We start from the raw sequence: 72,089 nt of genomic DNA on the forward strand, positions 1-72,089 counted from the left end.
TTTAAAGAAAAAAGAAATGAAAAATGTATTTAAAAAATTCTCATTTTCGAGACACGAACTGAAGACCAACAAAACTAGGTAGCTCGTGCTGCCGATCTGGCCACGAAGCTTCGTACTCGCAGAGCGTCTGAATTGTCTAAGACTCTGATTATGATTATCTACTAAAAGTTTTAACATGGTGTCAATGTGGTCTAAAAGCACAATGTTTTGAATAGGAATGAATTCTGCGCATATGCGTGAACTTAACTCCTAAAATTTCTCTTGAATATAGAAATATTTTGAAAATAAATTTTATTTCAGTAGTATAAGAATTGGAAAAGTTCGTAGTAAGTGTGGGAATAATGGATAAAAATATATAAAATAAATTTAACAAAAAAAAAGAAAAGAAAAATATATTTAAAAAGTTCTCATTTTTCAGACTCGAACTGAAGACCAGCAAAACTATTTAGCTCGTGCTGCCGATCTGGCCACGAAGCTTCTTACTCTCAGAGCGTCCGAATGGTCTAAGACTCTCATTATGATTATCTACTAAAAGTTTTAACATGGTGTCAAATTGATCCAAAAGTGCAATGTTTTGAATAGGAATGAATTCTGCGCATGTGCGTGAACTGGACTCCTAAAATTTCTCTTGATAATAGAAATATTTTGACAAAAAATTTTATTTTTGTAGTATAAGATTTGCAAAAGTTCGTAGCAAGTGTGGGAATAATGGATAAAAATATCTAAAGTAAATTTAAAGAAAAAAGAAATGAAAAATATATTTAAAAAGTTCTCATTTTCGAGACTCGAACTGAAGACCAGCAAAACTAGGTAGCTCGTGCTGCCGATCTGGCCACGAAGCTTCGTACTCGCAGAGCGTCCGAATGGTCTAAGACTCTCATTATGATTATCCAATAAAAGTTGTAACATGGTGTCAAATTGATCTAAAAGTGCAATGTTTTGAGTAGGAATGAATTCTGCGCATTTGCGTGAACTGGACTCCTAAAATTTCTCTTGATAATAGAAATATTTTGACAATAAATTTTATTTAAGTAGTATAAGATTTTTAAAAGTTCGTAGTAAGTGTGGGAATAATGGATAAAAATATCTAAAATAAATTTTTAAAAAAAGAAAAGAAAAATATATTTTAAAAGTTCTAATTTTCCAGACTCGAACTGAAGACCAGCAAAACCTGTCGGCTCGCGTTGCCGATCTGGCCATGAAGCTTCGTACCCGTTAAGCTTCTGAATGGTCTAAGACTCTCATTATGATTATGCACTAAAAGTTTTAACATGGTGTCAATCTTGTTTAAACGCGCAATGTTTTGAATAGGAATGAATTCTGCGCATGTGCGTGAACTTGACTCCTAAAATTTCTCTTGGATATAGAAATATTTTGAAAATAAATTTTATTTCAGTAGTATAAGATTTGGAAAAGTTCGTAGTAAGTGTGGGAATAATGGATAAAAATATATAAAATAAATTTAACAAAAAAAAAGAAAAGAAAAATATATTTAAAAAGTTCTCATTTTGGAGACTCGAACTGAAGACCAGCAAAACTATTTAGCTCGTGCTGCCGATCTGGCGACGAAGCTTCTTACTCGCAGAGCGTCCGAATGGTCCAAGACTCTCATTATGATTATCTACTAAAAGTTTTAACATGGTGTCAAATTGATCCAAAAGTGCAATGTTTTGAATAGGAATGAATTCTGCGCATGTGCGTGAACTGGACTCCTAAAATTTCTCTTGATAATAGAAATATTTTGACAAAAATTTTTATTTTAGTAGTATAAGATTTGGAAAAGTTCGTAGCAAGTGTGGGAATAATGGATAAAAAAATATAAAATAAATTTAACAAAAAAAAAAAAAGAAAAGAAAAATATATTTAAAAAGTTCTCATTTTCGAGACTCGAACTGAAGACCAGCAAAACTATTTAGCTCATGCTGCCGATCTGGCCACGAAGCTTCGTACTCGCAGAGCGTCTGAATGGTCTAAGACTCTGATTATGATTATCTACTAAAAGTTTTAACGAGGTGTCAAATTGATCCAAAAGTGCAATGTTTTGAATAGGAATGAATTCTGCGCATGTGCGTGAACTTGACTCCTAAAATTTCTCTTGAATATAGAAATATTTTGAAAATAAATTTTATTTCAGTAGTATAAGATTTGGAAAAGTTCGTAGTAAGTGTGGGAATAATGGATAAAAATATATAAAATAAATTTAACAAAAAAAAAGAAAAGAAAAATATATTTAAAAAGTTCTCATTTTTCAGACTCGAACTGAAGACCAGCAAAACTATTTAGCTCGTGCTGCCGATCTGGCCACGAAGCTTCTTACTCTCAGAGCGTCCGAATGGTCTAAGACTCTCATTATGATTATCTACTAAAAGTTTTAACATGGTGTCAAATTGATCCAAAAGTGCAATGTTTTGAATAGGAATGAATTCTGCGCATGTGCGTGAACTGGACTCCTAAAATTTCTCTTGATAATAGAAATATTTTGACAAAAAATTTTATTTTTGTAGTATAAGATTTGCAAAAGTTCGTAGCAAGTGTGGGAATAATGGATAAAAATATCTAAAGTAAATTTAAAGAAAAAAGAAATGAAAAATATATTTAAAAAGTTCTCATTTTCGAGACTCGAACTGAAGACCAGCAAAACTAGGTAGCTCGTGCTGCCGATCTGGCCACGAAGCTTCGTACTCGCAGAGCGTCCGAATGGTCTAAGACTCTCATTATGATTATCCAATAAAAGTTGTAACATGGTGTCAAATTGATCTAAAAGTGCAATGTTTTGAGTAGGAATGAATTCTGCGCATGTGCGTGAACTAGACTCCTAAAATTTCTCTTGATAATAGAAATATTTTGACAATAAACTTTATTTTAGTAGTATAAGATTTTTAAAAGTTCGTAGTAAGTGTGGGAATAATGGATAAAAATATATAAAATAAATTTAACAAAAAAAAAGAAAAGAAAAATATATTTAAAAAGTTCTCATTTTCGAGACTCGAACTGAAGACCAGCAAAACTAGGTAGCTCGTGCTGCCGATCTGGCCACGAAGCTTCGTACTCGCAGAGCGTCCGAATGGTCTAAGACTCTCATTATGATTATCCAATAAAAGTTGTAACATGGTGTCAAATTGATCTAAAAGTGCAATGTTTTGAGTAGGAATGAATTCTGCGCATGTGCGTGAACTAGACTCCTAAAATTTCTCTTGAATATAGAAATATTTTGACAATAAATTTTATTTTAGTAGTATAAGATTTTTAAAAGTTCGTAGTAAGTGTGGGAATAATGGATAAAAATATCTAAAATAAATTTTAAAAAAAAGAAAAGAAAAATATATTTTAATAGTTCTAATTTTCCAGACTCGAACTGAAGACCAGCAAAACCTGTCTTCTCGCGTTGCCGATCTTTCCACGAAGCTTCGTACTCGCTGAGCGTCTGAATGGTCTAAGACTCTCATTATGATTATCCAATAAAAGTTTTAACTTGGTGTCAATCTGGTTTAAAAGCGCAATGTTTTGAGTAGGAATGAATTCTGCGCATGTGCGTGAACTGGACTCCTAAAATTTCTCTTGATAATAGAAATATTTTGACAATAAATTTTATTTTAGTAGTATAAGATTTTTAAAAGTTCGTAGTAAGTGTGGGAATAATGGATAAAAATATCTAAAATAAATTTTAAAAAAAAGAAAAGAAAAATATATTTTAAAAGTTCTAATTTTCCAGACTCAAACTGAAGGCCAGCAAAACTATTTAGCTCGTGCTGCCGATCTGGCCACGAAGCTTCGTACCCGCTAAGCGTCTGAATGGTCTAAGACTCTCATTATGATTATCTACTAAAAGTTTTAACATGGTGTCAATCTGGTCTAAAAGCACAATGTTTTGAATAGGAATTAATTCTGCGCATATGCGTGAACTTGACTGATTAAATTTCTCTTGAATATAAAAATATTTTGAAAATAAATTTTATTTTAGTAGTATAAGATTTGGAAAAGTTCGTAGTAAGTGTGGGAATAATGGATAAAAATATCTAAAGTAAATTTTTAAAAAAAAGAAAAGAAAAATATATTTAAAAAGTTCTCATTTTCGAGACTCGAACTGATGACCAGCAAAACTAGTAGGCTCGCGTTGCCGATCTTGCCACGAAGCTTCGTACTCGCAGAGCGTCTGAATGGTCTAAGACTCTCATTATGATTATCCAATAAAAGTTTTAACATGGTGTCAAATTGATCCAAAAGTGCAATGTTTTGAATAGGAATGAATTCTGCGCATGAGCGTGAACTTGACTCCTAAAATACTCTTGAATATAGAAATATTTTGAAAATAAATTTTATTTCAGTAGTATAAGATTTGGAAAAGTTCGTAGTAAGTGTGGGAATAATGGATAAAAATATATAAAATAAATTTAACAAAAAAAAAAGAAAAGAAAAATATATTTAAAAAGTTCTCATTTTCGAGACTCGAAATGAAGACCAGCAAAACTAGGTAGCTCGTGCTGCCGATCTGGCCACGAAGCTTCTTACTCTCAGAGCGTCCGAATTGTCTAAGACTCTCATTATGATTATCTACTAAAAGTTTTAACATGGTGTCAAATTGATCCAAAAGTGCAATGTTTTGAATAGGAATGAATTCTGCGCATGTGCGTGAACTGGACTCCTAAAATTTCTCTTGATAATAGAAATATTTTGACAAAAAATTTTATTTTTGTAGTATAAGATTTGCAAAAGTTCGTAGCAAGTGTGGGAATAATGGATAAAAATATCTAAAGTAAATTTAAAGAAAAAAGAAATGAAAAATATATTTAAAAAGTTCTCATTTTCGAGACTCGAACTGAAGACCAGCAAAACTAGGTAGCTCGTGCTGCCGATCTGGCCACGAAGCTTCGTACTCGCAGAGCGTCCGAATGGTCTAAGACTCTCATTATGATTATCCAATAAAAGTTGTAACATGGTGTCAAATTGATCTAAAAGTGCAATGTTTTGAGTAGGAATGAATTCTGCGCATTTGCGTGAACTGGACTCCTAAAATTTCTCTTGATAATAGAAATATTTTGACAATAAATTTTATTTCAGTAGTATAAGATTTGGAAAAGTTCGTAGTAAGTGTGGGAATAATGGATAAAAATATATAAAATAAATTTAACAAAAAAAAAGAAAAGAAAAATATATTTAAAAAGTTCTCATTTTCGAGACTCGAACTGAAGACCAGCAAAACTAGGTAGCTCGTGCTGCCGATCTGGCCACGAAGCCTCTTACTCTCAGAGCGTCCGAATGGTCTAAGACTCTCATTGTGATTATCTACTAAAAGTTTTAACATGGTGTCAAATTGATCCAAAAGTGCAATGTTTTGAATAGGAATGAATTCTGCGCATGTGCGTGAACTGGACTCCTAAAATTTCTCTTGATAATAGAAATATTTTGACAATAAATTTTATTTTAGTAGTATAAGATTTTTAAAAGTTCGTAGTAAGTTTTGGAATAATGGATAAAAATATCTAAAATAAATTTTTAAAAAAAGAAAAGAAAAATATGTTTTAAAAGTTCTAATTTTCCAGACTCGAACTGAAGACCAGCAAAAGCTGTCGGCTCGCGTTGCCGATCTGGCCACGAAGCTTCGTACCCGTTAAGCTTTTGCATGGTCTAAGACTCTCATTATGATTATGCACTAAAAGTTTTAACATGGTGTCAATCTTGTTTAAAAGCGCAATGTTTTGAATAGGAATGAATTCTGCGCATGTGCGTGAACTTGACTCCTAAAATTTCTCTTGAATATAGAAATATTTTGACAATAAATTTTATTTTAGTAGTATAAGTTTTTTAAAAGTTCGTAGTAAGTGTGGGAATAATGGATAAAAATATCTAAAATAAATTTTTAAAAAAAGAAAAGAAAAATATATTTTAAAAGTTCTAATTTTCCAGAATCGAACTGAAGGCCAGCAAAACTATTTAGCTCGTGCTGCCGATCTGGCCACGAAGATTCGTACCCGCTAAGCGTCTGAATGGTCTAAGGCTCTCATTATGATTATCTACTAAAAGTTTTAACATGGTGTCAAATTGATCCAAAAGTGCAATGTTTTGAATAGGAATGAATTCTGCGCATGTGCGTGAACTTGACTCCTAAAATTTCTCTTGAATATAGAAATATTTTGAAAATAAATTTTATTTTAGTAGTATAAGATTTGGAAAAGTTCGTAGTAAGTGTGGGAATAATGGATAAAAATATATAAAATAAATTTAACAAAAAAAAAGAAAAGAAAAATATATTTAAAAAGTTCTCATTTTCGAGACTCGAACTGAAGACCGCCAAAACTAGGTAGCTCGTGCTGCCGATCTGGCCACGAAGCTTCGTACTCGCTGAGCGTCTGAATGGTCTAAGACTCTCATTATGATTATCCAATTAAAGTTTTAACATGGTGTCAAATTGATCTAAAAGTGCAATGTTTTGAGTAGGAATGAATTCTGCGCATGTGCGTGAACTGGACTCCTAAAATTTCTCTTGATAATAGAAATATTTTGACAAAAAATTTTATTTTAGTAGTATAAGATTTGGAAAAGTTCGTAGCAAGTGTGGGAATAATGGATAAAAAAATATAAAATAAATTTAACAAAAAAAAAGAAAAGAAAAATATATTTAAAAAGTTCTCATTTTGGAGACTCGAACTGAAGACCAGCAAAACTTTTTAGCTCGTGCTGCCGATCTGGCGACGAAGCTTCTTACTCGCAGAGCGTCCGAATGGTCCAAGACTCTCATTATGATTATCTACTAAAAGTTTTAACATGGTGTCAAATTGATCCAAAAGTGCAATGTTTTGAATAGGAATGAATTCTGCGCATGTGCGTGAACTGGACTCCTAAAATTTCTCTTGATAATAGAAATATTTTGACAAAAATTTTTATTTTAGTAGTATAAGATTTGGAAAAGTTCGTAGCAAGTGTGGGAATAATGGATAAAAAAATATAAAATAAATTTAACAAAAAAAAAAAAAAAGAAAAGAAAAATATATTTAAAAAGTTCTCATTTTCGAGACTCGAACTGAAGACCAGCAAAACTATTTAGCTCATGCTGCCGATCTGGCCACGAAGCTTCGTACTCGCAGAGCGTCTGAATGGTCTAAGACTCTGATTATGATTATCTACTAAAAGTTTTAACGAGGTGTCAAATTGATCCAAAAGTGCAATGTTTTGAATAGGAATGAATTCTGCGCATGTGCGTGAACTTGACTCCTAAAATTTCTCTTGAATATAGAAATATTTTGAAAATAAATTTTATTTCAGTAGTATAAGATTTGGAAAAGTTCGTAGCAAGTGTGGGAATAATGGATAAAAATATCTAAAGTAAATTTAAAGAAAAAAGAAATGAAAAATGTATTTAAAAAATTCTCATTTTCGAGACACGAACTGAAGACCAACAAAACTAGGTAGCTCGTGCTGCCGATCTGGCCACGAAGCTTCGTACTCGCAGAGCGTCTGAATTGTCTAAGACTCTGATTATGATTATCTACTAAAAGTTTTAACATGGTGTCAATGTGGTCTAAAAGCACAATGTTTTGAATAGGAATGAATTCTGCGCATATGCGTGAACTTTACTCCTAAAATTTCTCTTGAATATAGAAATATTTTGAAAATAAATTTTATTTCAGTAGTATAAGATTTGGAAAAGTTCGTAGTAAGTGTGGGAATAATGGATAAAAATATATAAAATAAATTTAACAAAAAAAAAGAAAAGAAAAATATATTTAAAAAGTTCTCATTTTTCAGACTCGAACTGAAGACCAGCAAAACTATTTAGCTCGTGCTGCCGATCTGGCCACGAAGCTTCTTACTCTCAGAGCGTCCGAATGGTCTAAGACTCTCATTATGATTATCTACTAAAAGTTTTAACATGGTGTCAAATTGATCCAAAAGTGCAATGTTTTGAATAGGAATGAATTCTGCGCATGTGCGTGAACTGGACTCCTAAAATTTCTCTTGATAATAGAAATATTTTGACAAAAAATTTTATTTTTGTAGTATAAGATTTGCAAAAGTTCGTAGCAAGTGTGGGAATAATGGATAAAAATATCTAAAGTAAATTTAAAGAAAAAAGAAATGAAAAATATATTTAAAAAGTTCTCATTTTCGAGACTCGAACTGAAGACCAGCAAAACTAGGTAGCTCGTGCTGCCGATCTGGCCACGAAGCTTCGTACTCGCAGAGCGTCCGAATGGTCTAAGACTCTCATTATGATTATCCAATAAAAGTTGTAACATGGTGTCAAATTGATCTAAAAGTGCAATGTTTTGAGTAGGAATGAATTCTGCGCATTTGCGTGAACTGGACTCCTAAAATTTCTCTTGATAATAGAAATATTTTGACAATAAATTTTATTTAAGTAGTATAAGATTTTTGAAAGTTCGTAGTAAGTGTGGGAATAATGGATAAAAATATCTAAAATAAATTTTTAAAAAAAGAAAAGAAAAATATATTTTAAAAGTTCTAATTTTCCAGACTCGAACTGAAGACCAGCAAAACCTGTCGGCTCGCGTTGCCGATCTGGCCACGAAGCTTCGTACCCGTTAAGCTTCTGAATGGTCTAAGACTCTCATTATGATTATGCACTAAAAGTTTTAACATGGTGTCAATCTTGTTTAAACGCGCAATGTTTTGAATAGGAATGAATTCTGCGCATGTGCGTGAACTTGACTCCTAAAATTTCTCTTGGATATAGAAATATTTTGAAAATAAATTTTATTTCAGTAGTATAAGATTTGGAAAAGTTCGTAGTAAGTGTGGGAATAATGGATAAAAATATATAAAATAAATTTAACAAAAAAAAAGAAAAGAAAAATATATTTAAAAAGTTCTCATTTTGGAGACTCGAACTGAAGACCAGCAAAACTATTTAGCTCGTGCTGCCGATCTGGCGACGAAGCTTCTTACTCGCAGAGCGTCCGAATGGTCCAAGACTCTCATTATGATTATCTACTAAAAGTTTTAACATGGTGTCAAATTGATCCAAAAGTGCAATGTTTTGAATATGAATGAATTCTGCGCATGTGCGTGAACTGGACTCCTAAAATTTCTCTTGATAATAGAAATATTTTGACAAAAATTTTTATTTTAGTAGTATAAGATTTGGAAAAGTTCGTAGCAAGTGTGGGAATAATGGATAAAAAAATATAAAATAAATTTAACAAAAAAAAAAGAAAAGAAAAATATATTTAAAAAGTTCTAATTTTCGAGACTCGAACTGAAGACCAGCAAAACTATTTAGCTCATGCTGCCGATCTGGCCACGAAGCTTCGTACTCGCAGAGCGTCTGAATGGTCTAAGACTCTGATTATGATTATCTACTAAAAGTTTTAACGAGGTGTCAAATTGATCCAAAAGTGCAATGTTTTGAATAGGAATGAATTCTGCGCATGTGCGTGAACTTGACTCCTAAAATTTCTCTTGAATATAGAAATATTTTGAAAATAAATTTTATTTCAGTAGTATAAGATTTGGAAAAGTTCGTAGCAAGTGTGGGAATAATGGATAAAAATATCTAAAGTAAATTTAAAGAAAAAAGAAATGAAAAATGTATTTAAAAAATTCTCATTTTCGAGACACGAACTGAAGACCAACAAAACTAGGTAGCTCGTGCTGCCGATCTGGCCACGAAGCTTCGTACTCGCAGAGCGTCTGAATTGTCTAAGACTCTGATTATGATTATCTACTAAAAGTTTTAACATGGTGTCAATGTGGTCTAAAAGCACAATGTTTTGAATAGGAATGAATTCTGCGCATATGCGTGAACTTAACTCCTAAAATTTCTCTTGAATATAGAAATATTTTGAAAATAAATTTTATTTCAGTAGTATAAGATTTGGAAACGTTCGTAGTAAGTGTGGGAATAATGGATAAAAATATATAAAATAAATTTAACAAAAAAAAAGAAAAGAAAAATATATTTAAAAAGTTCTCATTTTTCAGACTCGAACTGAAGACCAGCAAAACTATTTAGCTCGTGCTGCCGATCTGGCCACGAAGCTTCTTACTCTCAGAGCGTCCGAATGGTCTAAGACTCTCATTATGATTATCTACTAAAAGTTTTAACATGGTGTCAAATTGATCCAAAAGTGCAATGTTTTGAATAGGAATGAATTCTGCGCATGTGCGTGAACTGGACTCCTAAAATTTCTCTTGATAATAGAAATATTTTGACAAAAAATTTTATTTTTGTAGTATAAGATTTGCAAAAGTTCGTAGCAAGTGTGGGAATAATGGATAAAAATATCTAAAGTAAATTTAAAGAAAAAAGAAATGAAAAATATATTTAAAAAGTTCTCATTTTCGAGACTCGAACTGAAGACCAGCAAAACTAGGTAGCTCGTGCTGCCGATCTGGCCACGAAGCTTCTTACTCGCAGAGCGTCCGAATGGTCTAAGACTCTCATTATGATTATCCAATAAAAGTTGTAACATGGTGTCAAATTGATCTAAAAGTGCAATGTTTTGAGTAGGAATGAATTCTGCGCATTTGCGTGAACTGGACTCCTAAAATTTCTCTTGATAATAGAAATATTTTGACAATAAATTTTATTTAAGTAGTATAAGATTTTTAAAAGTTCGTAGTAAGTGTGGGAATAATGGATAAAAATATCTAAAATAAATTTTTAAAAAAAGAAAAGAAAAATATATTTTAAAAGTTCTAATTTTCCAGACTCGAACTGAAGACCAGCAAAACCTGTCGGCTCGCGTTGCCGATCTGGCCACGAAGCTTCGTACCCGTTAAGCTTCTGAATGGTCTAAGACTCTCATTATGATTATGCACTAAAAGTTTTAACATGGTGTCAATCTTGTTTAAACGCGCAATGTTTTGAATAGGAATGAATTCTGCGCATGTGCGTGAACTTGACTCCTAAAATTTCTCTTGGATATAGAAATATTTTGAAAATAAATTTTATTTCAGTAGTATAAGATTTGGAAAAGTTCGTAGTAAGTGTGGGAATAATGGATAAAAATATATAAAATAAATTTAACAAAAAAAAAGAAAAGAAAAATATATTTAAAAAGTTCTCATTTTCGAGACTCGAACTGAAGACCAGCAAAACTAGGTAGCTCGTGCTGCCGATCTGGCCACGAAGCTTCGTACTCGCAGAGCGTCCGAATGGTCTAAGACTCTCATTATGATTATCCAATAAAAGTTGTAACATGGTGTCAAATTGATCTAAAAGTGCAATGTTTTGAGTAGGAATGAATTCTGCGCATGTGCGTGAACTAGACTCCTAAAATTTCTCTTGATAATAGAAATATTTTGACAATAAATTTTATTTTAGTAGTATAAGATTTTTAAAAGTTCGTAGTAAGTGTGGGAATAATGGATAAAAATATATAAAATAAATTTAACAAAAAAAAAAGAAAAGAAAAATATATTTAAAAAGTTCTCATTTTCGAGACTCGAACTGAAGACCAGCAAAACTAGGTAGCTCGTGCTGCCGATCTGGCCACGAAGCTTCGTACTCGCAGAGCGTCCGAATGGTCTAAGACTCTCATTATGATTATCCAATAAAAGTTGTAACATGGTGTCAAATTGATCTAAAAGTGCAATGTTTTGAGTAGGAATGAATTCTGCGCATGTGCGTGAACTGGACTCCTAAAATTTCTCTTGATAATAGAAATATTTTGACAATAAATTTTATTTTAGTAGTATAAGATTTTTAAAAGTTCGTAGTAAAAGTGGGAATAATGGATAAAAATATCTAAAATAAATTTTAAAAAAAAGAAAAGAAAAATATATTTTAATAGTTCTAATTTTCCAGACTCGAACTGAAGACCAGCAAAACCTGTCTTCTCGCGTTGCCGATCTTTCCACGAAGCTTCGTACTCGCTGAGCGTCTGAATGGTCTAAGACTCTCATTATGATTATCCAATAAAAGTTTTAACTTGGTGTCAATCTGGTTTAAAAGCGCAATGTTTTGAGTAGGAATGAATTCTGCGCATGTGCGTGAACTGGACTCCTAAAATTTCTCTTGATAATAGAAATATTTTGACAATAAATTTTATTTTAGTAGTATAAGATTTTTAAAAGTTCGTAGTAAGTGTGGGAATAATGGATAAAAATATCTAAAATAAATTTAAAAAAAAAGAAAAGAAAAATATATTTTAAAAGTTCTAATTTTCCAGACTCAAACTGAAGGCCAGCAAAACTATTTAGCTCGTGCTGCCGATCTGGCCACGAAGCTTCGTACCCGCTAAGCGTCTGAATGGTCTAAGACTCTCATTATGATTATCTACTAAAAGTTTTAACATGGTGTCAATCTGGTCTAAAAGCACAATGTTTTGAATAGGAATTAATTCTGCGCATATGCGTGAACTTGACTGATTAAATTTCTCTTGAATATAAAAATATTTTGAAAATAAATTTTATTTTAGTAGTATAAGATTTGGAAAAGTTCGTAGTAAGTGTGGGAATAATGGATAAAAATATCTAAAGTAAATTTTTAAAAAAAAGAAAAGAAAAATATATTTAAAAAGTTCTCATTTTCGAGACTCGAACTGATGACCAGCAAAACTAGTAGGCTCGCGTTGCCGATCTTGCCACGAAGCTTCGTACTCGCAGAGCGTCTGAATGGTCTAAGACTCTCATTATGATTATCCAATAAAAGTTTTAACATGGTGTCAAATTGATCCAAAAGTGCAATGTTTTGAATAGGAATGAATTCTGCGCATGAGCGTGAACTTGACTCCTAAAATACTCTTGAATATAGAAATATTTTGAAAATAAATTTTATTTCAGTAGTAAAAGATTTGGAAAAGTTCGTACTAAGTGTGGGAATAATGGTTAAAAATATCTAAAATAAATTTTTAAAAAAAGAAAAGAAAAATATATTTAAAAAGTTCTCTTTTTCCAGACTCGAACTGAAGACCAGCAAAACTGTGTGACTCGTGCTGCCGATCTGGCCACGAAGCTTCATACTCGCAGACCGTCTGAATGGTCTAAGACTCTCATTATGATTATCCAATAAAAGTTTTAACATGGTGTCAAATTGATCTAAAAGTGCAATGTTTTAAGTAGGAATGAATTCTGCGCATGTGTGTGAACTGGACTCCTAAAATTTCTCTTGATAATAGAAATATTTTGACAAAAAATTTTATTTTAGTAGTATAAGATTTTAAAAAGTTCGTAGTAAGTGTGGGAATAATGGTTAAAAATATCTAAAATAAATTTTAAAAAAAAGAAAAGAAAATATATTTTAGAAGTTCTAATTTTCCAGACTCGAACTGAAGACCAGCAAAACCTGGCGGCTCGCGTTGCCGATCTCGCCACGAAGCTTCGTACTCGCAGAGCGTCTGAATGGTCTAAGACTCTGATTATGATTATCCAATAAAAGTTTTAACATGGTGTCAAATTGATCTAAAATTGCAATGTTTTGAGTAGGAATGAATTCTGCGCATGTGCGTGAACTGGACTCCTAAAATTTCTCTTGATAATAGAAATATTTTGACAAAAAATTTTATTTTAGTAGTATAAGATTTGGAAAAGTTTGTAGTAAGTGTGGGAATAATGGATAAAAATATCTAAAATAAATTTAAAAAAAAAGAAAAGAAAAATATATTTAAAAAATTCTCTTTTTCCAGACTCAAACTGAAGGCCAGCAAAACTATTTAGCTCGTGCTGCCGATCTGGCCACGAAGCTTCGTACCCGCTAAGCGTCTGAATGGTCTAAGACTCTCATTATGATTATCTACTAAAAGTTTTAACATGGTGTCAATCTGGTCTAAAAGCACAATGTTTTGAATAGGAATGAATTCTGCGCATATGCGTGAACTTGACTGATTAAATTTCTCTTGAATATAAAAATATTTTGAAAATAAATTTTATTTTAGTAGTATAAGATTTGGAAAAGTTCGTAGTAAGTGTGGGAATAATGGATAAAAATATCTAAAGTAAATTTTTAAAAAAAAGAAAAGAAAAATATATTTAAAAAGTTCTCATTTTCGAGACTCGAACTGAAGACCAGCAAAGCTATGTAGCTCGTACTGCCGATCTGGCCACGAAGCTTCTTCCGCGCTAAGCGTCTGAATGGTCTAAGATTCTCATTATGATTATTCACTAACAGTTTTAACACGGTGTCAATCTGGTATAAAAAAAACAATATTTTGAATAGGAATGAATTCTGAGCAGGTGCGTGAACTGGACTCCTCAAATTTTTCTTGAATATACAAATATTTTGACAATAAATTTTATTTTAGTAGTATTAAGATTTCGAAATGTTCGTAGTAAGTGTGGGAACAATGGATAAAAATATCTGAAATAAATTTTTTTTATAAAGAAAAGAAAAATATATTTAAAAAATTGTCATTTTTGAAACTCGAACTGCAGACCATTAAAACTAAGCGGCTCGTTCTGATTATCAAGCCACGAAGCTTCGTACCCGGTGAGCGTCTGAATGGTCTAAGACTCTCATTATGATTATCCACTGAAAGTTTTAACACGGAGTCAATCTGGTCTAAAAGTACAATGCTTTAAATAGGAATGAATTTACGCATGTGCGTGAACTTGAATCCTAAAATTTCTCTTGAATATAGAAATAATTTGACATTAAATTTTATTTTAGTAGTATAAGGTTTGGAATAGTTCATAGTAATTATGGAAATATTGGATAAAAATACCCAAAATAAATTTTAAAAAATGTACATATATATTAAAAAAATTCTCATATTCAAGACTCAAACTGAAGACCAGCAAAACTAAGCGTCTCGCTCTGTGGATATGGCCACGAAGCTCCGTACCCGCAGAGTGTCTGAATGGTCTAAGACTCTCATTATGATTATCCACTAAAACTTTTAACGAGGTGTCAAATTGATCCAAAAGTGCAATGTTTTGAATAGGAATGAATTCTGCGCATGTGCGTGAACTTGACTCCTAAAATTTCTCTTGACCATAGAAATATTTTGACATTAAATTTTATTTTATAAGTATAAGATTTGGAAAAGTTCATAGTAAGTGTGGGAATAAAAATACCGAAAATAAATTTAAGAAAAAAGAAATTAAAAATATAAAAAAAATTCCTTGATTTTGGGATTCGAACTGAAGACTTGCAAAACGCAATTTCAATATGTCAATAAAAATTATGAATGCAGTTTAAATTCCAAATTATCTAAAATATCCCCTTCGGTATCTCACATTTTTATGGTATTACTTTTTTGTCCATAATGTTAAGACAAAACAAGAAAATATTTTAAAGTAGTATTAATACATACATTTATTTTTACATTGGAATCATTTTTTTTCGTGAATTAAAATATTTGCTCTTGTAGTAGTATATTATATATATATTCTGCATACAAAATAGAATTTTCATAGTATTAGAAATAAACCTCTTATTTTCCTTTTCTCCTAAAATAAAATCTGCCATTATGTAAGCTGTCCAAGTCGCATATGCGTCAGATATTGGACCTTTGCGTCATGGATGCTTCTTTATTGAGAATCATTCCGATACCGTTCCTAACCTTCTTCAGTTTTCTTTTTAATTAATTTACTATAATGTCTCCGTGTATTTTTTGTACATAATAAATGCTTTAAAATAATCCTTCAGAAATCTCCCTTCCATTCGTATAAATTTAAAGCCGAATTATTTTCCCCCTATGATATTTTATGGCTGTTTAGAATAGTACACTCGGAGAAAGCTGTTCCCGGTGAGAGCTTTAATGGTAGTTTTTTCCTCCAAAATTGCAAATATTTTTTAAAATAAAATTTAGATGAATTATAAATAGAATTACGATTTCAATTCATTGAAAGATTTTCTACCTATACCTCGCACATTTACCATTTTTGTTTTGACTTCCAGATTCAATAAAATTATTTTTCTGTTCATTATTTGATAAAATATTTAAGTTTATAATAATGCAATTTTCATTTATGTGACATTTCGCACTCTTAGGATCGTTTAATAGTTAGTCATTTAATCTAGAACGAAGACCAGAAGATATTCATAATATAAAATATTACAATTCTTTAACTGACAAAAAGAAAAAATTTTCACTACAATAAAAATTCGCTATCTGTCACAATTTACAAAGCGGAAAAGAGTAGTAATCAGGATATCAAATTAAAAATAATATTTAAATGATATATACTATATGTAATATTTAATAACAGATTTTAAGAAAGTAATAAAAGAACATTTTAATTTATTTTCAGATAAATTAATATGAAAAATAACAACGAAACTTCAAAGCAAACTTTAAAATTCACATCTAACCAGTTCAAAGTACCTAAAAATGCATTCTTCAGCAAGATCTTAAATTTACCCTTTCACTATCAGGAACGAACATACTATTAGTTTTTAGTTTGAAATTCGAAAGCAGATGAATACGACAAACATAATGAAATTTCTATGAACACATTGTTAAAAAGCAGACAAAAGTTCCAATTTGTCAAATTCTACTAATGCATTTCTAGAGCATGGCCTATTTCTAACTTTTTATCTATACTCTTTCATTAAACTAGCGAATTAAATCCCAATGATTTACATGCAACTAATTTACGTTTGAAAATAATGAAATCATTTAAGGTAAAGGATGGAAACAAATCTATTCATTCATCTTGTGCTTTTCTACTTTTAATTTAAATTAACTCAATATTCTTCAAAGGACTTGGATGTATGTATGTACGTCTTATATTCAGTTCACGGATTTGTTATAGGAGTGGCTTTCAAGAAATTTAATACGTTTATCGAAACAATTATTCGAAAGGAGACAAGAATATTTGGCAATTAAATACAAAATGAATTCTAAATACACAAACTTTATTTGCAAGTTTAATATACAACAATTGATCGTTTACAAAATTACTACAACATAAAAAGTAGGACAAACGCATTGAATTAAGAATTCAGTACAGATATCAAATTAAACAGGTATCAAACTGCTGTCTTATACAAAAAGCTTAAAAGGAATTCAAACAATTTTGAAAATAAAAGTACTCAGTTAACATAAAATTGACATACTTGAAATGGAAAATTTAATACAAGCATTGATTATTAAAATGTAATTAAAGAAACACATTTATATAAATTATTATTTAAGGATAGTATATAAATTGAACATTCATTCTAAGATTTTTCCAATGCATAATTCAATTTAGAATAAGTGATAATTTAATATTTTATTAAATAACTTGGAATAAAAATTGAAATTAAAATCTTCTGAAAAGCTCATAAAACTTAATTTACTCGTATTATTAATAAAAGAAAGCAATCTTACCTACATTATTCAACATTCATCGCATCCATTCACTTTTTTCCCCTCAACTAATATTTTATTATACTCTAGTAGATTTTTAGAAATTTTGATTCTTGCTAATCAAGCGCGAGAATCATTTTCTTCTAAGGTACATAGATCATTGTGATGATCAGGCACAATGATCAAATGCCTTCGAAGAATCGAAGGACATTTTGATTGGCTGGCCGGCCGAGTCAATCAAAGTATCCTCTATCCGCGGATGGAAGTAAAATTGAAGGCCAAAATGGCGAGATTTAGAAATCATTACTTATTATAAGATTAATGGTGAACTTGAAATGCTAACTTTTTTTTAAATAAATTTATCATTAATTTACTTAAAATAAATTTAACAAGAATAAAATATTTTTTAAAAGCCTAACTGCAAATGGATGCAATGAACAGATGCTTATTTAATATAATTACAAATACTATGTTAAAATTTTTCTGAAAGTATTGAAATTAGGTTACAAATTAACGATCATTGATATGTTTTTAAATTTCTGTTCAGGAAAAATGAATGCTGTGCATTTTACGATTATTCAAATGTGAAAGTTAATGAAAAGAGAAGAAAGCACTATCATATCGCATTATTTAAGAATAATTACAGTTCCAATAATTAATATTACCAAATTCAATATATAAACATAAAATATCTTTGCAATGCACAATACTGTTTCACGTAGGCAAACATAAATTTCAGCCATATTTATGGGAAAATATTTAAATTTCAAATAATCTTTAAGAAAACAAAGTAGACATGTGGACAACGCATTTTTTTTGCCATTTCTTTCATACAGGATACAGACGCGTTTCTCCCGCCATTGACAGCAGTGATTTTTGATATATTTTAAACTAGATAAACATGCAGATACATATTAAAGCAAATTTCATTTTCACAAATTTTGCTTTCAGATCAAAATTTTAATAAAAAAATTATAAAACAATATTTCAAAAGGCTAATGTTAAGACCCTTATAGAAAAAAAAATATTTCCTAAATCAGAATTATACGCACATAGCCATTACACTAAATATACTGAGTTTGTGGTAACTTATTTCATAGTCACAAAGTGAAGTTCTATTAATCATTTATTATCACCAATTTTTAATAAATTTAATAAGAATAGAATCTTGATTTAAAAAAATAATTGAAAATGGATGCAATGTACAGATATTTGATTAATATAGCTACAAAAATCGTGATAAAATTTCTCAAAGTGTTGAAATTAAATTTCAAATAATGATCTTTGACACTATATTTAAATTTCTATTCAGGAAAAATGAATGAAATTGCTTTCGCGATCTTTGACATTCAGTAATAAATGAAAATAAAGAAAGACTACTTTGTAAAATCTGTCAAAAAATTGAAAACTGTCTACAAACAATTATGTTGATGAGAAGGAATAACACCTAATCGGTTGACAAAAAATTAAATTTTTAGAATTTTAATAATGCAATCGATGATGAAAAAGAATGTTAACAAATCATCCAATATCATGAAAGTGTATTCTCCGTTGACAATGGAGAAATGTCAAATGCAAATTAAGGCGTTATATATTTTTTATTTCAATTCTGTGACAGTGGTTGAGATCACTGGCTATATTGCTGGGAGAGTAACAAAAGTTCGACTTGTTAACTTCTAATAAGAGTATGGTTACAAATGAAATTTTGAAGTCAATTTTATACGCGTTGAAAGAAAAATTGATGGAAATTGGTTTTAGATATTCAGCAAAAAATCAAACACACTATCAAATTTTAATTTATCCATAAAAATGTTTCATATGTCTATAATATTTAAAAAAAATACTTGTGTCTAAAAGAGTAGAATACAAATATCCACTTTGAAGGAAATATAATGTACCAGAAGCTATTAAAATGGACATATGCATAACAATTTCCAGAACAGTTAAGAAATATTGATTCATATGCCAAACACAGGCTTTGAACGATTTACATTCCATGCACTTCAACCTTTTCCAAGTTCCAAGAATTCCAAGTTCAAGAACAATTACGCATTGATTGAAAGAATTCTCCAAAAATATATAAATATTCAACACCTTAAAATAGAAGAACAAAGTATTTCAGAGATGTATTGATATCCTCAAGTAATGTTAACTACATATACATTTACATTTCCACCATGCATATCATTGATAATATATTGGCACAAAATACTCATTTTGGGTTTGCTCTAATATCAGACCAAAGACACAAGCTGCATCTGTTGGATCGCCATCCAATATTTCCTTTTAAAGGCACCGAGTTCTAATATTCGCTTGATGAAGATTCTGAATGCCATCCGTTTTACCGCTATCATTTCGGCCAACTCCTGTTAATATCTGAAAATATTAAATATTTGAATTAATATATATCTGAAAATATCTAGAATATCTTTAAATTCTGGAGTAGAAGTGACTTAATTTTGCACTTTAAATCAATTATCCAGTTGTTCCATAAAATAATTTGCTTACAATTTTGTTATACATAGAAATGAAAATAAAAATTTTAAAATGTAGATTAATTAACACTTCGGCTTACTTACCATTTCGCTTTTTGAAATTTACATTTATATTAAAGTTTCACTTAAATCATTAGCTAAATAAAAAATATTTCGTTCCTGAATTTTCCGAAAAAGTTTATTCTCCAAGGATTAGAAGTGGCGCTAATAATGGATGCTGAAACAACCGTCCAATAACTGCCGTCACTGGTTATTCTTCTGAATACAGTAGGTTATTTTGCAAAGTCGTCAAAATGTTCTCAAAAGCCACTTAGGCTCCAAAGCAGACGCTTTCGTGCATAAGACAAAACATAGTCCAAAGTTTTGCTTGAAAAGTATTTCTTTCGTAGGTTTGTAGATGAAATTTTCTGGTTTATTTAAATACTTGAAAATAACCTAACTGATACAAGTATGTACCGATTACTTACTACGATTAACTAAGATAATATTTTAAATATCAACTGCAATATGTTTGATTCGTTCTAAAAAATGAGTTAATTGGAGGATGAAATAAGACTTGAAACAAAATTACACTGGAACATATTTTACTTATTTATCACATCCGTAGGTTTGAAGAGATTTCTGGCCATGCAACATATCTCTTGAAAATCTCAAATAAAATGATCAAATGTCAAATCTGAGATTTCTATTATAATTCAGGAATTTAGCATGTCATCTTGAGAATATTTTCCATGAAATAAGCACAATTAATGTGTATTGAGGGCGTGAGTATGGAATCGAAAAAGTCGTAACATACCAAGTGCGGATGCGTTTTTTCCCAGAAAAATTGCATCGGTAAATTGTCTAACCTATTAAAATAACTAACAAAATGAAAAAGTACATTGTTAGTTATTTGACAGTCGATTCAAATGATTGGATACAATCTTCATTTTAATACGACAGTTATCTTAATTTGCAAAACTTACCGAAATCACTTCAGTACCGTTCTTTCCTGTGCATCCAGACATCCTTTGTATATAGAGTTTGTAGCTGGAACTGAAAAGGCCTTTCATTCCACAGATGGAGTTTCGTTATTCAAATAGATGACATCAGATGTATTCTTTGCACAGTGCGCTGCTGTAGAATCAAATGCAGATTAGTTGATCTTTGTTTGCTTTATATGACGTTCTATTTCACCCAAGTATTTAAGTACAAGTAAACTGGAGCAAACGGATGTTATCTCACAAGTTCTTGCTGTCATTGCACAAAAAAAAATCCTCCAAATTAACATTGATTCCATAGTTTAATAAGAAGAAATCTTCATGGTTATTTTCTTCTATCACGGATTACACATGTTAAATCCACATGATTTTGCCCTCGTTTCTTTGAAACCACTTGTCTGGTATATGGAGAGATCATAAACCTTTCACTTTCAATCCACTGTGCAGACTGAATTTAAGTCTTGATAATTTGCGAGTATTAAAGGCGATGCATTTTGAACTTGGTTTAATATTCCTAGCTTTTGAAACTATCAATTATATCTGTTGGATCTCTGACCATAATTTAATTTGAAAAGGGTCCAAATTCCAAAATCCACTTGTAGGTTCCAGATATTTCCTGTTGAGCCATGGTCATTTCGGTCAAAACATGTCAATCTGAAAAAATTAAATAATTTAAATCAACAGATATGAAACCATCCATCAAGAATACCATGAAATGCAGGAGTATATGCAATTACAATTTTGCACTTTTAATCTGCACCGGTAATTCAAACTCTCGAAAAGAATTTGCCAGCGAGTTTATTTATGGAAAAAAATTAACTGTTTTTTAACTAAGAAAATTTTAGTTAAAGGAAAAATGACTTGAAAATTTTTAAATCTTTTCGTATTTGAAATACATTAGTAAAACATTTCACCCACCCATTTCATTTATTCTTTTAAAAAAGACGATTCTAATTATTTTTTTTCTAGCGATACGCCTATTCATTTAGAGAAAATAAATGGAGCATCCAGTTTATTAATTATTCTTCAAGCAGAATTATTGATTATACTTTATATCATAAGGTTTATATGAAAACGAATTTTAGTTAGAATGCTCTTCTAATAAAAAGCCATATTATGCATCGAGATAAAATATGAAATTTCATTTAAAAACAAATCAATTTTAATTTTGTAAGGCTGCAATTTTAATTTTATAAAATTTCTTAAATAGATGCTTAAACAAGAATTTAATGATCTTAAACATCTACTGTTACAACAAATGAAGAATCTGAAAGAAAATATATTTTTCTTAATAGCAATACGTTTGGTCATACTAGAAAGAAAGTTTCACTTTGGCCCATACAGAAACAATACAAAATTACCTACAAATATTTTTACCTTTTCATAGGTGCTGGAACCGGTTATTTGAAAGGGTTCCTGGCCAAGCAATATTTTTCTAGCGATGATGACATGCAGATGACCATTCCAAGCAGACTCCCCTTTCAGGCGAGTAATTACTTGGAAACACAACTATCGAAATTTGGCTCATGGATTACACGCATTTAATATTCAAATTCTTGTAGTTCTTATACTAGGAGGAATCAATTTTGATAAATGCTTTTAAATAATTATATTTCGCATCTTTTTTTCCCACCAGAAACTTGCTTTCTTGATGAACAAATTAAAATAACTTCCAAATGCCATATCGTTTTGTCAGTTTCATTAATAAAATTCGAGTACTTACTGTGCCTTTGGATACATAGACGTATCTTAAGCGAATACTTCCTCGCATCCAGCAAAATTGATATAGATGACATGTGTATGGAACTGAGAAAATACGGTGTTTGGCATCATATCTTTATCACGCAAATTAGTATCTATTAAGCGTCAAAAGTTATCCAGCCTATGAATAAATGATGCAATAAAATGAATACATTTTTATAGTTCCTTTTACCATTGCATAAAATCAAACGATTTTATTTAATCTTCATTTCGATATAACAATTATCATAAATAGCATAACTTACCGATATTACTTTGTGTGAAACAAAATTTTTTTTGGCCATCTGGACAGCTACTATCCGTGCTTTTTGCCAAAAGCTGTAAAGGCAGTCCCTCCCTCTTCTTATGGTGAATGACGTTGTGCAATTGTTCCCATTAAACGGCTAATCTGCTTCTTTAATGATTTCTGTGACTTTCCATTTCACTCAAATGATTAAAAAATGTAATGAATCTAACAGAAACTATGTGGTTTAGTGAAACAGTTTAAATTCAAGATCTAATGTTCCAATCATTTTTACACATTGAAGATGCCAACTTAACATTCATTCAATCGGCACATTTGTAGAAAAAGGCACAAGAAAACAATCACCATGGTTCTTGTCTCTGTCATTAGCCTTTACCATGTAAAACCCATATAATTCTGGCACTCACGTCGTTTAGAAGCCACATGCATGGAATATCCAGAGACTATTAATGTTTCTTCCTCATTCTATCTAAGCGTCCATCAAGCGTGTATATTTTAATTCATCTTAGAAAGTTTCAAATAGTTAAAAATAGTTCAGCGGCAACTCATTGCTAGCGATTACCGTTTTTATATAGATATTATTCTAGTACAAGATACTTTTGTAGGATAATCTGCGCTGAAGCTCAAGGTTCAAAACATAACTAATTCAATTCAGAAAGTAAAGATTACCGTTTTTAAATTTTTGAAGGTGAATTGCAGAAAAGTGATCAAATTGTGCTTTTTTTGTTTACAACAAGCAACGTTGCTTTCAAACTACGTCTTTGTCTTAAAACATTTCATATTTTTAAAAATTTTATGAAAATGATTTTTTTTACATGTTTAAGTTCAAAGAGGTTCAATACCAAATTTGTATAAATAAAATTAGAATAGCTACATTTAAAAATGTTTATTTTTTATCTCTAAAGCTCGATTACCCAAGTTTTCCTATCGATGCTCCAGCCAATTACTTATTTTCATTGAAAGTTAGTGAAATTCTCCCCGCATTCGATATATGAGGTTATTCAAACTTCCTTTCTGTTGCGATATGGAGCGAACTAAATTGTTTCTAAATTCTGGGAGGAGAGAAGTTCAAATAAGCCGAGCTACTCTATTCAGAAGAAATGACATGCCTTCAACATCAGAAATAGCTTATCAGTTTACGGTTGATCGACAATGCAAGCCTCAATCAAAACTTTTTTTCATGGGATGTGAAATTGTTATATCAATTAGAAGAATAATGAATATATAGAATATTAAATAGCCGAGGCCCACAAGATTACTTTCATATTAGATAGGGATTTTAATTCCAAGACGGAGAAAGAAGGGTGGTTAAAAGAGCGAAATGTTTCATAATTGAACATTATGGAAAAGGAGCAATTATTGTTCTATATTGCAAGAACTGCGCGTTTAAATTTAAAATACAATTAAAATAAACTTACTTGAAAGTATAGAAATTTTGAAATTAACCTAAGCTTCATTCCAGTTAAAAGTCCTCTTAAGCCCTTCCAAATGAGAATAAGTATTATTCGAAGAAATTTTCTAGAAAATCTGTAACGTCCATGAAATAAATATTTTCATTTTAATAGTATTTGAAATTTTATGGGGAAAAGAGCGAATTTTTTTAGGACTCCTATCAAATTTAACGAAATATGAATTTAATTTATTTCTGCTCCTCAGAATGTAAGCATTAAAATGCTATGTGTCGATACTACTCAACCATTAAAAATTTACTACATTTATTGGCTACAATCTTTATGAATTGCATTTGTTGTCTTGAGCTGAGAGTTCTCATTATGAGAGATTTTCGGAAATAATGTCACGAAGCAAATTTCATTAGTTCACTCGATTTATCTGTTAATTGATTGTTCAATCTTTCTTCTGACGGGAGAATATTCCAAGGCAGAGTGGGAACTCGGCATTATTAATCAGTCATATACCCATAAAAAAATCCATAACTGCTGGATTGGTGGAATTCAAATTCAAAATGTTTTTGTTTTAATTATTAACAAAGGCCTTCAGAAATGAACTGGATTTAACATTTAAGAATTGACTAAGCATTCTGTTAAGCTTCATTTCGCATTACTTTTCTACTTCGAATTGTCTTGCGTTCTATCGAAATATTGTTCGTAATGTCAAACTAAGCTACGCTGAAATAGATGAAGTAGCTTATTCTTATGAAATACACAATATCGGCACCATTTTTCCATTTAACATTTTCTATTTTCACAATTCTGACACACACATTTCATACACTGCGCCAAAACTTCAAAATCACAATTTACACACGCAATACCCATGCCGCTTCCAATACCACCCTCGACATTACAATCCACAGTCACACACATTACCCACGCCGCTTCCAACTCCACCCTCGACATTACAATCCACAGTCACACACACATTACCCACGCCGCTTCCAACTCCACCCTCGACATTACAATCCACAGTCACACACATTACCCACGCCGCTTCCAACTCCACCCTCGAAATTACACAACCCGCTTCTAGCACCACCCTCGAAATAGATTGCAATCCCACACACATCTATGCCGTCACCCCCCCCCCCGTGTTCCGAAACCAGAATTCGCAAGCTACTCCACCGCTCCATGATTCTCTCAAAGCAACACGTACTGCTAACACCAGCCTCAGGCCACAATTCCCATACTCTCACACACGCCATTACTCATGCCGATAACTCCATAAATTTCCGCTTCTCAATTTTACATACATCATCCGAATAAGGACGAGTGAATCATTTCTGTTTTACAACACAATAGATGGTGAAATGACTTGCCACGCTTTCATATTTCCCATTGACCCTTTCCACATTCGATTATGTTGTATTCATTGCTTTCTCCATTCACTGCATAATTCGCCATTGCAAAGATTAGGCTTCAGACACAATATACTCCAATAAAGTGCATTAATTCTCTTCCTCACAATATATCTGTGCGTAACATGAGACGTGAAAAATGTGCAGCACTAGGCAATTTTCTCATTCGCATTATGCATTTCAAAATGAGAACAAAACGAACGACAATACTCCTCATTGCGTCAAGGAGATCAAATATTTTGCATTGAAATGAACACGAAAACAGAATTTAAAAAATACCGAACCCAGGGTTTCTTTATGATGGTTTTGATGAGCTACATATTTACTAAAGCAGGGAAATCTATACTTATATAAAGCTCAATGTGTGTGTGCGTGTTGGCGCTCTACAGGCCAGACCGTTTGACCTACAACTACCAAATTTGGTACATGTATACCTTGGTGTATGCACCTGAAGTCCCGTTTTTGAATTTTTAATTAGAATTTTAATTATTAATTAAAAACTTGCTTTCCCGCCAAAAAAAATTCTCATTTTCCCCACCTCCAAATGAGTAAGGCTTAAGTTTTCCCATGCTAATGAGGCTAGGCTAAAGATTTTTCGACCGATTATTTCAAACGATTCATTTTATTTTCTTAATGTTTGATGCATTTAAAATTAAGCACTGTTAATTAATTTGCTCATGATGAATCTGAGAACATTTTGTTGACAAATTCTTGAGATATTACATAAATTAAGAAAGGTATTTTTTTAGTGTCCATTAAATTTTAAACCCTCAGTGACTGTTTTTAGTAATCATATTATAAAAAAAATGCTTCGTTTCAGTAAAAAATATTGTTATATTAATTGCCAATTAATCCTTTCCAGTTTAATTTAAGGCATAAATTCTAGAGGAGCTAACAGAAAATTAGAGAGATATATATTACATTATGACTGAAGGCCTTTATAATATTACGAGTGAATTATATGACTATCAAAATTTGAAGTTTTAAAATATTTTGATGAAGAAGCTATTAAAGTAGGAATTGGATAAAATATTTAATTATTAAATTTTAACGAACATTAAGATTGGCGAACCGGCTGACCGCCAAAGGTGGCTAGTAGTAAATAAAACAGGATTCGTCATATGCAAATGAGTATTAACTTTCGAAATTCCATAAAAATATTTCCTATACTCTATACGGCTTTCCCAGACAATTTATGAATTTTAATATTGGATTTCTCTCAATACCAGCTTGTCCAAATCTGATCTCCATCAATTCCCGATTATGTCTCTGAACTCAGAAAAATTCGGCTCATTGCAATCAAATTACATTATGAATAAATCAAATTTTAATTAAAATGCTGTTTGCTTTGGATAATACACGAATGGTTCGACACTTAAATTTAAAAGCACGTATTTGGATGCACGAATCTGACGTAAAGCATGGAGCACTATTAACATTTTCCTTGGAATTGCTTTAAAATTACACTTTAAAACATACAAACTGAAATTTCAGATATTAGTGGCACTTAAATGACAAGACAAAGTATTTTTTAAAATTTCAGCTAATAACATTGAATTTTAACGTTTATTTAACAAAGTAATTTTCAGGCGGAAAACGATAAAAATACACCCTCTGAAATGTTAAAACATCTCATTTCAAGTAATAGCATGTCCGAGAATTCATGATTTGATTGAATAAAGACAATTCCAACGAAATGAAAGCGGACAATATTAACCAAATAGCTCTTAGTATATAAATATTCAAAAATATCAAATATGTTGATGCAATTTAGATTTTTTCCATTAATATAAACTTACATGAATGATATCAAAATAAAAAGGGGAGACCTACACTACTAATAAAAAGGAATTTCATTTTAATGTGAAACAGTAGTGTGCCATTGAAGAAAATTTAAAGAGAAAGAATTAGTTCGAACAGAGAGAGAATGTTGAAGGTAACGATCGGCAATATCAGGCACTACGGATTCGAAATTAACGAAAAGCACTTCATTCATCCTCAATAACACCTACTACAAAGTAATGCTATTTGACATCCTATGAAATGTTAGGGAAATCAGAATTTCAATAGAACAGAATTGGAAAATGGCCTTATCACTCAGAAATTTATCATTTCAAAAAAAAAAAAAAAAAAAAAAATCGGTTAAAGTATTTTTTCCAATTTGCTTTTATATTTTTACCATTCAGAAGAAAAGTTTCATTTACAACACGCATATTTTTACCTTGAATTTTCGAAATGTTCTTAAGCATTTAACACTAAATCATTTCTCTAAACATAGGAAATTTGAAATTTTTCAGTTCTATAGTGCAGGAAATTGTTTTAATGCTTGGAGTTTTAAAATATGTACCAACATTTTATTCCTTTTCTTACAAAACAATTAATCTTGGATTCAATTAAATTCTGCTTTGGCCCTAACATCAAGTATCAACTATGAAATTAAATTTTAAGCGCAACAACATCAAAATTCCCCTTTCGATTAAATATTAATTTACTTTGACAACAAATTTATCCAGATGAAAAATTTAATTTTTACTGCTCAATCCGCGATTTACCATATCACAATGCATAAGCAAAAGTTGGAATAACAGCATATAATCAGCAAACCTAGATCACGTTTGAATATTAGGTAGAAACTACAGGAATTATTAATTAGAAATATACCGAAATGAAACTAAACCGGGATTTAAATGAAAGCATTTTATGAAGAATCCATATTTAGAGAGCGTTTGATATCCGAATAAGAAAAAAATAGCGAAAATTACTGGCATAAAAATGAACAACATTTTCTGTGATTTTGGAAAATTCCCTTTAATGATTTTAATAATTATTGTATCAGAAAATATTTAATTTTCGTTTTTAACTTCTGGGAATTTTAATTATTGCCAGGTTACTCTTGCTTTGCGGTTCATTCATTTTTGAAAGAATTCGATTGCTCCGTATTCAAACTGCCTTTCGTGTTCTTTTAAAATTATCTTGATTGGAATTAAATTTGCTCGATTTGTAAATTCTTGGAAGGCAACAAAATCTGAATCTAGTATTTTGAAAGAATAGGGAAGAAACATTGATACTTTCTGAATATTCGATGCATGTAATCTCTAAGCGGGTAAGATGCCACAATTATATAGACATACCTGGTTAGTCTAATGCGATAGAATGGGAAATCCAAGAGAAAATATCTTCCTCTTCCATCTAAAAATGGCTTGGTTCAGTGTGGTGCGATTCAGATGGGGATCTTTTCCGAAACCAGCTTGGATCCAGTATTGTATTTTCAAAAAGAAATCGAAAGGACGACACTTGGCAGCGACGATAACTTCGATATATGAAATCCATCACATCAGGAGAGTTGGGTATAAAGATGAAGGTGTCGCTTCTACTTCACACTTAATCTTTGCGGAATGATGAGCTATAAGAGAAAATGCAATTTATAATATTTACGCAAATTATAAACAAACTGCAGAAAATTTTTTCTATTTTTTTTCGAATTGGAACATATTTTATATTGATTCATATCGAAAATTCTTTTTCGCTTTACGGTCATTTCGCATTACGAATAAAATTTTGGAATGAACTAAACTTGAGAAAGTGCAATTTCACTGTCTCTTATCTAGGCCACCGAACCACTATTTATAATAGTAAACATTCCTCCTCGAGTTGCTTTATTTAGCTTTACAATAACATAGGAAATGTGACAGAATGAATGAATAATTTTTCATTGCACAAGGGCTAGAGCTGACCAAGCTGCACCAAATGAGAATGCAACGTGCATGTTAAAGACGCAATAGAATATTAAAATATATGAACATCCCACTGCATGGCAGAAAACGTGATCTTGCCCTAACATAACGATGTTACAGTCCTGTGCGTTTAATAACATTTTACGTAAGATGAAGGAAATATAACTTTCATTGGCATTACTACATATATTTTCGCATATGTACATTTAAAGAGTTTCTTCTTAGCACCTTTGAAAGCGTTACTAGTTTTACAGGGTTTTTCTGTGGCACCACAGTGAGCTGTTTTATGCCACAAATGTTACTTGTTGTAAATAATATTTCAAAGTAAGCTGTGGTAATAATATAATTTTATTGCACAAGATTCATCGGTCACGCCTACGGCTCTGAATGCGTTTACAAAATGTTATAGTAATAGAATTGAAGAAATAGAAATCTCAATTTCAAGTGTTTTTTTAAAGAAAACTACGACACGAAACTAGAGCTTTGCGACGGTTTTGCATGATGTGCTATCAAAAAAATAAAACTATAGAATGCAAATGCAAAAAATTAAGGGTTTATATTTTAAACATAAACAAAACTTTGATATGTTTTATATAGCATTACTTTTTTTTCACAGCTTTGTATTTACGATGGTAAACGGTAAAAATTTATAAAGATTCATATTCTTTCAAATCTTGTATTTCAGAAAACCTCTTCGAGCCAGTCTTAGCATCGCAGCCAAGTCGAGGATCTGTCACCTCTAATCCCCTGTCATACAACGTATTAATTTAGTGCTATTAGAAGCATGGACTGTTAAAATTTACATCCTACATTATGCTGCTCATTAGAAATTTTCCAGTAAGCTTTCCATAAATTGTGAGGATTGATGACGCTCATTATGCATTGAATGTAAAGCTCTTCGTGCAGACATTTGGACCTGAAATGATTAAATTTGGCTAATAGTAACTTACCGAGGCGTGGCATTTACAAAAAGATTCATTCTCCCCCCCCCCATATTTTAGATTTTTAACTAAAATTTAAATTTATTCCCATATTTATTTCTACTAATAAAAAAATGTTTCTTCAGCCATTCTGGAACAAATAACAAAAATATTTTTATACGAAATCAAAATTTTTTTTTCAATGATACTCTATTTTTTCAGCGTGTTTCATTTTTTCAAGTTTTTTTTAGTTTTAAGAAATAGTAACAACTCTTCTTTTCTGTATACTAATTCAGCTTACTAATGATTTTCATCTTTATTAGTAGTATAAATACAGATAATTGTCATCTAAATTATTTTGAATTAAGGAATACATTGCTTTGCTCATTTTATATCAGTTTGATACTAAGCTGCCACAAACAAATTCATTTGAATGCTGGTGGATATCAAATCCTTGATACAAGAACCTAACATTATTTCTCATTTTATCTTGCGAAAGACATGCACAAGTTTTTAATTTGCTCAAAAACAGATGTATTCGAAATGCGGAAAAGACTTGAAATGCGGAAAAGACTTGAAATGCGGAAAAGACTTGAAATGCGGAAAAGACTTGAAATGCGGAAAAGACTTGAAATGCGGAAAAGACTTGAAATGCGGAAAAGACTTGAAATGCGGAAAAGACTTGAAATGCGGAAAAGACTTGAAATGCGGAAAAGACTTGAAATGCGGAAAAGACTTGAAATGCGGAAAAGACTTGAAATGCGGAAAAGACTTGAAATGCGGAAAAGACTTGAAATGCGGAAAAGACTTGAAATGCGGAAAAGACTTGAAATGCGGAAAAGACTTGAAATGCGGAAAAGACTTGAAATGCGGAAAAGACTTGAAATGCGGAAAAGACTTGAAATGCGGAAAAGACTTGAAATGCGGAAAAGACTTGAAATGCGGAAAAGACTTGAAATGCGGAAAAGACTTGAAATGCGGAAAAGACTTGAAATGCGGAAAAGACTTGAAATGCGGAAAAGACTTGAAATGCGGAAAAGACTTGAAATGCGGAAAAGACTTGAAATGCGGAAAAGACTTGAAATGCGGAAAAGACTTGAAATGCGGAAAAGACTTGAAATGCGGAAAAGACTTGAAATGCGGAAAAGACTTGAAATGCGGAAAAGACTTGAAATGCGGAAAAGACTTGAAATGCGGAAAAGACTTGAAATGCGGAAAAGACTTGAAATGCGGAAAAGACTTGAAATGCGGAAAAGACTTGAAATGCGGAAAAGACTTGAATTCAGGGGAATTTTACAGTCCACTTTTTTTTACACTTATATTGAACGAGAGGCAATAATGTGCCAAAGCAAAGTAATTTCGAATAGAAGTGAAACTACAACTATCTGCAACATTATAGATTTTTTTAACTTTGAAAAGAATACGAATTATTCACTAAAAAGTTTAATAAACAAGTAAAACTACTTGGACAATGGTGAAATGATGAACTGGATTATTCTCATTTTTTGTATCTAAATCATATTCAAAGTCATGAAAATAAATTATTTCTTTAATAGAAATTAGTTATTTGAAAGTATTCGTGAACTTCAATAACAGTTATACACAAAACTAGCTTGAATGATTTTTTTATTTACTTTCCATTCAGATTTCTTCCGTTTTATGAAAACTAAGAACTCTGTCAAGTTTGGTGCTTTTTCAAATCTGATATTTTTTTATAAAAAGAAAGTTCTAAAATTTTCTATTATATGAATTTTTTGTACACTTATTTATAAGATGAATCTCGAACATTCTTCGTTTTTGATAGAATTTTGAATTAAATATTCCCAAGAAAAACTGAAACGCTTGACTTTATCCTAGTAGAATAGTATTGTCGAATTTTTAGTTGAATTTCCCGAATCCAGAAACTAATTCAACAAAAATTTAAACTATGTAATATTATTACACTTCATAGTAATTAAATTCCATAAAGTTAATGAACAACTTTCACATTTTAAATTGATTCATTTCAATTTAGTAAATGACAGCAGTCATGGTATACTCATTAATTATATAAATTGTGATACACATTCAAAATAATGCAATAAACCTGTTCAGAAAAAAGAAATTTATTGAGAATGGATATTTCAGTCGAAAAAGTGTTCGAATCTTCAGTAAATAAAATACTCGTATTTCTTTATTATATTCATGTGAACTCGGGAAAAAAAACACAGCTTACCCATTATCATCTAGTCCAGCATCTATAGTGAACAGGTTTTAAAAATGGTACCTGCTAGTACTGAAGACTTCGGGATATTTAAAACATTCAGTAGTACCATAGACATTAATAAATTGCATTATCTTTCGAGTTCGAATATATACAGACATTTTCTATAATTTACAAAATCAGTCTTCAACCTTATACAAGGAACAACAAAATGAGAAGTAGCAAATCTTCAGAATATTTATCGGTTTTTGAGAGTCTTGAAATGTCTCATCAATCCTTCTCTTCTTCCAAAGATAAATGCAAGGTGGCTACTCAACAAGCCGATATTAAAAAAGGGCTACAAAAATAATTATCCAAATTTGAACCCTAAAGAGGCAAACGCAGTAAATATAAATATTTTTAAATAGGCAAGAATAATTTCGATATATTTGAAAAGAAATCTTTCGGATTTTGTAGAAAATGAGGGCAAAGTGAAACAAAGGTAGCCTGTAAAATGGTTAGCAATCACAGGTGATCATTCCATGTGCTATAAGCGGATTTTCACTTAAGGAACATCAAAAAGTGAGGACTCAGTAGCATAGGCGGCAATGAAGGTACACCATGATACTGTTTGGCTCCGAATCCTAACTAATATTTTCTGACATGTTCCGGAAAAACTTTATTAAATACTTCAAAGAGCTGGTTATGTAGTCTTCGTCCTAGCTGGATTTTGTTACTCGTCTTCTTTCTTCCGTTTCCCGAATGGATCATACAAAAGTGATGTAATTAATACTAAGCCACACAATATTTCCAACAAAAAAGTAGGAAGCCGAAGACCGCCAATATTTGATCGAAAATATAAGAAATGTAAGAATACAGAACTGACGATACATTATTTTAACTTTTCTGTTCCGTAATTTAATTATATGAAGTACTATTTTAATGTAACACGAGACTTATTTTAGGACTGATTTTATAAATTTGGTCTTATAATGAGGATGACGTTCCTGCCTGGAAGTTTCTCTGGAAGTTATTGATTGCGTGATTTTAATAAAAAAAATAATTACAACATTTTATTATGAGTAATCGTGTAAATATAAATGTTTAAATATTTTATTTCAAATCTGCTATTCATGTGCTGATTGCAGAATGTCTATTTGTGTACAGGAATTTCGAATAGTTCAACTATCCCAAATGGGTTCTTATAAATATTGAAGGGTATATAATATAATAATTAATATTAATAAATATATAATAATTATATAATAATTAATAATAATATAATAATTATAATTAATATAATAATATAATAATTACGCACACTCCCGCCTCAGTGATTATTATAAACAAAAAAGAAAAAAAAAATGTGTTAAAAATATATTCTATCTCGCGGAAAAAGTGTTTTATTCTGAGAATTTACATTTATTGCATTTATTTGAAAATTTCGATACACCAGAAAAATAATGACTCTTAAGTAAATACTAGACTCGATGGAAATGAATCTAAGCTCTAGTTTGAAGGCATGAACTTTTTTGTTGGGACCTCAAAATCGTGAGTATTGTTCAGCAGACAGGATCCAAGCATCCTTTTAGCAGAAACTGAATCCAACACAAGCTGAAGACGCTTAACCCAGGTGGATTGGATTCATCAGGATCATAAATTGAATTGCACTTGTCATTCTACGATGGCGAAGATGAAATTTTATCCTCTAAAATTATAATGCCATATTATCCATATAAGATTCCAGTTTCCTACGGGAAGTTTACTTAAATTTGATATGACTCATTTCTTCTATTTACAAAACATCGAACAGATTATCGATTTTAAAAGGGCTATCTTAAAAGTACCGAAAAATAAAATATTTTTAAAAATACTATGTCTGAAAATTTATGATAATATTTCATTGTTTTAGATATCAGTTTCATCCCTCTCAGTATCCATTTTTACTTGTCAGAGTAAATTTTGAGCATCAGTCATTTTGAATCTTGTTAGAGTTGTTGGAGATACATCTTTTACAGCATCTTCTATGACGTTCAAACATAAGAATTACTTTAAAATGTTGAATTTTCATCTGGCAACTTTCTATATCATGAAAGGGGGGGGGTATTTTTTTCGCGAAACTTAGACTTTATAATCAAACACTATAATAAAAAAAATCTTTGATCAAATAGTTCTGCTTTCAGAGAATATTTGAAGCAATTTTTGCAAGTAATTCAGATTCATCTAATTCTGAGGCAAATATTTTTTTAAACTCAATTACAGGAAAATTATTATCATTTTATCATATAAAATCTGTAACCTTTACTTCCATTTGCTGATATTTCACGCCAGAATCTTTTTAGAATAACCTGACATTCTAGTATGCAAATGCTATTTCGTCACTTTATCGTTTCCCACTTTTCAACCTTTTCCTTGGAATTGTTTATAAGCGACTATCGTATATTTATTTGATTTGTCACAAAAAGTTTACAATTCAATGTAAGTAAATAAATTTCAAAATCTTTTCATAGTACACGTAGATAATACGTATAAAAAAAGTTTTGAAATCGATAATGTTATCAAAATTAAACTTTAATGAGTATATTTGAGAATCGAATTATCCAAGTAAAAAACAGAATGTTGTGCTACTTGTTTAAGGTTTTTGTATTGCATGTTTTGATAAATTATTATTTCCAAAATGCAAATTTGTGATTCGATTATAATAAAATGAGTTTCTATTGAATTTTCAACTAAAAACATTTAATTTCATGGTTGCGGACGATTTTTAATTTATAAATGTTCTTTTGATTAATTATTCTTGCAATGACTGCTTAAACTATACGGGATCATTAAGATTAACAATGTATGAATTTCAGACGTAAACTATCTTGTTTCTAAGAATCTCAACTTTTTGAATGAGTTAATCTGTTTATAATTTTAGAATGAGTAACGCCTGCATATTTATTTCTTTTAACCTACAATAATACGATATTGTAAATACTATCTATATCATCTGCTTTGCATTTCAATTTCTTATATAGGCTTACTATTTTATTGAAAGTGTTAATAAATGTATATAAACAATACTCAAAATATGTTTGCGACTATGTTAATATATCCAAATATTCATTTCGACTAATAAGATTGAATTGCTTTCATTGGAGAGTTCATTCCTTAATATTTGGAAATGGAATTCTGCTTTTGAATGTATGAATTTAATTCAAAAATGTTGAAAAATTGTAATCTATATGCTTTTAAGGATATTCCAGGGGTTTTTAATTCTGAGATTTAGATGTAACTTTTTTTCTGTTGGAATGTCATTTGAAATGCAAGAGTCGCCTTTATTGAAGGGTCCCAAAAGGCATTCTACTGAAATATTCATGTAAATTTCTTTTGTATCATAATTATGGAAATGCTACAGAAATTTGTACAGAATTCATTTTTCTCATAATTAATGTTTCATCTGAGAATTTTACTATACTTTCAATATTTAACCGCGATCTAGAAGTCTGGTAGGAAAAAAAATTACAATGTTTTTATAAAAATTTCAAAACATTCTACTTGGAATAAAAAGTTCTTGCAAATATCACGTGGTCATAAAAATTTCTGGTTCCGACTCATCAGTATCATTTGAATCTGTAGAAATATTTTAAATTCATGACGTGAAATCACACTCCGTCTTTTTGGAAGTGGGATTTAAGTATTATCTGCATACCTGAAATGATTTCGTTGAAATTCTATTTTAAGAGTTAATAAACTAGTTAAAGAATAAAACTCGTATTTGGTGTTTTAATTCAAAGATTTAAAGTAAAAAATGTTAGTTTTTGTGGTAATTCCAAATAATTTAATTACAGAATAAAGTACAGAATAATTTCTAAATACAGAATAAAGGAAATTAAAAATTTCTAATCTGTATAGCGTTACCCCAACTGGCGTAGAAAAATTCACGCATTTGCGTTACCGTAACTGGCGTTGAAAATTCACGCATGCGCATTGCGTTCTGATTGTTGACAATATTATCAACGGATGATTCTTGATTTAAATTATTTTTAGGTTAGTTTCATGCTTTTGTAATTAAATTGTATTTATGTTAGTTATATATTATTTGCATATGCTTATAATTTTAAGTAGTACATCGTTTTTTAAGTAGTTTTTTAAACCTGTTTTCGACCGATTATTTTAAACGATTCATTTTATTTTCTTATTGTTTGATGCATTTAAAATTAAACATTGTTAATGAATCGATCCGTTCATGATGAATCTGAGGAAATTTTGTTGACAAATTCTTGAGATATTACATAAATTAAGAAAGATATTCTTTAGTGCCCTAAAGTTTAAACGCTCAGTGACTCTGTTATCAGTAATTATATTATAAAAAAGTGCTTTGTTTCAGTAAAAAATATTATTATATTAATTGCAGATTAATTCTTTCCACTTTAATTTAAAGCATAAATTCTACGGGAGCTAACAGAAAATGAGACTTATACATATTACGTGATAACTGAAGGCCTTTATAATATTATGAGTGAATTATATGACTATCAAAATTTGAAGCTTTAATATTTTGATGAAGAATCTATTAAAATAGGAATAGCGTAAAATATATAATTATTAAAATTATAAAAGAACATTAAGATTGGCGAACCGGCTGCTCGCCAAAGGCGGCTAGTTCATAAATAAAAATAGTAATTGTTGACTTAATTGCAATCAATCGAAATTGCAATTGGTGTTGAATTATTTATCAGTTTTCAATCTTTATGTGTAATTTTTATCGATAAAAAAGAACTTAAAATGTTATAGTTCTCAAAGAAAAATTATGCTCTATTACTTTGCAATAGAGATTCCCTTTAAAATGCAGCTTCCTGTTTGAAGAAATACGGTTGATTCGAAGCTGACGAGGTCATAATTAAAACTTTATTTGCCTTACTAAACAAAATTGACTGAAATGAATACAAGAGGAAAAATAATTAAAACTAAAGAAATTGTAGTTGGGATTTAATTTTAATATGTTAGTTTAATTATGCACTATTTGAAATAATTAATATAGAATTCTGATTTTTTTAATAATTTTAAAAAGTAAGTAATTTTAAGTGCTATTAAACAGTCATTTGAATACCACATTTAAAAAGAAAAACTTAAAGCAAGTAATATATTTTACATCTAATATGTTTTCATTTTCGTAAAATTCTTTATTGAATTCCATGCACAATAATGAAATCCTTTGAACACAGCAAACAGTGTGTGTGTACACAGCAAATGATATTTTAGTCACACACACACACACACAAAATGGAATACAAAGAGTTTTTATTTGGATTGCATTATGTTCGAATTTGCTTTGTTTGCATTGTGTATTTTTAACTGTTACTCAATATGAACTCATAAAGCATACACAGCTGCCACGGCCCAAACCAAATATTCGGACCACCTATTTAATTAGATTATCCTTTCTTTTCTATCTCTTAATTATAATTAGGGATTGCAATACCATTATTCGGTATTTTTTAAATCTTAATACCAGGATACCGGTTTTAATACCGGTATTAGAAAATTTAGAAAAAGAAAGAAAACACAGGTGTTTCTTTGTTTTATTTGCCAGTTTTGTTAGAGAGTGTAAATATCACAAAAAATAATTTTTAACTTATAAATTATAACAGTATATAATCGCCAAAAAGTAAAGAAACATCTTATTTATTTAAATCACAAGAAAGTGTAAATATCACTATTCAGTCTGGAGTACTATTACAACTTTTTGAAATCTGATCTTAAAAAACATAATGCACGCTAGTTGGTGGTACTGTTAGCAATGCGCAATATACTTTTCCTAAGTATTTACCTCTAAATCCCTCATCTTCAAATAAATCGATTTCTCGTCGGATGGTTTTGGATATAGTTGATTTCTGTATTGTATTTTGGTTCGTTGAAATTTTTTTATTTATCGCTAATTCTAATTTTTGTTCAAGAGACAATTCCTTTTCACTATCGACAGTAGTGACATCATAATCTTAGATAATTGAACCGAATTCTTCTGAATGTGGATAGGGTTGTGGGTAAAAAGTTTTAAGAAAATTTACTCTAAACTTAATCAGATTTGAATTGGTCATTTTCTTTTCTTTTTCATTTTCATTTTTAAAATCATTATAATTATGTAAATACCATAAGACATTTTCTATTTCGGTATGCTTTTCTTCTGTGCGATTTTTCAATGTAATAGATAATTCTTCAAATAGTGATGTGCGCTGTTCTTTCAGTGACTGCAACTTGAAATTTATTGTTGCATTAGCTGTTAATAAATTAGAATCTCTCCGACATAATGCCTCAATAGTCAGTTTTATTGGAAGTAGAGCTGATATAGTTCTGGATATTAAGTCGAATTCACTCTCTGAAAAATTAATTTACATGTTTAAGTCGATCATTGCTTTTTGGATTGAATTTCTCAGTTTCAAAAATCGTTCCATCATTTGGAGTAAACTGTTCCAACGTGTTTTAGAATCTAATATTAACATATATTCTGTTTTATTTTCAATTAGTATATATTTTAGTAATATGTCATTTTTTATAGGGAAACGTTTAAATATCTCATCAATTTTTCTAACTTTATAAATTATAGGAAGGCATTCTTGATGGGTAAATATTTCATTCTTATTAGCAATATCTTCTTCAACAATTACATTGTTATTATCTTCATGGTCGATATCACTCACTCTTACTCTCTTCAAATTTGGAATCCGAATTTTCTATATCCACATTATTTGAATTCTTCTGTTCTTTCTTTCTTTTTTTTTCGATATAATACATCTATTACTCCTAATTGAATTCCATGAGCATAACACAATTGCTGATTTGCACCAATCAACTTTCCAACTTTTTTCATAATTGCTGCCCCCTGAGTCGCTATGGATACAGTATCGTCTTTCAGGGATAATCCATGTTTCGCTCATTTAGATTTAAGCAATTAATTAAGCCATTAATTAGCTAATTAATTTCGCCCGTTAGGGAGACATAAAAACAAAAACTTATACTATTTTGCTATGTTGGCGATCCCTGAACAAGCAGTGGAGACAATTTAAAAAAATTCTAATAAATACCGAAAAATCGGTATTTAAACTAGTGAATACCGGTATTACAAATTTGTTCAAATGGCTCAAAATGCCGGTATTCGGCATACCGGTATTGCAATCCCTAATTGTGATGTAAAATAAAATTCCGAAAAAAAAGAAAATTAATTAAAATTTGTATTACTACAATCAGCAAAGATTTAATAAAAAGTCATTTTAATAGATTTTGTATTTGTTGATAGATATTATAAGAAATTTTAAAGCAATAAAATAGCGCATAATAATATCTATAATCGAATTCCTTTTATTATTTCCATATTTCTATAATCGAATTCCTTTTATTATTTCTGTGCGTTGTTGTACTCTTTAAAGCTTTTAGACATCTGACTCCTGTTGATAATTTTAATGGGTCCCGAACTCGTATGAAAATTATTTTTAAACCGCATTTTTCCAACATGGAAAATCAGATAGTTGTTGAAGATGATGTCGTGTCCGCGTTACCACGAAAGGAGGTGCAGTAGCTTCTGAGGGTAAAAACCCCTGAGCACCCGAGGGCAGAAGTCTGACTTCTAGCTCATATGAAGATGAAACTCACACATTCGTTTGCACAACCCCTTTTTACAGGGGGGTGCATTCACACACGTTACAGATAGAACACAGATGAAGAACAACCATGTCCGAGCGGGGATTCGAACCCAGGACGCCCAGATTACGGGGAAGATGCGCTACCCCTATGCAAGGACGCCGGCAGACTGTTGTTTTAACATTGTTATGATTTGGAAGGATTATTTGTATAGGTGTTATTCTAACTAAACGATCTCAATTAAAAATGCATCCCTCGTCTTGATTTTCTTTGCTTTCATGTACGAATTAATTTCATAACTGAACTATTTGTAAGATTAATATATGCAATCGCAAATTACGATGCAAGGTTAAAATATTAAATTAGGTTCAATCGGTCTGATATATATATTTATTCACATCTGAAAATTTAATGAATTTTATGTAAAGTTGAAAGATGATTAGTAATTAAGTGATACAAAGATAAACTCTCTTATTTTAATAAGAAATATAGCAAATTCTTGTTATACGAAATTCGGTAAAATCCTAGAAGGGCCCACCTGTTGGCGACTTATTTGAAATCTCACCAAGTTGACTACTAATTGAATATTTATTATTATTTTTCAATTAAGAAATGATACTTGAAGGCCAGAAATAATAATAAATAAAATATAATAAAAAATAAATATAATAAATAAAAATAAATAAAAAATAAAATAAATAAAAGAAATAAATACAATGAAATAAATATAATAAAAAATAAAATAAAAATAAAGAAATCCGTCTAGCTTGCCACATTGGCAAGGTTATCACCACTCGTTTGGCAAGAATTCAAAAAAGCGCCAAGAGGTGGGCTGTGCTAGTATCCACCCCGAAATTCAATTGCGTAGTTATTAAAACAAAAAAATTCAGTGATTAATCCCGAATTTTCTTTCTTTATTTATTTGTCTAACATATGAATTTGATCTGAACTGAAATGTTGTGTTTTATTAAATTTTAATAATTATTAGAACGGATTATATTTCCTAATTAAGTTTAAAATATCGTGAACTTGAAAACGATATTTATACGTTATTAAACGATATAACGAACACAAAAATTCTTCATAAAATGAAATGCAGAAAGATATTTTGGCCACGCTTTTGAAAACAAATTTCGCCAAACCGACGAGAATCTAGCTCAGAAGTTTGTTCTACATTCAAATAGGTGATAAACATTTAATTTGATTAAAAAAACATTTATGCAAAAAAACCAGACGGTTATTAGAAATTATTCTTTGAAAACATCACTCGTTCCCGATTGGATAATATGTGATGCAGATTTCATTATGTTTTATCATCCTTGAAAACCATTTGCTGAATTTGTAAAGAAGTTTCTGGAAACTGTGACGTCAAAATTCTGATTAACATATTGTCTGCGCATTACACTTTGCTTTCGCATTTTTAATCCTTTTGTTATGTCGTGGTGGTGGGAGAAGTGTCACAGATATTCGTTTATTAGATTCCGATTCAATTTGCAATTGCTATACGATTCTTTTCAAGAATTTTTAATTTCCTAAGGATTGCAAGAAATATGCCTTTAATTATCAATTGAAACAATCAAGGGACATCAAGATTAATTTAATCTTCTGTGGATTTCGTTAAAATATCGGACAAAGAAAAAAAATGGCATCTTCGAACTTCTAGATTATCGGCCATCTTGACGTTCTCTTGCATGCGTATTTGGTAAGTTTTAACATTTTTCTAGTCTTAGTTCTTTGATGGTTGCTATAACGCTGTTTAATTTTGCGATTTTTTTAATAAGTATCGGATACAGAAGTGTTTGATGTATTGATTATTTAATAATTTTTATAACTGAATGCAATTTTTATTGCTAGATGTAATTTAAGACTAAAAATGTGTAATTAATAGGTATTGGAGAAATTATTCTTGCATGGACAGTAAAGAACGACTGTACGTCTTTCAAAGAAAGACATTAAGCTTATTATGTTAAAACCCATGTTTGACTACTTTTATTATTAAAAATTAAATGTAACAAAATTAATTTAAATGTAGTAATTTTATAATTATTGGAAATAATCGGAATTTGAAATAAAATATTTATCGTTAGAGAGGAAAATCATCAGTTTTATTGATGCATTTATTTTATTGTATTTATATGCACGCCATTAGATATTTAATTTGAAATACTTTATACTTGACATGATATGCTGATCATTTGTGATTATATACAATTACTGTACTAAAAATCGTGTTAAGCTCTTTTAAAATTTCTCAATAATTTTTAGAAAAAAGAAAAAAATATGGTATTTTTTTAAATGGCACTCTTTGAATCTTCAAAGATAGGTGAAATATTGTCATTTATTTTTCATTAAATTATTGTTCCATAATTTTCTGTTAATTAATTTATCAGTTGTCAAAAATCCTGAAGTCGTGATGTTTAGTTTTACTTTGTCGCCTTTTCTGATATACATTATACTTTCATATTCGAGAGCATACTTATGATTAAAGCCAAGCGCTCTTGTAACACAGTATTGACGATAATAATTAAATTCCATTTAACGCAAATTTTCATATCCGAGTACATCAGATGAAAAATAAAACAATTACCATTCAATATTATGAGTGAATGGCTGTTTTTATCAATTATTTTCAGATGCGATTTCTTTGTTATCGTTTCTATCTTATAATTATATGAAAATGAGTTAAATTCTTCTCTATTTTGATGTTTAGTTTCTTTAAAAAATATATGTAATCGGGATATAATTACATTTTAAAGATATCTTGGTTATTTTTTAAACTGTACGAAATTTGTGTAATTTGTCCTACGAAATTAAAATAACCTGAAAATTGTGTGTCAGACTATTAATAATTTTTAGGGGGGGGGGAACTCGGAAGATTCCCATTGGAGTTTCTTACGGCATATATTAGTGCATTTAATATTTATACTCGTATCATCATAAATGAAAAAATATGAAATTTTATTAAAAAAATTAATCAAATTTTGACGTTGTGAAATGCATTTTGATCTCAGGCGACACATTTCAATTCTTTTTCGTAATGTTTTTTCTTTTATGTAATTCAAAATATTTTGTTTATTATTCGTTTTATTGTTCAATTAGTCATACTTATTTTATTTCTTAGTATTTGTTGCCAGGTCTCAATATGCTAGGAATTTTTTTTTTTCGTTTTTGCCTGTGTAAAAATATACAAACCAATTAATCTGTATATGTATTTGAACTTGGTGAATTATACATTTTCTTTTTCTGTCCCCCCCCCCCGCTTATTGTATTTTGGAATGGAATTGAAATTGAGTTTTATAGCACTTTTAGAATAGCAAAAGCATATTTGTTTAGATTGTTATGTAAGTATATTGAATTGAAAAATTTGCAGTGAGATGGAGTACCAAAAAGTAGTAGGTAGGCTAAATAGTTTCATTTAGAAACATTATGAAATTATTCACTAAAGATTTGTAATTCATTAGAATTTCTTAAAATACATTTCTGTAGATTTCAGTACAATCGGCTGGATGAATCATTTTTCTGTTGGTTAATAAAAATGAATAATTAAAGTGTAATGATATGAAAGATAATCAGTATGTCTAAAGCAATCGCTTGCATATATATATGTGCAAATGTAGCATCTAATTGTATATGAATTACAATTCAAAGGTTTCTAAGAATTTCCACCATAAAAGATAACATATTCGTGATGAATAAACTATATATTTGCATAACAAACTTTACTCATGTCATCGGTATACAGCTAAAATAATTGTAGAAGCGAAAAGGCCATCTCTATTACAGTATAAAATGTTCTTGTAAATTTGTAACATTTTTTGCATGCCGACAATTTATTGATATTTGCTGTTTTACCTTATACAGATATTTTATGACAAGAACATCTCATTTTTCTTTGTTAATGGGATCACTTTTAGCCAAATATCTGCAGGTCGCAAAATTGAAAAATATTAAGGGTAAGAATACCATTTTTCTTGACTATATAAACCAACGACCATTAAATGCAACATCTATTGCATACAACGTCTCTTACAAAAAAATTATTTTATTGGATAGTGATGTAAATTTTACAACTTAAGTAGATAATCGTTTTAGTAATTTACTTTTATTTCGATTTCCAAGTTACGGAAATGACTAGAAACTTATTCGGCTTTTAGAATCAACTTCTACTATTTATTGATGTGAATGAATCAAATGCATGTTTATACTTGACCTCTTTAAATGACCAGATTTTTAAAACAATCTTTAATGAAACGATTCATATGAAACTGAATGACTTTATTTTAAAGTTTTTATTCAGAATCTTAAAAGGATGTTGTACGCGAGTTTTACGTTGTCACTAGAAATGATATTCGAAACTTTAATATTTTCCCAATTTTGCGACATGGGATGAAGTGAAGAATAGTGTGCCCCTGAGTTTGTCACCAATATGGCAACCCATTGGAACGCTCTTCCAGCAACCCTAATGCTGTTTTTATTACTTTTTGCAATGGTTGAGTTGTACATGAACTACAACTATATTTTGAAAAATGTCAAATTAAAAATATTAAAGAAATATCGATTAACGATTTTAATTTTGTTTTTTATTATAATTAAAAGTTTATTAAAGTTAAGCTTATAATTAAAAGTTATTTTCTTTCTTTTTTTAATGTGAATACGAACAGAAAATATTTATTCTTTTGTAATTTTTAATTGTCAGTATGCGCTTTAAAAATCGTCTGAATTCCTACTTTATGAAATCGTCTGTATTTTCACTTTAAAAGACAGCTGCAATGGAATTCTTCGCAGTTCTAGTTATTCTTTTGGTGTTCTAACGGTTGGTTCCCTTCATAATTTATGATGGCAATTGTGCAAGAATAGATGTGAAGTAAATGGGATGGAAGACAGTATTTCGAACCTGCAGAATGGATGAAGGGGAGCGAAATATATATATAATTAAGATTTGATGAAGTTCGGAAAGGATGCTTGTTTGAAATTTTATATGGATAATGGTTTGATATCGAACCGGCAGAATGGATGAAAGGTGAGTGGAATATATTTTTACGAGTTGATGAAGTTGGGAAAAGGATCATTGAAATTTTGCATGGAGAATGTTCCGATTGCTTATTTCTCCGTTTTTTCTTTTCTTTTGGTTATGTACTGTTCCTGTTATCCTCACAGTCCTTATGTTCCATGTGCTAGTGAAGCTACTAGGTTCCCGCTCGCGCTGCTAGCGAAGCCGTAGGATGTTTTTTTTAGTTAAAATTCTGCCCGGTGCCTTCTACAGATTTGTGGAAGGTACCGGGCAGTCTGGAAAAAATACTTATCAGTAAAAAGTCCTAATTATATGGCGGGAAATGGTAACCGTAACTGTTCCGCGGAAGTATTTGTTTATTTTGTCCGCCATATTTATTGGCGACATGGTATTGTTGGCTCAGCAAAGGGCACACTTTTACCGCGACTTGTTTTCTGGAGCAAAGTATTCATAATTTTTTTGCAATATTTGTTTTTGAAAGTAATTTCTCAGTGGACTTCTAAAAAGCTTCGTTTTAGTGGAGTAGTGCATCGAAATGTCAAGTATAATGTAGACATGTAAGTAAAAGGAGACATGTAAACAGCCCCACGAATTTGATTAAATAAAGGCATTTGTTGTATAAGCAGATTTTATTAATTCATAAATATTATAGGTAAAATTACTTCGTTTCGAATTAAAATTTAAAAATAAAAGCTCAATAACTTGATTTCATTTATTGCATTACAACTTTCTTTTTGTCCTACATTTGAATATTACCCCTTATTCGCATATATTATAAGCAAGCAATTTATTGAAATGTCGTGTTTAAAGCATTAAGTTTAATGAATTCCCTTTCTCAATTTTCTTTATACACAGAGTATGATTGCCTATTTACCAATGCAATTGAGATTAAATACTTCAGTAAATAGCCGCGTTTTTTAAAATCATATTTCGATTAATTCGACAAATTTTTTTAATCATTTCTATCAGCTGAAATATTCTGTTTGTACTTTTTCTTAAAAACTTTCAAGATTTCCAAAATAGATGTTAAATGTGAAAGACCGAATGGTTGAAATTATTTAGAACAATAGTCTGCAGTTGCCTCATTTATTTAGTCTTTTCTGTAATCTCTTCCAGCAGCAGCATTGGCAAAAGTAATTCCAACGCCTACTAATCGTAACATTTCTTGACGGGAAGTTTGGCTCGAATCTCATGAATAATAAAGTCAAAACTTCTGCAAATCGAACCCTTTTTTTTCATCTGCGCCTGTCAAATTGTTTTAAAAAAAAGTTGGCCTGAGATAAATAGCGATGGGATCTGCCGATTAGAAGTTTCATGAAATTATATTTACTTTATACAAACCTCGCGCAGATGAATCAAGGGAGGGGACAATTAAGTCATAAAAATACAAGCGAAACTATGTATTAAAGTGAGTATTTATGCATTACTTTTGCCCAATCCAGAATTCACCCTTATCTGTAAGTATACGAGATGACTAGATATTGCTTAGGAGCGGTATACAGAAGTCAAAATTGAACTTTACTCTGAATTTTTCAGTCTGGCTAGGAGTTGTTTTATCTTTCATATTTCATGGAGTGGCACCTGGAGCTTTCTGGCTGCCTGCTATGTTCTTCCCTTTTTTATTCAGAACGGCAGATGTTATTTGAAGAGCAGTGTGAAATCTTTTGACGTTTATTTCGCTTTTAAGTCGCGAGCGTTCATATTCGTACGTAACATGGATACGTTAGTATAAAATTCTCCGATATTGTGTTTTGTTCGTCTTAGCATGCATTGTCGCAGTATGTAAAAATTAGTGTATATTAATTTAGACCAGATTTCCATAAGTATATGGATAATTCTAGGATCAAGGCACATTATTCAGAGATGAGGTTTGAGCCAAATCCGAAAAATAATTTTTAAAAATTCTCAAATCCTCTGTGCAAAGAAATGACTGAAATTTTTTCGAAAATAGAAAATCGCCTGTAAGCGATTGCATTAGGTAATTTATTCTTTTAAAAATTATATTTTTCAATATTTTGTTTAAATTTTGTCAATATTTTGTTTAAATTAAATTTTTTAAAAAGAACAGAAGGACGTTTTTGGAAAGTTTTTAAGTATTTATGGAAGTACGCATCTTTATATAAAATGTATTGTAATTTTTTTTTACATCTATGTCAAATTTAAATAACTTACATTTTTGAAAATAAAAATCTGTTATTTGAAAAAAAAAATACTTTAAGTAATAGTAAAAAAATAAAATTACAGATGTATCATTAAACGCATAATATATACAGTTTTGATTTTTTTTTTTTTTTTTTTTTTTTTTTGTGCGACGTGCCGTTTACCACTTTTGATTTTATGTTAGCGTGCAATTTATCATTTTTAAAAACTTAGACATGCACCTAACCAGTACCCTATTTGTCATGCTTTAATTTATTTCTTTTATAGGTTGACATTTTTTTGTTCGTTTTCAGTTTTAAGTTAATATAAAATAACTTCCAGACTTTCTTTTTTTTTTTTTTAACGGTTTATGGTAAAGGAATTTGATAATATATCACTCTGAAATTTTCTAGTTTTAAATGTTACATTAAAGTGAATGCAAAATGTAAGAAAAGAGGACTGCAAAAGAAACTTAATGAAAATAGAACAGTTTTGTAAAAATAGATTAATCAATTTATGGATGATTTTTAAGTATGTGACTAGAGGACTGCAGGTTCGAAATGAGATTCCAACCAACATCCTATGTATTTAGTAGTAGAATTCCGGATTAGGCCGGTGGACTGAGATGAGAGCTTTAACTCCTTGACGTACGAATTTATTTAGCTAATTAGAGGAGGCATATCCTACCTGGGACAGAAATTATTTTAATTCCTATAATAATATTATAAACTTTGACATATTGCGGCATTTTTAGGTGATTTTTGCATTTTAAATTCATTACTTTAACTTAATTATGGATTTAAAATTAAAAATTCAGTAATTCGATGCGAAAATAAGAGGCGTCATTGAAGGGGTTTATTAAAACGATATTATTTGCCTAGTTGCTAAATTAGTTAAATATTACGAATTCTTTAGAATATAAATGACAATTATTAATTCCTTCACAAATAGAATTGCTCTGTTTTCTATTTGCTTCATTATGCTCAATTTGTTTTTCTAATATTCGTAAAGAACTGGGCATCAGCTTGAATAATGTTTATTTCCAAATGTTTTCATAATTAAAATAAACATAAAATTACATTTTCATAGAATGAGTGAAGGAAAAATAAGTATTAAAATGTTAAACTGAATTGATCATTTGCTTTTGTCTAAAACTATGAAACGAGAAGCCTAAAAATGCCCACTGCATGCTGTTATGTCTTAATCCATAGCATTTTGTATCCATTTTTCTTCGTTATTTTTTCTTCAGTATTGTATTGAAAGTAGCTGCCACTTCTTAAATGTCTTTAGTTTTATTAATGTGTTTTATTATTTTTATAAATGTTTTTTTAATACTTATACCCAGTCACTGGCATTTCTTTTTATTAATAAAACTTATTCTTTCAGACAAGTGGCATCATTTTTTCGACTTATTTCATCCATTCATCTCTACATCATTTTGTGGATTCATCATTTCATCCATTCATCTCTACATCAATGTAAGTTTTATTCAAATTTCATTTTTTTTTGTGATGGATTGGCCAAATACATAAGTGCACTTGACTAATAAAAAAAAATATTTCAAGTAGTTACTATATAAAAAAAGCATTTACTAGTATCTACTGAAATGGGAAGGCGGTATCGGTTTTGTTTTGGGGAATTTTCTTACGCAAGAGTCTGCTGAAATCGTTGTTGCCTAATTGCACTAAAAAGCTTTAGATAGGCGGATAACATGTTTTAGGTCCAATCCCGACAGAAAGTTATTTGTAAATTTAGAAGTATGGCCTTATAAAAGGCCTTAGATGGCGTACTCTTTTCTTAAATATAAAATTGTCTTGTTTATGTAGCGTGCAAAATTTTTAATTGATTTTCGGTCATAATTATGTGGTCCAATTGCAATAATCATCGGATGATTTAACAATGAATTAAGAATGCAATAGATTAATTGGCTTGTGTGCTTGAAATTTTCACATATTCTGTAATATGTGGGGGTGATTTCTTTCCTTAAACCGCATTAATACTACACCTTGGGACAGGTTAGACCTGCCACGTGTGTTTAATGTCTTTATTCCCAGGATTTGTTTATGGGCGTTTTGTGATTCGTCGTATAATGAATAAACCCGAGTATGCATTTTAAATGGCTTTTATTTAGACGTTTGAAACTACACTTTGACACAGAATTACAAGGTCATATACCAAATTTAATTTATATAGATTATTTTTTGAGTTATTGCGTGAGAATGTCACAAAAGACGGTCAAGCATTAAACAGGGTTCAGTCGAAATCGAGTACGGATCTGCACTGTAAGAGCGCCAATTATGTATCAGATTCGATATATGGAACTCGCTATATTTTATAATTGTTTCTTTGTCCTCAAACTTCAGTTAACGGATTTTGAATAAAAGTTGATATAAATTAATAAACTTGATTTACAAACTTCACGCGAATTTTTTTTTCATTTGGCTTTAAGTATTTTTGGGTTATACGAGTTCAAAAAGGATTTCATCGGACTAGAAGTATGAAATGTGGGGGATTCTCCAAAATGTCGAGCATGAACTTTCTAATAATTGCAATAAATTCGGTTTGCTTACTTCTTATTCAAGAATGTAAAAAAATTGATTGGTACGATTTTTGTTGCTGTTAAATACATAATATTTTTAAAATTCGATAATTTGTGGAATTTTTTAAATCAATTTGATATTTGGTTCCAATTTATGAGCATTTAGTGATTACTTGGCTTGAAACCATTTCTGCTATTTATGAAAGTCAAGTCGTTGTTAGACTGTATCAAAGTATATGACTCCGAATCGGAGAATAGCATTATTTTGGAATGCAGTCGTTAAATAGTTTTTGAAAAACTGACAGATTTTGTTAGAACCCAAAGACGAATTAAAAGCATAAGCAAAAATATATACGCATATTTTTAAATTTTGTTTCCTGGTAAAGCTTGTAACATTTTTCCTCTTGTTTAATGCAAATTATTGTCGGATTAATAATAAATTCAGAAAGAATTTTGATAAAGTGGAATTTCGGAGAATATGAAATAAATGGCGGATAATCCATCAAAATATTCAAAACATTGTTACTTCTGTTTTAATTTTGACTTAGTTTTATTGTTTTTACGTCATCATATAAATATTAAATATAATTTATATTTGCTTATTTAATAGTTTTTATACTTTTTCTATTGTTTCTATATTTATTTTAGCCAAGATTATTAGATGATATTTTACTGAAAACAATAGGTTTTTTTGTTTATTAGTGTATTTTGTAATTTTGTATTTCTGAAATTTTTGATTAGATGCTTAAAAAAATGTCATTAGATCACTAGTTTCAAATGATATTTATTCTAGACTGTTCTCTAGCACTTTCTGTAATTATGCGTTATTTTAAAAGATAGAATAATCAATTTAAATCTAATCTTCGACAAATTTATTTTCAAAAGTTTTAGGAGACATAATGACGCAACATATTTTTTTACATAACTTGGTCGCTTCTTAGTATGATTTTAGTCTCGCAAAATTTCGGTACTAGTTATAATGTACCAATTATTTTCAATTGTCCTGTTGTAAATATGCTTTTATTTGACAGTGAATTTTAATCATAAAGTGAATAATTACAAAATTGCATGCAAAAGAACATTGATGAAGGTAAGTAGTTGCATACTGTGTAAGCTTCCTAGACTGTATGAAAGCAGTTTATACCGTCATGTGAGTATTTTGAATTACAGCTTTAATTGTGGTATATGCTTTTTGCATTTCTATGGCCACTGTGATAAATAAGCGCCATTCATAGATTCTAATTCCCTTAGTTAAAAAATACCATCGACTAAAGCCAAACCCAGTCCTCTAAAATACATTATATTCATTATTTTTCTTTATATTGTTGAATTCCCGGATTGACTTTCATCTGGCGCATTTTTTTTCCCTTAATCGTCATTGGTGATAAAACAAATTCATACTATTTAAGCATTTATATTCTTTACCAAGACGCACTCATAGATTCCACACACATTTTCTTTTGTGAAGTCGGGTATTTCTCGGTATTCTGTTTAATTTCGGTTCGAATTCATTGTTTCCATCGAGTTTCGGTCTTTTTATATTGGGTTGAAGAATGATGCATTATTAAAACTGGTACATTTTGGAATAATTTATTTCTATTTTTTGATTCGAGAGGTTAAACTATTACATTAGACTGCAAGCTGATCAATAGAAACGTTTTTTTACGAATTTGATAGAAGAAATTTCATGAACTATTAGAATATATTGATAGTGTATCAAATACAAATAGTCAATTCTTATCCGTTTCCTTACGTTCACATAAATCTTGGATAAATTTACTAAAACTGAGCCTCCGCTTAAATAATACAAACGTCAAGACCGCGCAGTCGTGGTTTACTATAAATAATTAAAAATAAGGATACCTTCACAAAGCTGCTAAAATAAAAATGTAACCTAAAATAAAGCATTAATATTCTAAGCTAAAAATATGAGGTAAAGGTAATTTACTGAGTTAGAACGCCCATGCTTAGGGACACAAAAGGTTAAATTCGTCACTGGAATGAGTCATATTAAAAAGTTTCAGATATTAAATTTTAAAGTTAATTTATATGTGAAGATCATATATAAAGGACATCGTTAAAATCACATTTTCTAAACACTAATGAATGAGTGAATTTGGTGTTCGAGGAATCTCCTGTTAATAATAAAAAGATCAGATAAAAATAAACTAGTTTCTACTTAAAAATAAGATGCATTTTGCGTAAAATCTTTTTAATATTCATTTACAGTGATTATTAAACTGGAAAAACTTGAAAAGAGGATTTTCTAAATTAACTTTCAAAAAACAATTACGCCTAGTCATTTTTTGATAATGAGCACTATTTTATAATATAAGGACAATTCAAGATTCTTATTAAATATAGGAACAAATAATAGATATATATACAATTTTAAGATAGAATTCAGGACAATCATAGGCGTCATCATAAATTGTCCCAATTTATATTTTTCAAAAATATCTTTCGAGCAATAAACAACTCGGTTATCGGCAATAGGTACGAATTCTGTTTTTCGGTCATTTCTTTGAGGACTTTTTTAATTGCTGTGATTGAATTGCTGCTTACTTTTTTTTTCTATTTAAATAACCTAGAAAGTCCATTAAGGAACTATTTTATCATTGAAGGTTCAAGAGTTTTAGTCGGTAATAATTTTGCTGTTGAGCTTACCAAGATCCCAAGCGTTTTTCCTAGTTTTTGTTTAGCCTCTTTCGTGAAAATTGAGCTAATTTGATCAGAAATGTAATAGAATGAAGTCATACATTTTATCGATATTTAATTGCTCTATGCCATCAGCAAAGATGAAACATCCAAAAATTTCTTTAAACGCATATATTCTAGTATCAATATAAACCATTCACTAGAGTACTTTTTCAGTTGTATTTAACGATGAATTGCTGCAGAATGTTAGCTGGAAAAAATATTTTGCCGTTTGAATTGTTTTAAGTATGTTTAAAATGACCACTGGAATACCAAAATGAAAACTGTTTATCCTATCGTATTCAATATTTTTTTCAAAAAGAGTTAAATATTATATACAATATTTTTAATTAATATTAATTTTATTCAGTTATTGTCTCTTTCCTTTGCATATGCAGGAAAAATTGAGTCCTCAATTCGTAAATGAGTATTCATTATTGTCAAATTCATAGTTACACTCAGTTATATTCATTGATTTTTCATAAAAGTTGGCTTTATTAAAATAATTACAAGGTGATATGTATCAATCTACAAAGATAGTAAAATCATTAATTTAAAGCACTTGCTAGGCTGTATGTTTAGCCGAAGTTTCAAGATCAAAACGTTTACCATACTTTCGCATCAGGAATAGATAGTTGCGGTTTAAAAGACTGCGTATACGTATTTGATGCTTTTAAAACTATTTAGCTCTTAAATTAGGTGAAAACTACAATGTTACCTCGTTTAAGGAAAAATTTCTTTTTGATGATAGTTTGGATCAAATTTGCTTTGTTTTGCAATAATTGCATCTAAATTGTGCAATAACTAATATTTTCAAATATTTTTCATATTTAGAAAATTAAGATTAAGAACTTTAAAAAAAATAGCCCTTTTTAGAAAATTTTCCGTTAATATTTAATTTTGCTGTACATTTTTTTAAAATTTTTATAAAATCTTCATTAAAATTAGATTTGATTTTGGAAGCCGAGAATTTATTTTTTTTTTTGTAAAATTTCAATCGGTCAAAAATTGAATGCTCCATTTTTATTCTTAAAACTTTTTACTGCTACGATTTTTGACATTTTAGTGGAGACGATTTCGAAAAACTGAAATTGAGAACTTTCAAACACAAATTTTATAATACCGGTTTATATAAAATGTAATAAACTATATATCTCTAATAACTCTATAATAAACAAGCATATTTAAATCGGAAAGTAGCAATTTAATAATTGTTACTATATCAATATAATTAGTAATTGTTAAGCAAAAATTAAAAAAAAACTTTTTATTTGATAACATTTTTCTAGTCGACGAATTTACAAAGTCATTCTCCTTTATATTAAATTCTTTTAAAAGCAGTGAAATAATTGTAAGCTATTAAAAAAAAATAACGAAAGTCTTGAAACAGGTCGGCTGTTTTCAGGAAGACATGGAATAAAAAAACACTGCAAAAATTTTAATCGCAAAATTTTTTGCTGGAAACAGTGCTGTAATGTAAAGAGCTATTCCAAATATTGACTTCGAAATTTTAGTTGTATCCGCAGTGTCTTTAATTTTGGTTTAAATTAACGAATTTGACTCTCAGATTTTGAAATCTCTTATAAATTGATTTATTTGAAACATCCGATTTATCGTCTTAGTCTTGACATTTCACATAAAATTTTTTCATTGAAAATCTTTTAATTGACATTTTATTAAATTAAAAGAACATTTTCAAACCTTTTCGAAATTTAAGTAATAAAGGAATTGTGTTGATACCTTAAAAATGCTAGCTGTTTTTGTTTTGTAAAATTATCCCAAATAAGGAGAGACGATAAAAACTACCAAAACAATTGCATCACTGACTAAATATTTTTTCGAATTTTTCGAAGACTTAATTTTCAAACCATTTCTAAACTTTTGATTTTCATTCCAACCCTTTTTAGGGTATCAAGTTCCATACAGATATGACCTTAACAATTTAAAAATTTTAATCTGTAAATAATATTTTGAATTATAAATATATCAGCGCTTGCATTTAATTTTTGGACCCTGTTTTCTTCAAAAAACGAACGAATGAATGTATCTTAATCTGCGTTGCCTTTTAAATGACTGAATCCTTTCTCTTCTGTTAAAATGAAAAAAGGATTTTAAATGTAAAAATTTCATGTTTAAATATCTATTACTGGAAATAATAGTATAGTTTGAGAACTGTTTAAAATTCTTTTCAACATATTCTTTTTGAAAAATGTAGATCAGTTTTGCATAAGCTTTAAGAAATCTTTTATTTTCCTTGTTTGTAAAATTTTGCAAGTTTCAAGTTATCCTTTTGATCGGAGTGCAGGCTAAGAAAATGCCATGCATTAGTTATTTCAAAGAAGTTGCGAGTTTTTTAGTAAACTGAATTAAAACAGTAGAATTAATCATTTTCTCAAGTGTCACTTGTGCTTGATTGATATTTGGAGCTTATAAAATAAAATTTATAAACAGCAAATAAATCATTTGTAGATGTTAAACTTCGTTAAAAAATATTCAAATTTTCCAAGGCTTACTCACTTAAACTAAAATTTTTAACTCTGTAATCTAAATAGAATGCTAAGAAATCTCAACTATTAGCATCTAATGTAAACGGTATATAATTAATTTTTTTTACTGGCAATTTTATCGTTAAATTATTTGTATAAGCTATGAAAGGGGGGGGGAATAAACATGATTTAAAGAAATGACTGAGATGTCTCTCTATATGTAAGAGAATAATATCACAACAATATGTTAATAAATATCGGAAAATTCGCAAAAATAAAGAACTTGATTCGCTAGTGAAGAAATAATTTGATTTCAAAAATGTTTTGTAAGTCTTAATCGAATGAATACTTAAATGAATGAAGAACGGTTAATTAACCCTCTTACCAAAACGACTCTTAGTGTAGGATTTTGTTACGACAGTAAAGTCAGAAATTAATTAATGTAAATCTGAAGTTATATTTTTGTGCATGATGAAAATCCTACTCAGAATTATCAGCTAACATTTAGGGAATGTAGCTTCAAAATAAGCAGTAATTCAGCAGAAAATAACAAAAATGCACAAATGAGGGGGAAAAAACCTATCGTAAATTTACACACACTCAAAAACAACAAAGTCTACCCAAATTAATTGAATAATTATTATACTACATTTGTATAATTAGTAATTGTACAAGCAGACCTAAAGTATTTCGATTTAAGACTAGTTGATTAGAAACAGGGAAGAGATTGTAAATGTCTATCCATGGGAAATGATTTTACAAAAAAAATTTCCGAAAATGATTTGCTCCATTTCTGTAGTTTTAGTATTTGCATTATTTCCCTGTGGCCATCGGAATGCAAAAGGTTTATTTTGTGATAGTGTCAATACATTTATTTGTAGTGGAATCTCATTTAAAAATATATGTAATGCAGTGTGTATTTTTAATGCAGCTATTTAACTACGCATGAGTAAGTAAAAGGAAATTCTTTCTCTAATCAGTGTGACGCTCCTACCCGTGTCGCTCTGTTGTTGTTCTCGTTCCGTTGGAAAGATTCATTCGACGCGACAGTCCTCGAGAAGGAACAAATCGATTTCTAAGTGTTGGTCAAGCATGAACTTCTATTTCTGCAACGCGTTTTATCTAGTGGGAAGGGCTGAAAATTTGAGATGACACAAAGGTAGAACGAATTTGAATCTCGTATTTTTGCAAGACATTGGGCTACAGTCTTGGATCAGAATTTGGAACCATTTTTGACTCATTCACTGCTAGATATGTTAAGAATGTTTTTCTAATGTGTAGTCATCTGAGAATTATCGAAAATAATGCATTCTGCGAAACCCTCACTTTACTTGAATTCCGCCTTGGTTGAATTTATATCCGAAATGAAAATTTGAACTTTTCTCATTTAATTTCATTGGGAGGATAAATTTGGTTTCTATTGGAGGAAAAAATTAGCCTGTAAAGTGTTGATCCTTTAATGAATTTCATGTTATAGTTACGCTGCATGTAAATTTGTTGATCGTTTAAAATATTTATATTTTAAATTTGATATTTAAAATATTTTTTAAATTATTTCAGATTTGTATTGAAAAATAAATACGATTGCTTATTAATAGCCGTGAATTTTACTCACGGTTTAGGATCAAACGTTTTCTCTCCAACACTCAAAATTTAGGAAGGAATCGAATGAATATAACAGCTTAAACTAATTTTTTTTCTTACATGAATGATGCATAATACTCTATTTTATTTTGAATTTTATAATATTAATGTATATATGCAATACGCAAAGCAGCATCCCTTAAAGTAACTTTAGAGTTGCTTAGGAAGAGACGCGTTATTCTTTCTGCAACTGTTTATAGAGATCTTGTTTCTTATATCACCAGCGTATTTTTTTTACTTTTCCTATACAGTTTAAAAATAAAGCAAATATAACTGAACAGAACTCGGGTTAGAACAATTTAACATGGCAGGGATTTGAATTTAAAAACAGATATATATATGTTAATTTTTCTCTGCTGTTTTGTTGTCTACGATATTTAGCAGCTGTATTAGTAGTTCTAGTAATAAATTTATCTGAATTCATGTAATTAAAGGAATAACTATTTCAAAAAGTATTCGAATCTCTTAATTAAACTGAGAATTCAAAAGCACAATTCAAAGAAATTTATGGGAATTATTATTGGAAAAAATTAACTCTAGAGAGGAAACTCTCTCTCGAACTCTCAAGAAAGGTTTGCGATGGTTTTGAGAAACCCACAAAAGCTGACGAATTTTCGATTCTTATGAGCCCAGTGTTATTCATGTATATATTTAGTACTTAAATAATATTGACTATTTCAAAATAAAAAAAATACCATACAGTAGCAGGAAGATCTAAAAGTGTTATGTAAACAAAATTACTTTGCAACACTGATATCATAGGATGCAACGTCTTTGGTAAATGTATTAATCGTAAAAAGGTTTCACTTCATAAATTTTCTATTGCGCATTCATTCTCATGCTCGACACCCACTTTTAAATCATGTGATTAATGTAAACAAAAAATAGTACAATGGGAATAAACTCAACGGAAGCCACAGTGATGTGGCGATTTGCGTGAAGCTGTCTAATTTGAAGATGCATTTTTTGCATGGCACCCATGATCGACTAGAAAGGTAAATAATGTTAAGGAGACACACCGGTCCTTAAAGAAAAGGAAGAAAACAACGCAATTTTGTTTCTGGAAATTTTCTCGATAAAAAAATAATTGAAATACAAATAATTATTAATCTGAGAACGAATTATAGTCTGAAAGGATGGTTCGTTGAATGCATTCCTTCTGCTTTATATACATGAGAAACTAAAGACACGTTGAAACTGAACTTTGACGAGTACAATTATAAAGCATAAAACAGCAAAATCTTTTACCTATCCTTTTTTCGGAAGATCTTATTTTCCCATTTAGGAAAACACACTGCTCAATCATTCTGAAGTTTGGTTCAGTCCATCTCTGCCCTCCATAAAATATTTTTAGTTCATGAAATAGGTCAACTGATTTCTTCTAAGCAGTTGCGTTAATGATAAATTTCCTGATGAACTGAAGACTGATCGGAAAAGATTGCATAGTTGTTTGGTTATTATAAAAATAAAAAGAATAATTAAGATTATTTTTTTCCGACACTCTATGAACCTTTTGTATGTGTACTTCTGGTTCGTGAAAAGCAGAAGTAAAAATTTTGCTAAATCCAACAGTAGCAGTGAATGAGTTAAAATTGGAATTTCTTTTACAGTTCCATGCTAGTTGTTGATTCCTAAGAAACATCTGGTATTTGAAAATTTTACCTGAATTCTTACCGCAGCTCTCTGTAGCATCCAAACCTTATTCCAAAGCTGATGAATTCTTTCTTTGAATGACGTACAATTCTTACATAAGATTTGAATAAATGTAATCTTTCCATTTCATCAGTTCATTGCAATATTCACTGATGTCTAGACATTCAGATACAAGACTTTGAAGATGTATTACATCGCTTAGAATAAATTTACATCTAAAAATCAAAAGTTAGCACATTCAATAATTAAGTTAATAGTTGCTTATTAAAATAGTTAACAAGATCCAATTATTGAAGCCAAGAGAAATGATGGATTTATTTGGCGAAAATAGGCAGTTGTGTGGTGCAAATTTTTTAAATGTATATCGAATTATAAATCTGTCCAGATTAAATGTTATACGAATTCCGTACAGGCAGCAACTGACATGAGATGAAGTTCTTGAGAATATTTCGAACTTAAACGAGCGCTGTCCTGAACTGTAAAAATTTGCGATGAAGAGAAATTATCGCTATAGTACAATAAAATTGTCTGAGCATGCACTATGTAATACTACACTGAATATTGTCACAGTGAAGGCATGTTAGCAAATACAAATTAAAAGAAAACTAAATTTAGAACTAATTTGAAAGACAAAAACGAAACAAAATCATAAATAACCGATCTTCTAGTAAAAAATCAATGATTTTGAAAGAAAATTTGAAAAATACCTGGCAAGTTAAAAATGTAAATACAAAAAAAAAATCGAACCCTGAATCGTAAGTCTTTGATGTTCTTTGCAAAAGCGAAAAAAAAGTAGCAAAACTTTTTTCAAAAATTCCGATTATGTCGTTTCTGTAGCGTTTTAAAAGCCTAAAGACTCGTTTGATTCAGGGATGATAGGTGTATTCTGATCAAGACTGTAGTTCATACACACTGTTTGCTTTAGTGATTGTACAACTGACATTTGATTTTTGTTTTTTGTACTGAAAAATTTCTGACCAGCTCTGGTAGTTTTTCATTTAATCAAGTATTTTGGGGAATAATTTTACTAAAACCAATGATTGATGCCGATGCATGCGCTCTTCTGGAAATGTTAATTCAAACAATGGAGTTCATTCGGACTCTTTATGAAACCGAATTCCCAAATATTCTTCTATCTTGGTTTGAATTATTTTGCTTAAATAGAAAATACATTATTAATCTAATTGGTTAGTTTTTATTCGAAGAATTTCGATTAATATTTTTGTTGGAAATCCCTAAAGTTGCTTTTTCCGAATTTGAAGGTGGCATATGTTTTTCGACAAAATATTAAGTCTCGCCGTTGGCTTCTGTAGATAATATAGAAGTTTACAATAGATGGCATATTCATTTCCTTTATTTAATAATAGAATTGTACACGCTGCCTGCAATATTTAAGTTTTGTCCTTGAAGATCTAATTTTTCATAAAATGTGAGTTTAAGACTCGAAAGACTTTGAAGACCACATAAAATTTTGGTTTTGTTTCTCTTTCTGGTTCAAAAAGAAATTTGAATAAGATAATACTAATATTTTATAGTTTCCATATTTCTAACTGAGGGGAAGTATTTCAGATGACTTTTAAAAGTATAGAAAGTCATAATAAGCGATTTTAAAGTACCATTGACAGCTTATAAGAATTTCATCCTTTTTTGAATTTCATTCTTATCGAGAATGCTGAATATTTCTTCTCTTTCAACATACATCATTTAGACTTTAAACGAAATGTAGTGGGTCTCATATAACCCTAAAATTATGACAAATAATGGAATATATATAATTAAATACTGAAATCTATACAATTAACATTGTAGAGAATAGTTGGAAATTATACTTTACTTAATTATAAAGCAAATCGGGATTTTTCAGCTCACATATTGGAAGTAAATGTAGTGACAGGTATTGATATTTTTAAATCGCATTGATGTTAAAACACTGAAACATTTTAAAGAAAATAAATTTGCCCTAAATATTTGCTTGCCATCACATATAAAAAAAGTTTAAAGCAGAAGTTTGGTATCGTGAAGAAAAGTTCAGTAGAAATAAAAGAAACTTGAAATATTTTAAATTCATGATGCAATGGAGTATATGCACAACGGGTGAATGGTTGAAAAGTAGAGACACGCATATGTTTCTGATTATTTAAATAGGTTTTGTGGCATTTCATTAGAATGTAGTAAAACCTCTTCCCTGCGACTTTTTTAAATAAAGTAAAAATTTATTCGAAATGCAATCCATAATCAAAAAACAAAGTTCTTCAACAGAAGTTTTTCTTATAAGGTAAAAAGAAACTCGTTTCTTGTGATGCGGTTATTTTCGGATTCTTTACATGCTCGCTTGCTAACACGGGAGATGTTAGCAAACAATCCTTCGTGATGTTTCAATATAATCCACTAGTTTATTTTCAATTGGATGGATTTGAGACACTATTTAAGCAGTTCTCATTTTCAATATAAAAATACTAAATTATTTGTTGAGTGTTCATAAATTGAACAGATTGAGCTAATGAATCCAAACATTGTCAAATAATCAGTTAAGCATCGACCGATATTTTTAGGTGCTTTGTTTTAAATTGTGGCATATTTTGTACTGTATTTCTTATCGAAAATTTTTATTTTTGCCATGTTATCCAGCCTCTTGATTAATTGGCAACTTGCATGTTTCAGTAATTATGAATTTCAAAGGAAAGTAACTTCGTAACATTTTTCAATATTATGAATTATCGCTGTAATTTATAATATTTTAAACATAGATAACTTTGATAGAAATTTCCTTATTCGACTTGTTGTCATCTCTTTCCTACAATATAGTCTTGAGCTCAAAAGTAGGTTTCTGGTTATGCCTTTATGGGCCACGGTGGCCTTGTGGTAAGGTGTCAACTTCGGAACCGGATGGTTTCAGGTTCAAGACCCTATTTCATCGAAGAACAGTCGTGTAAGCGGGTCTGGCGCACGTTAAATCCGTCCTCCAGCTGTTGTGGCATTGAGGTTTGGAGAGAGAGAGAGAGGGAGGGGGTGCCACCTCAGGTTCGGCCTCGTCATCTGACCGTAATTCAAAATTACCAGAACCGTAACAAAATAGCCCTAAAGTTGCTTTTAAACATAACGTTAATGTAACTAAAATTGTTTATGCTTTTCTTAGAAGAGGAAGATAGATTTTGGTTGTTTAGAGGGATATTTTTTAAATGGGTTGAAAATATTGATTTTTTTTTTATTTTTAATGTAATACTCTTTGCGTGTTAGGAGAAAAGTGTATCTTTGGGGGGGGGGGGATGGAAATCGAGCTATTCATAGGAAAGCTTTTTTTTTTTTGTCTTCATTGGCTATAAATAGTTTAATTTTTACAGAAAAATATTTCTAGTCTTGCATAATATAGCTTTTCTTTTGGAAAAAAAGACTAAGCAGAAACCTGAAATTCAGTTTACCCCTGTATTTAAGTTGAGGATGAGACGCTTTGTTTCTGTAAAGTTCATCTAATAAACGTACTGTTTCAACATTCCTCTTATCTATAGAGATTTAATGTAGGTGTATTTTATTATATAAGAATTTAAGAATATAAAAAATGTCTGAACGCTAAAAGTTTTTATAGCCTTTGGCATGTATCTTCTCGAGAAGTGGAATATATTCTTTGAAATAATTTCAAACTTACCGAATGAACAATTTGATTCATAGGAATGCATGAATACATATCGATTTACGCCCGAATCAAACGATTTATTGCTTTATCTTCAAATCTTCATAGTGGTTCAGAGTGTTGCATACAAATATTACTAAAAATAGTGGAGTGTCTTTAGCAAAATTTGAGATCACATTTTCCCTCTTATTTCTCAAGTTTAACTAGAAAGTGCTGTTTGCGATTTAGATTTTCTTTCGATATCTGTACTTGGAAAAAATTCTCACTAATTAACTCAAAGAATGTTTCTTTAACAAATTCGAAATACTGTCTAAAAAATTTGAAAAATTAAATTAAAATGAATTTGAAACATTGATTTTTTTTTTTTATTTAACAAAAAAAAAAAAAAAAAAATGAAAATTTGTTATATTTACGAATAACGTTTAAAATTAAAAACAACTTCTTGAAATAATTAAAGGCCTGCCGAGAGAACAAAATATTTCATACAAAAATGTAAAAGATGCAACTTAAAAAAAAAATCCTTAGCGCATTCGCCATTTATCCAAAGAAAATTCGTTTAGAATTTCCAGATATCTTAAATGTACTAAAAAGTGAATATTAAATTATTGATAAATAATTTGTATTAAATATTGATTTGCTGTTATTCTTTTAAGATTTTGAACGGTGTTTCATTTCCAAATCTGTAAATTGTATTCGGTATAAATTAACAAGACAAAAAATAATCTAATCCATGTATTATTTTTAAAAATTAATGTTGTAAAAGAATCGGCTTAAAAAGTTGATTCAAGTTTGATTTCTCTTCAAGATTTTAAAAATCATTGCCTGAAAATTAGACGAATTTTTTTGAAAGCCTATTTCGCTATTCTTTTTATTGTATCATTGACAGTGTCTTTAGTATTTAAATAGTTACTTTAAATTTTAATTTACTATGATAAAGGAAGTGCATTCGATAACGACTATTTTAAATTGAACTTTCACCATGTTAAGGTTTTTTACAATTTGATGCTTAAAAAATGCTAAGGCCTTTATCCTATTTAAGATGTGCTTACAATTCATGCATAATTATCTATATAAATTTCTAAGTAAAATTAGAACAAAAAAATTCATATTTAAAAAAATAATTTAGAAATTTAAAAATAATATTTTGAGGGAAAAAATTGACTAAAAAGATAAATCAATTTTCTTTTCAAGCTAGTTTTTTTTCTATTAAATTGCAATACTATAAAATTGTCCCGTAAGTCAAAATAAGTTAATGGGGTATTTTACTCTTAATGAAAGAGATGGTTAAGAACTAGTTAGCTGCTGCTGAGCTTTCATAAATAAAATATGTAATCAGTATTAAGGTATATGCATTTTATGATAAGTAAAAACAATGAAACCAGAATTGCTGCTGATACAGAACAGGAACTTTTAAAAAGAATACCAAAATGCTTGCATATGCCTATCCAATAAATAAAAATTATGGGAAAATAGTGCCTTTCAAATGAAACCATCTTCTCTAGCTGAAAACAAAAAGATTTCAAACGCTTATTACGACAGGAAAAACCCTTAATAAAATCCAGTTTTGAGATAGGTTTTCAGAAAAGAACGCTGAATAATACATTTTTAGTGTAATGATAAAGAAATTCGTGTAAGTATTATTTCAGATTCCAACAATTTAGACAGTTAACTGAATATCTTGATTCTTTAAATTCCATGTCGGAAACTTTTTAGATTTTAACCTGTAGCATAAATGTTCTATATTTCGTTTTTCCGAACTTTCTTGAAAGAAGTCAATGAATGCATTTGATAAAATGTGTAGTTTTATTAGCACGGTTTTACTTCAAAGAAGGCTGGTGAACTGATTGAGAAAGGTTGTGGTTCGGCTGATAGTTAGACACCCAATTCCACTTGAATACAAATCCTTTCATAAATTTTTATTAATTTCGAACCGGCAATTTTTGTCGATCAAGAGTGAATCATCTGCCTATGAATCATAATTATATAAGAAACAATTCACTTTTCACTCCAATTCACTTTTGAATATGTATTTTTAATTTTCATCGAGTTTCAGAAAGTCTTCTGATGAATGTGTTTATCAACAGTATCCCGATGGTGCAAATATGTGTTCATATTTTATTTGACTATTAACACTTATCAAATCTTTTTAAATGTAGGTGTATCACATTGGGTTTTGGATATTTATTTGATTATTTGAAAAGGTCTGTCTTTATTATCACAAAATGTAATGTTATCGCTCCGCATAAAAATTTTTGAAAAGTAAATACAAATTTAAATAAATCTATTCTTTTCATAAATTCTTCCAATCTTGTAAAGACTGAAATACGTTACTTTCAACGTTTTCTAGAAATTAGTTCCCTCGTATTGTATAAAAATTCCTTTGGATTTCTTGTGAAGATTTTTTAAATCTCTTCATAAACATCTTTTGTTTTCATTATTTTTCGTAAGATTTCCAATATGCCATGTTTCCTTAGTGATCATTGATTACAGAATTCGCTGTAATCTTCATCAATATGAAGAAAATCGGACTGTTCTGTATCATCTTAACAGATGCCCTGCTTTTCAATTCCAACTAATTAATAATGCAATCTATTTATTTTGTTTAAAACAATAGTAGGTGAAAAGTTTCGAAACCTTATATAAGTAAATACAAATTAAGATTTTGTTATATCAAAATTCCTCTTGTAATATAGGGAATAATAACGTGTAAATATAATTTAAAGTCAAGATACTCAAGAAAATAAAAATCATTAATTTATATTAAAATAAATTTAATTTATATAAATATAAATTATGTAAATTATAAATTTTATTGGACTCAATCGTTACTGATGTAGTTTCCAAATGGCAATGTATTATTCTCACTTTCCTCCAAAAATAAGTGGTCTGAGATGAATTTATAGGGTACCTTTTAGCAAATACATATCTGCTCTATGTGTGCTTATTCTATTTAATATACTGCATTCTTGTTTTCTGCTTTGCGCACGTTGTATTTTAAATCTTGATGCTGTTTTGCATCATAACTCGAGACGTAACTAAATAAATAAGAACACTTTTTGTTTGATTTATTGAATTTGTTGTGAATGAATATCCAATGTCATTAAAGAAAGGTGAATCAGTCTATATTTCTTTTTCGAAATTTCATTACTGAATCTGATTTTACCCATTTTTGTGCAACATTTAATTCTGGAAGAACTAGTATTTTAAAGCTAAGATAGATCATTGACTTCGTTAATTGTTTAAAGAATTTTTTCTCATGTTTAAATAAACTCCTGTATTCCGCTTGTAGTCGTAAAGCAAAATTTATAACTTCGTGTTCTGCAGATTATCTTACTATTTCGTAGAACTTATTTCTTGAAGATAGATGCATAAGTTTAAATTATTTTTAGTTCACCGTACTTTGAACAGTTTTGTAGTGAACTGTATCTTGAATTTAATTTTTAATTTTCTCAAGATCAAGGCGTTTGAATAATTCGGTCACTTCCGTTTTCGCACTCTCAGAGAGTTGCAAATTACTGTCTTATGTTCCATTTTTAATTTGTTTCCAAAGGAAAATATTTGTCATTAATTCTAGCCAGCAAGAAATTTAAAAATGTTTTCTATGCAAGATGAAATACTTTAGCTGCAAATAAATGCCTGCTTTCAAATTTTAAGACCAGAAAGACTAATAATTATACCAAAATATGCTGTATAGCGATCCTGAATTTTGAAATATGAATGTGGCTTTGTAATATAAAACAATGAAAAATATTCTAGTGAAAATTCTCACCCCCTACCAATTAATAAGCAGCCAATAAAAATACACTAAAAGGATTTCTTATTTGTCATTGGACGGATAATGTCTCATACAATAAACTGGTAACTGAATAAAGATTGCCAAAAAAATATAATTTTAACAAGGAATCCTTATATTTTTAAATATAATTAGTATTATTTGTTTTTAAAATTTACGTTCTTTATAAAATAGACGGTTGCTCATTTATATAAAATATATTCAACTGTTGTTCTTTTAACTCCGCAGCTGATTTAACAGTGGGAGTAAAAAAATGGCATTTCATTCAAATAAAATTGGATCAGTTTGCAAAAGTTCGGATAAAATCTTCCAACCTTCTGATAAATTGAAGATAATGTGAAGGATATTTTTTAAATTTATTAATATCTCTCCTATCAAAATGTATATTTTTGTCATTTAATTATTTACCATACTATCTTTTAAAAGCAAACATATAACTTTATTTTCAGTAAAAAAATACGATGAAACGCATTTTGCATAATTATCATTCTCATTTAAAATTGAGTGAAAAATTGCTCGTTAAATTGCATTTAAAAAAAAAATATTTTTAAAACAAAAATAACCTAATTGAATAGCATGATTCCAAAATTTTAAGTTATGTGTGTATATAATATGTATGTATATTTACGTATGTTTATAATATATATATATTAATGATATATCAAGTATCGCAACATTTTCCTCGAATTTTACTGAAGAGTATTGATATTATGTCTGTATGATTATTTTTTGAAAAAACTGATACTTTAAATTGTAATATTTTAGATTCTGAAAATGTCTAATTTTTGCGCCAGTGCATAGATAGGCAATTTTATTATTTTATCTTTTGCATGAGCGAACTGAGATTATCTATGAAATTTAAAAAAAAAAAAAAAAAAAAAAAAAACAATTAATTAATCAAAAATTTCGTATAAAGTTCAATTTTAAATGATTTTTATAATTTTTTATATAATTTGAATTAGAGATCGCTCCCTGTTTAAAAACAGAGTGCTCACATGAAGTTAGAAACGAGCGCTTAAAAATAATAATAATAAAAAAAAAAAGCGCGCGCTTGAAATAAAAATAAAAAATAAAGCGCGCGCTTGAAATAAAAAATAAAAAAAATAAAGCGCGCGCTTGAAATAAAAAATAAAAAAATAATAAAGCGCGCGCTTGAAATAAAAAATAAAAAAATAATAAAGCGCGCGCTTGAAATAAAAAATAAAAAAATAATAAAGCGCGCGCTTGAAATAAAAAATTAAAAAAAAAATAAAGCGCGCGCTTGAAATAAAAAAAATAAAGCGCGAGCTTGAAATAAAAACAAAGCGCGCGCTTGAAATAAAAAAAAAAAAAAGCGCGCGCTTGAAATAAAAAAAAAAAAAAGCGCGCGCTTGAAATAAAAAAATAAAAAAAAATCGCTTGAAATTTTAAAAAATCCCAAGATGTACTATGTAATGTTATGTAAGTTACATGTATTCAAAGTTCGCTATAAATCCGAAAATATTCTTTAACTTATTTCAAATACTGAATTTTGTATATATTTTATATTTATTCTGTGTTAAAACTACGCTAGTAATTTGGTCAGATGTAAATATAAAGCTATTTTTCCATTTATTAACACAGCATTTGGTAGAACACTTGCCTTAACTTTAAAAATTTGATAATGAAATATATACTGTTTTTCGAAAACTGCAACATCATTTTAAACTGTTCAAATGACTCATGAAGTTCTGTGTGCCTATACAGTCATTGTTATGTACCTGTGCCAAGACATTTTCAAACTTTCATTGATGCTAGATCTGTTTGCAACTTGAGAATAACAATCGCTCTTCTGCATAACATCGTATGTACTCTCACGTGAAAGCTTCTGTTAGAACCTATGCATCGAGACTTACTATTTTCCACAAGAAAATTCCCTTTCAAGGATCTGGATAACCTCATCAACCTATATATAAACTTAATGCTATAGTAATAAGTTTCGCTAGATGACACAACGTTCCAATAGGTCCAAGGTTCTTCTTGTTCCAGTGCAAAAAAAAAAAAAAAAAAAAAAAAAAAAATGTGCAGTTACTGTTTAGCAGTGTTCGTCCTTAGGAAAATCTGCAGGCAAAAGCAAGACAAATTTTTATGGACTAGCTTCTTAGCACTAATTACGAGGATTCCTGTAAAATTGAAGTTTCGGAATCCGTGGAGGCCTTTGCGTGATACGGGATACCTTTTTGTTAAATGAATCTACTTGCGTAATTATCAAATTACAATCATTTTATAGACAATCTCCCGTGTCCACCAAAAACCACAAGCTGGCAACTTCAAAAATTCTCCAAGAAAAAGCTCTTGGATTCAGAAAGGCAAAGAGATGCAGTTAATCTCATATTTGAGAAATGGCGTCCGGCAAGCTGTACTGATTCATTCCGTGACTTCGATGAAACATGTCTTTGCTGACCAAGTCGAAGCATATAGTCTGTCTTCAAATGATAATCTGCTAACGATGTGTTCAAAAGGTGCAAACCAAATACTTTTAACTAATAAAATACACTGAAGGCAGCTCTGAGACTCTGGGAATAGTTGGACCTAAGCACCTGGCACATCCGCTGATATAGAATGGACTTCACACTTTGGCTGACTGTTATACCATATCCGATGACCTTCTCCGCTTGACCCAAGATCCGCTTCCTCCACCATTCTGATACATATGGGGTTAAAGAGAGCGAGCATAGAATGACTGGAAAGATCGAGGTGCGAGACTATTCAAAATCATATGCCCTAAGATACTACGTAATCTACAGCAAAAAATATCTCCTAAATCAACTCTGGGAATTTCTGAAAAACTTTGTTACCTTCAATAAAAAAAAAGTCGTTGAAAATTGAACAAATATCATTCACTTGCATTCTGTGTATTCATTGCCATGCCGTTTGAAAAGAAAATTTAAAAGTTCGATTATCTACTGAACGTCTCTCATGCAATCTAAAAACTTGGTACAAACGAACTTTTCTCGGAACTTTAAAATTGGACGAATGGATTTCCCACAAGATGAACAGCTTCTCTTGAACACGTGGTAAACTTTCTCTTCTGCAATATCCAGCAGTTGTCATTGAAGACTGTAATGTGATCAGAAGATGCAGAACTGATTAATATGAAATTTCCAAACAGTGAATGAAAATGACTTGTTATTCAGTATCTATTGTACAATTTCTCTATGGTGATGCAGTTTTCAAAGAGGCAGTTTTTCCACAAAATAAATGGCGTATATTAAATATAATGTTTATAAGAAGAATTAAATTCAAAAAGTATTCATGAAAAGAAATTACCTAAATGGATTTAAAATTTATTCACTTTCTTGGTAAACTTCGATATCTTAAAATATTCAGTCTCTCTAAGTATTGGCGCAAAATTTATTTAACAAGCTATCTAAAGCAATCCCGATATTTTACCAGGTAAATTTCAGTGTACTCTTCTTAATAGCTCTGATTCTTAAATGTATAGAAATGCTGTAATTTTATTTAAACTTCCTGGGTGGTCGGAGAAAGTACATCAAATTGTTTTAGAAATAGAAGAGAAAAAAATCCGACTCTCTATATAGAAAAAATCCGTCTTAAAATTCTTATTATTCTAAATTATTTACAAATTGTTCAAACGAATTGTGATTGCATTTTGATGTCTCAGTCCATAATTCATATATAGTAATGCATAAACCTATTGCTTATTTTATTTTATTTCATTTATTGATATGAACTGCACGAGTTATTCTTCATTTTCTGAGCTAGCTACCACAGTAAAATTTCGGAAACTTCTCGTACATTTCATTCAAAAAATACCTCTGTCTGGATTTATAAAATGCTTTATTTCTATCATAGCCCTATTTCCATATTTGTGTTTTTTCAAATTATTAAAGTATTTACAAGAAAGATATTAAAATTTCGTATGTTAATTTGAAACACAAGTCCCATGTTGGGACTAGTAACATTTTAAATGGTTGTAAAAGGAACTGTAAGATTTATAACATCTATGCGTTTAAAAATGAAAAAAAAATAACTATTGGTATTTAGCCAAATTAATGCAACTAGAACAGTTTAATTTTTTTTTACTGGACTAAATAAATTTTGTTTCAATTATTTTATTCAGATATTTATTTTTATTGCTGAAGATTTTAAAAAATGGAAATAAGGAGTGGCGAGAACAGAAAAAAAAATCTCCCTTTCCGAATAAAAGGAAAAAAAACAATGATAAATACAGAGCATTTCTTTAAGTTTCATTAACTTTTAATAAAAATTATTTTGATGGCTTTTTACATTTTTGAATATATGAACTGTATTTGGAATACTGCAAAATTATGAATATGTTAATATATATTTTCCATATATAAATTGTAAATTTGTAACTTTTTAAAAACTTTGACTGCCACAAATTTTCATTACATCCCAAAAGATTGCACGTTACAAATTGAAGTAATAGTGCTTATTAGCAAATAATAATAATAATAATGAAAACTGAAGTTTATTTTGTAAATAACCAACTATAATAATGTTAGAAGTTGAAGGTTTCAGTCATAGTTAAGTGTAGCCTTTCTGTGCATTATGTTTAAATATATAATTGAAATTATTCATACCAATAATATTTCTTGGTTATAAATTCTTGTATTAATAATAGTTTTAATATATGGTATGTACTTCCAATAATATAATTATGAGAATTAAATGTACTACTTCAGTGTATTGTCTCGAATTCCAGTGTAATGGCAGTCAATTTTTACATTGTGTAAAAAATTTTGGAATCCCACTGGTGATTATTTAAAAAAAATTATAAATGGAATAAATATTATTCTATTTATGAGGCTATTTGTATTCGATTTTAAATAATTTCTTCTAAACACGATAAATTTTCAAAGGTGCTTGATATTCCTTATATTCTTGAAAATCCAAAAACGTATGGAGATGAGCAATGAAAAGATGCACAAATCTGAGTCAAAAGTAAATTGGGTTGAAAAATATTTCCTATAAATTTTAAAATTAAATGAATTTTAGAAATTTTAAAGCTAATGAATAACTTCCTAAAGTACTTAATTTTTACGGAATTTCCATTGTTAGAGATACGACTACCTATTTGAGCAACCTGAAATTTTTGTTTGCTAAATTTTAACTTTCGTATGCACCACTAACGTATATACGAAAGTTTTACTTTATTCTATTAGATAAGTTATGCTGATCTATATTACGTTATTCCCTATTGTAACGTATTTCGTATATTAACCACTAACTGTAAATAAAATGCAGGTCTTGCATCACGAGTGCTGAAATATTCTGATGATTAGGTGTATGCCAAATTTGGCATTACACCTGTAAAAAGCTCATAATTAAAATAAATAAATCGAATTTAAATAGCTATCAAAGCTGAAATATAAAAAAAATCACTTTTCTGCAGCAATTTCGTCTTGTATTGGTTAGTCACCTTGTGAGATTTATCTGGAATTACTTTATGGTCACAACTGAGGAACTTTTTTCGTTGGTAAAAACGCTTTATGCTGATTTGGGATTGGTTGAAATTTATTTATTGCAACTTCTTTTATTCATAAGATCATAATATATCTTGAGAATGCATGTATACTTTGCAGATGTTTGATAATTTTAATATTCATTTCCCTTTAAGTCCCTTCACTTCCTTTGATTACAAATTCTATACTGTAAGATGAGCGAATGCATTTCGGCGAAATATGCTGAATTAAAATGAAGTGATTTGCTGTTACAAATCTTGTTGAAATGAAATGAAAGGAATTATGTTATGGAATCAACCTTTTTATTTTTCAAAATACAGCTAATAACTGTATTTAAACCTACTTTCTATAAAATTGAATTATTTACGTTTACAGCATATATAACGGTTGTACTATTAGTATGTTACAATTATCAATACTGCCTATTCTGATGAATAGTCATCTGATTAAATAAATACATAATTATGGTTGCTCTTTTAATTTTCCTAAGTCATTTGACGGCATATGTAAAGAAAATGGTATACTGATTTGCTTAAAATATATGCTGTTGAATGATTCAGTTAAAATCTTTGTTAAATTTTAAATGAAAATTTTGTTTTGTCAATGTCTTGTTTTTTAATATTAGTTTAGAATTACTGACATTAAACTGTTTATCTTTTAACAGCAGATTTTAATTTTTTTTAAAATTAAAGTAAATGCATGTGCTTTCTTAAAGATTACCATTTAAAAATTTAATTAGAAAGTTGCAAAGTAAACAGGTTTTTAAAAACTATTTAAAACCTAAATGTCTTTACGAAGAAAATGATTCCAAAGTTTTTGTTAAGCTTATTAATATTGAATGTTGTAATATTTATATAGGCATCTGGAATGTCACTAAAGAATTCATTGATATTATGTCTGTATAAATATTCTGAAGAAACTGAGATGTCAAAATGCAGTACGTTAGATTTTGTGAATAAACTTTTTTGCGTTTGTGCCTAGGTTGCAAATTTGGAAATTGGTTTCTTTATCATTTATGTCAATGAATTGAGCGTTTCTGTGAAGTTTTGAATATATATATTATATAATTTGCTTGTTAAACTCGAAGT

The 72,089-nt window shown here is 29.6% G+C and overlaps 1 long non-coding RNA gene across 2 annotated transcripts; it reads right to left on the reverse strand.

The window, feature by feature from the left end:
* Positions 1-18,245: 18,245 nt before the first annotated feature.
* LOC129976713 (uncharacterized) lies at positions 18,246-32,887 on the reverse strand. 2 transcript variants are annotated; one of them, XR_008785177.1, is made up of 4 exons: positions 32,357-32,887; positions 28,619-28,890; positions 20,656-21,324; positions 18,246-19,571 (listed from the first exon to the last, which is right to left on the reverse strand). It is a non-coding gene; the product is annotated as an uncharacterized LOC129976713 (long non-coding RNA). The 2 variants fall into 2 exon arrangements; XR_008785178.1 differs by lacking the exons at positions 28,619-28,890; positions 32,357-32,887 and adding exons at positions 22,394-22,552; positions 22,677-24,104.
* Between the last annotated feature and the right edge of the window lie 39,202 nt (positions 32,888-72,089).

The sequence above is a fragment of the Argiope bruennichi genome, chromosome 7 (assembly GCF_947563725.1).
Source record: "Argiope bruennichi chromosome 7, qqArgBrue1.1, whole genome shotgun sequence".
In the NCBI taxonomy this organism is placed as follows: domain Eukaryota; kingdom Metazoa; phylum Arthropoda; class Arachnida; order Araneae; family Araneidae; genus Argiope; species Argiope bruennichi.